Consider the following 72,089-nt stretch of genomic DNA (forward strand, 5'->3'; position numbering starts at 1 on the left):
ACGGGAGGAAAAAGGGGGTTGGCACCCTCCCTTTCATTAGAAAATTTGTCATTTTTATGTGAAAAATTGACAAATAATGGGAAATAATGTCCAAGCACCCCTTTTTTTCAGAGGAACCTCAGCTGGCACCCATCCTTTTCAAAGTGTCTGGATCTGCCCTTGACATGGGATATACCCATTTTGCCAGTAACAGAGTACTGTAAGCAGGACCTCTTTTGAAAATTGGTTTACATGGATATTTCCATTTTTATTGCTTTAATCCATTATGTTCAAACTTTGGTGTACAATCATTACTGAATAAATTACTGGCATAAGAAACCGATAAAAAAATTAGAAGATAAATTTCTCATAATTTTGTTAAAAAAATAATAAGATACACGAATAAATATATCCCTACCTTAAGCAGCTAAGATCATAGTTTTCTTAGATCACAAAATAGTATCAGCCATTTTAAGTCCATATATCATAAAAACAATGTAATTAATTTTGACATAAAAAGATACTATAAAATATTTCTGTCAAAAGATAATATCATTTCCTACAGCTAAAGTGTCACAAACAAAGATACTGACATCAGGTGTTAATCACCTGTTGAAATGGAAAATAATGTTTTGTGGGAAAAGGGGGATAACTCAATGTTTTTTTTTATATACATTTATCTTTACTGATGCCAAGAAGACAACAAATCTTGCATTATCTTGTCTTAAACATTGAGCAAGACTTGCACTAAATTATTATTTTATTTTCAAACATTTTACACATTTCCAAAGATTTTTATCTTCTCACAGACAATTTTTAAGAGGGAAAGGGGGAACAATTCTTTATTTTTCCAAATCTTTTGAAAAAAGAATGAATTTAGTATTATATATTAAGTATTCTGTTTAAGAACATGCTGATAAAATATTCCCATGTAAAAGATATGACATCAATAATAGATTCAAAAAGTAATTTAAAAAGTACAACAATATCGGATCTGAAATAATTCCTTAATGTAATTTTAGAGAAGATTAATGTGGTTTTTGTTCTTAAAAGAACACAAGCTGTAAAGAAAATATTTTCACTTGGTTAAACTTGTATTTAAAATGTAAAGTACTAATATTTTTTGGGTTTCAGTTCACTATCATGTGTATTATTATGCTGTAATTAACTTAATATGTTTACATTGTCAAATTTAGCTATTTGCCATATACATTTAAAATACATTCAAGACCATCTTGCTGATACTAGCAACTTCATTATATGGGATCTCAAAATATTGACATATGAAGGTGACTGAGACTGAATAAAACCACAAGGACATGCTATCAGTGGTGGATCCAGGGTTCTGAGAATCAGAATTAATCCTTTCTTTTTTATTTGAAAATTTTGTTAAATTCATGCCATGTTTTCACAAAAATGAGCAAATCTCCTTCCTCCTTCCCCACACATTTTTTTTTCAAATTAACTTGATATGCCCTAAGTTACTGCTATAAAATATGCAGCCAATTTGGTGTATAAGTACTGTATCTGTGTAAGAATCAGGCAATGGGTGGCACATCATATTTCTCAATTTGGTCTTTTTTTGCCTCAAATACATTCAACACATCCAGAAAACAGCTGAACAGCTATTCAAATTTATCCTGAAGCATTGGTGATGTAGATATTTTTTGACTGATAATATTAGGAAAAAGTGAGGGAAAATTTTCCCGCCATTTTTCCATAGTGCATTTCAACTAAATTTGTCCTATCAATGTCTTTAATGTGTATCCATCAGCACCATGAAAACTGATTTATTCAACGGGTCATAGTTTTCCTTTCCTCGTTTGTCTACTCCGGACTTGACTTTTTATGAGCAACTTGGCAGGAAAAGCAGGGGACGCTTACCCTACCGGTGCACCTGGTCCATGCTCCCAGTTTTTAGTGGAGTCCGAGTTGCTCATTTACTTTTGTTACTTTGTATGTATTTTAGTTACTTCATGTTCTTTGTTGTGTATGTCTGTTTTCCATGTCTGGTCTTTGTCCCTGGATTACATTCTTTTGATTACCGCTATAACCTTGGTTCCCTTGAGTACTCTTTAAAAAGACAAACTTTTCAAACACTTTGACAGTAATTTCTTGAGGTTATGAGGTATAAATACTTGGATTATACAATAACATATCTGTGTATTTTTTCTTCATGTGCCATATCTTATACACATTTTGCCCAATTCTTAGACGGAGAAGTATTTAAACACAATGTGCCACATACAGTAATCATATTGTGCCGAAATCACATGGTTCTCATATGTTAAATTTGGCCTGGAAACATATGATTCTCACTTTATAGCACTTATGGCTGTACTCAGACTGCATATTTGGTAATGGAAGCAATCCCTCTATTACTATCATTTCATCGTGAACATTAATTGCAACCTTAGAAGAAATCTTATCATTTGTTTCAGAGGAATTTATGGCAATTGGAATAAACTGTTTTAACATGCTTATTTACAGATCTAGAAGTAAAGGCATGCTGGAATACCACCATAATAAAACACAAGGGGAATTGGATGTACATGTACCACCAGTTAAGAAAAAAAGGTATAAAAAAAACATTAGAGAATATGTTACCCATTCTCATTTAAAGCACCTTTTTTATCATGAACATGTAAAGGAAAGCATTTTACCTTGCATCACTTTCCTTTTTGAAGCCTTTGTAACTACCAGTAATGTTTCAATGGCCTACTCAAAGACAATTGTGTGAGAAATTTCTTGCTGCCTTTTGGCTCACAAAGTAGTCAGCATGTCTTGTCCAATACATCTGAAAGTTTCCAAAACTTCTTTTTTTAAATCTTACCTCTCCAGAATTTTGGAATATTTTTAGATGAAACCTTGGTCTTTTCATCCAGGAATGTGCCATCAAAAATCACTTTAGCATGAAAATACCATCATTTGGGCATGCTGGATGCAATCCGAACCACTGTACAAATATTTCTAATGAGAATTAATGTGGTGAACATGTCAAAGAAACAACAAGCCACTGGGATGAAAAATATATGTATATTTGTTTTCTCTTATTTTTCAATTACTTCTTGAGCTATTTTTTGTTTGTTTCTTTTTTGTTTTTGTTGGGATAACAAAATCATGTTAATTTACGTTTCCTCCATGATTTTCTTATATGTACAAATTGTTTTATTTCAGAAAATCACGCTTCATTTTGCTCCTCTTTTCAACCTTGACTGCTTGAAGACTTGACAACATAACACAGGACAAATATACGTGTAAATCAAGAGTGCAAGGTTTTGTAAACAGCCACGTGATTGGTTATTTTTTAACTATATATTCAACCGAAGTTTTCAAGCATAAGAGGACAAGACCTCACAGTAGCAACAGTCTGTCAGTGGATACTATAAACATAGTAATTTCACGGTTTCAAATTTTTGCAGATTTTGTCAAGTAAACATATTAGCGGGTGTCACTTTTCTCGGTTTAAAAAAAAAAATGATTAGCATTATAGAGTGCTAAAAATCAATTTCCGATGTACAGTTTTTCACGGTTTTCTGTCCATCAGGAAAATAGCAAAAATTAGTACGTTTACAGTATACCGACCAATTTAGACACATAATTCTGTCTCAGAGCCAACCTGTAATCACTCTACACATTATGTATAAAGCGAAGAATCAGAAAGCTGTCTTCAGTCAATATTTATTTTTTCTTTGATAAGAAATTCATTTTCAAATGAGATTATTTTCATGAAAATATGTTGTTGTCATTAATATGCTATCATCATCATCATCATAATCATCATCATAATCATCAATTTACAATAAAAATATGGTCACTGTACAAAATATCAGGCAATCATTATTTACATGTAACAATATAATCAATGATAAAATGCACCAACAATAATATGCCCTGCTTCAACAACAAATATGAACAGAACAAAAGGAAACTTGCCAATCTTTAATTTTTTTCAATGTGAAAAATTGGATGATTAGATAATGGTTACTTAAAAGTGTTCAAATCAACCTGCAACATGTATTTTAATATCAGTCTCTGTAAGAATCAGGCAGTTGGTGAAAGATGGTATTAAAAAAAAGCTTTGGCAGTGTAATTTGATTATTTTTTTATAGGTAATTTCAAATAGAAAAGACTTTTTTTGAAATTATATTTTCAGATCTGTGGGTTTTAGAATCCATGTCTCAAATTATTTCCTATTTTGCCAGATTCTTACAGAGACTGGCACTTATTTAAGTGTTTATGAATACAAATATAAATATTTAACACTGGCCAATGTTAGTTTACTGGTACACGAAGAATGTTCAATACGGTATATGAAAACTGAGCTCTTGATCAATACTGAAATAATTATTGTCTTTACAAAGAAAAAAATAATATCCTGCAGAAAAATATTGGATACGGAAATAGTAATATTTACTACAACTAGAAATTTATAATGAGAACCTTATGGTACCATATCATTACATCATCTTTTTTTTTATCCAAATTTCAAAATGAAATCCATTTTGAAACAGATTAAGAATAATGTAACTATCATATATGGATTATGCAATGCTGAAAAGTATTGGCAGGTGAGATTCTCTCATTTGAATTGAGTAACATCAATTAAGGAGGTAGATCTTGTGTAAGAGACACAACTCTTAAAAATCATTGGAATGTTTGTATTCAGCATTTTACATCAATGTCATGTAAGCACCAAAGTAACTTAGATTAATTTCATTCTCTGTCAAATGAAAGCTTGACAGCCTTCGGTGAAATTGAATTGAAATATGATACAAACATATCACTGACTTCATAAGTTATGTCCCTTTCCCTAGGTCTACCTCCTTCAATTGCTACCACTTTTACTGAAGATTTTAGATAACAAAAAATAATTTCAAAGATAAACTACTTACCCAGAACAATATTTAGGTATTCTATTTATTTCCAATACTTTGACTAAAATTACATTTGCTCAATATTTATAAATGTTAACCTTCCCACGTCAGGGGGAGACTTCCACAAAATCAACGAAACATTTAGAATCTTCCAAATAAAAAATGTTAGATTTATTGGAGGTATTCAGTTAAAATTATTATATTTTCTGTAAAAAAATACTGATTAATAAATTTTTTACATAAAAAATTTACTTTTACATTAAATTATCCAGTGAGAGTGTCATCTCCAACATCAACTGTCTCAAAAGTTAACAGGTGTATTAAAAGGATGCATAAAATATCCAAATATTAATCTGGATTGTTTCAAGTAAGATTTAAACCTTGATAAAGAAGCAGTAACTTAGAAAGAGTACATCAGATACTACATTTAATGGTTTAGTTTCTGGAATTGAATTTTCCCATTGAAGTACATTTACAAGCAGAGCTCATGTCTTAATGATTATATCAACCAAAAAATCTTAAGGCCATCAGATATGTAACGAAGAAATTTATGTGAAGTATAACATACCAGAAAACACATCAATAACAAAAACATCATCTTTTCTTTGGAGGCCAACACATACCCAATGCCAACATATCAGGAAACAAAAATTGGTATTAGGTCAGATCACAGAGCATGTCATGTGATGTAATAATAGATAAAGTCATGATGTATTAACTACTGCCCATGAAAATTTGCAATTTCAACTTGTCCATGGTGGATGATTCTTTAAGAATACAAAAAAATGAAATGTATTGATGTTACAAATGAAAAACTTCATTGAGAGTATACCATAAGAAATTTTGTCTGACCTTCCAAGATATAGATAACCTTCCAATTAAAGTTTATGCTAATGGTTACTGTTCAGAGAATTTTTTATCTTGATATAATATTTGTCAAACCTAGTTGTCTTCTATTTTATAAATTTTTGCTGAGCATTACAAAAAACACCTCTCCCTATTTCTAACTGTATGAATTAAAAGCCCCAACAGATCTTGGCCATCGTTGGATCATATAATCAGGGGGGACTAAATAGGGGAAACGAACATGATTATATGGTAAGTCATTAAAGTTTACATGGTATATATGGATAGTCAAAAACATTCTTGTCCTTGTGCTGTAAGTATTTCCATTTTTGTAAAATAAATTCATGATTACTGGACTTCTAAAGACATGGTCTATTGATTAATTTCATATTAATTTAAAAAAAAAAAAAAACCTGCACATAGATTATGATTATGCAAATCAATAAGTAAAAGGACAGGTTTTATAGATCAATCATTGTCTTTGTATCTTACAATGAATATAAAATTGTTTAATTGATTTCAAAAATTGAAATTTCCACAGAGATATGTAATTTAAGTTTGTAAACATGATAAAAAAATGGGAAAAAAATTAAAAAGACATTTACAAACTATATAAAACCAGTATTGATCTGTCAACAGTTACCAGGTACTGTTAATTTTTCTTAATAAACGTGGAAATGTATAACATTGTAGTTAAATGTATGTATCTAGAAAATTTTAGGAAAAACTGAACAATGTTAGATGTATATTTATGCACAACGATCAAAAGTATGGGTATGCAAACCTCTGTTGAGGTAAGCTTAAGATAATCCTCTCCTAATTTTCTAATTGATGAGATGATAAAACCAAATTAATAAAGAAAGCACTAACAAAATGAAAGAAATTCAGACTAAAGCAGGAAAACGAATAACTAATGCTATAGGTAAATCTTATCACAACAATGCTCTATTTTATACTGCTATAATATGCAGTTACAACATTAAAATGATCAGATCTTATTTATCATGTAAGATCTTAATGGGCACTGGCAAAACAGGGACATCTACAAGTAATTATCATCGACAAATTAATTACTAATTAATTAATACTACATAAACTTAACAATCTAAGAGTGTATGTACATGGCCAATATTTTACTTCTAGAAAAGGTTTCATTGGTCCTATGTTTTTAAGGATAATGACAGGAGGACTAAAGTGTATAATACAGATACTATTTGTAATTTCACTTCATACATTAACTTAGGGAGGTTGACCTAGGGTAAGGGATATAACTCATGAAATCAGTGATATGTTTGTATTATATTCAATTTCACCAAAGACTCAAGCTTTTGTTTGAAGCTGAATAAAATGAATCCAAGTTAATTAAATGCTTACATAAGATTGATGTAAAATGCTGAATACAAATGTTTGAATGATTTTTAAGAGTTGTGTCCCTTACTCTAGGTCTACCTCCTTCATTAAGGTTTATGATATACATCCATTCTTTGTTGTGTGTCATCAAAAATATCAAATTGAGATTTTCCTCAAATCCGTCTTACCAATTAGATGATTTGAGAAAAAAAAATCAATATTCTACCTTCACTTAATTGGAAACTTATGAAAAAAGTTCAGAGTTTGAATAGAATTAAGACAGACACTTGCATTGTACATTGTAAAATCTCTATTTCATTCAAAAATCTTCGTAAAATGTGGCCTCTGATACAAATATATATGTGTTCTATTACATATTGTTTCCAAAATGAAAGATAGGATTGCCTTGTGCATAAAAAAAAAAGTTTTTGTGAATTTTCGTACAAATAAATAACTAAACAATATAAACTTGTCAATCATTTCTGTAATGATGATCATAATTGTCAGTCATAAAAATATTTGTAGAATATATGTAACACCAATTTTTACTAACAATCATCATGTTAAATTGTAATATTCATTCCAATCTAAATCCGAAAATATGCTATGAACATGACAAAAATTGGCCTTCCCAAATTTCCCTGAATTTTGGTTTGCCATATAATGCAAAACTATGCTTATCATACATTCTGTTAAATTCTTCAAAATACTACAAAAGTCTTTGTCCATTTTATGGATGCATTACAGAATCACAAAGACATTGCATTGCCAAAAATGGACAGGAAGTTGTTTGAGTTAAGTTAAGCACTGACCAGTTTTATATTAAAGGGGAGGGACTAGGTCTTCCATTGTAACCCGTCCAAATCAAACCCTGAATATATCAAAAACTTGCCTATACCAGACAACTTTTGAAGTCCCATTTAAGGAGGTAGACCTAAGATAGGGGACACAACTCTTACAAATCATTCGAACTTTTGTATTCAGTATTTTACATCAATCTCACGTAAGCATCAAGGTAACTTGGACTGATTTCATCCTGTTTCAAATGGAAGCTTGTTAGGCTTGGGTGAAATTGAATATGATACAAACATATCACTGATTCCAAGAGTTATGTCCCTTACATGTCAACTCAAGCTGCTGCTAAAAAAAAAAATCATTTTTCTAATTAACATAAAATTCCCTTCTCGAGAACAAAATGGTCTGTGTTTCAGTGTTACAAATATGAGTAAGATTTATAATCAAAATGAACAACCCTTAGTGAAAATGTAAGTCCACACTTTAGTGGTTACATAAGATGCATGTATATGATGTTGAATACAGAGGCCACATACCACACAGAATAGCACAAGTAATATAGCACTATATATAGACACAATAGAAAAACAACCATAATCGCATATAAATACAGTCTACATAACAAAAAATATTATACATTAATATATAATTTACAATACTGTCAACAAAAACTTTAATTCATTCACACTCTACTGTCAAAGGGAAAATGTGGCTCCACATTGATTCTACCATGTCTTAAATTAAAGTAAAAATGGAGTTGAAACAGACGCTTTTATAAGAATTCTAAATCAGTTACGTAAAGTAATTACAGAATTTTCCATTCCTACAGACTTCAAGTAAACTTTTACAGAGAGGTATTGCACTTATCTCGTGGAAGTACAGAGTCTGCTTATTAATCTAAAACGAAATGCTTCAATTCAACATTTTTCCATCCTTTTACTTCATATAACTGACATGTAAATGTATTTATTTCTTTGTACAAAGTAAATAGACATATTTTGAAATGGTTATGCTACTGTGTTGGGTATAGACATTGTCACTTCATAAATACCACCTTCACTATATGGAGAGTTGATAAGGCCACGTAAAATTATACCTCTGTTTCCGGTAACATGTCAGAAGAAAATGGGTCAGTAGATTAGGATTTTATTTTATTCTACAATTTCATAGAAAACAACTTTAAAACATCTTCTTAATCACCCCGACTATGTGGAAATGTAAACTTCTATCCATTAAATGTCAGGAGGTTTGGTGGTACTTTTTGTTGTTTCTTATCTTGAAAATAATTCAGTCAGGGGGTCAAAGCACGAGTCAGTAACAGGAAACCAAGGTATGATTTTATTTTTCCTAAATTAAATTAAAGTTGACAATACTATATATTGCATTATAACATCGACATGCAGTAGCAATTGTTTCTAAATATGAGGGCTAATTCCATTCAAAAATAAATGTTTTAAGAAGAGACATCAGACATCCCTAGCTAGTATTAATGAAAAACAATGAAAATGGTTTAATTTGAAACCTTTCGTTGACTATTTTAAGCCATTTAAAATTGTTACACTTAAAAGTTTTTGATCATCTTTTACAATATCAATGGAGAAAAAAAAACAACATATCTTTTGATTGTTCATATATTTTCTCATCTTAACTTTTGAAAAAATACAGTACACTTATGGAATGTTTTTAAGTAGCACTCCAGCTAAGAATCATGCAAAATGTGATTCATGGGTAAAAAGCCTACATATTTTTATTTTTGATATTTTGTTTGAATTGCCATAGTAAACAGAAATTAACATTCAGTTTTTCATATAACCCGTGTTCATAAGAGATAAAAATTATATAGAATGCACTGTAAATTTCAAAATTGAGGGAGATAACAGTAAATGACACTCAAATACAATAGAATCTATTGGATTTTCAATGTTGATTATCTCCTAAGAGCAGGCAGATTTGAATGAATAATTACATATTTCATGGTATAGACCCATAAAACAACTTAATTACAAAAAAATATGTAGCCTTTTTTGGGGTGTATCACATTTTTCAGATTTTGCATGATTCTTACAAAGACACCTACTTAATTTTTAAACAGTTTATACTAAATGATTTGGTTGGTATTAGTTTACATTTATATACCACTAGTGTAAACTGACCCAAATCAGGTCATTGGGTATAACATGCTGAAAAATTAAAAACCTTCATTACAATTTAATTTCTAATGAATAAAAGTCCAAATATTGATAACTGACTCATAATTAAAATGCCATTTTGTTTGGGATCATTTGAACTGCATTGCTGACCAATCAACATTAATGTCATAGTACCATGCAACGTTATACAAAATAACCTGGTATGCTCAAAGAGAACCAACCAATCAGAAAGCTTATTACAAATCAAATTGAATTATTATCATATGGTATAAGGAGCCAAAATATGATTATCTTCCACCAGTAATTAATCCTACCATTATCATTTATAAAAATTGTAAAATTTAGTACTAAAAAAAATCAAACCTCAACTTACATAATCTATTTTTTTTTCTTCCTTATATACATCAACGAAATATAAGTCTATACTTTAAAAAAAAAACATGAAAAAAAGATAGATCATAAATTTCAGATGCAATAGTCACTAAATATTGAACAACAACTTAAACAAACATTAAAACAAAAATGTTCATCACAAATTATCAAGAATTGAATCAGATATATTTGATGGGCAAAATTCGGGAAATGGCAGTGAAGGATCAAATGGTTTCCGTAGGTGATGTTGTGGTCCTGGAGGAAAAAAAGTCACAGGTGGAGGAGGCCTTTGTTCCGTGAAACCTCTCAGACCAGGATTTACCATGGTAGGTTGTCCTGGATATTGCACTTTTGGATTTAGACTAGATTTAAGATCAAAATTGTCTGGAATGCCTAAATGTGAACTTTGACCTTTAGCAACAGAATGTATTGACAATGTTTCCCCTTGCATACGGTAAGGTGGTGGGTCCTTCTTTTTAGGCGTTGAAGGATAAACTTCCACTTCCTCCGGTGAAGACACATCCTCATATTCAGGCACAATGTTTTGAGTTGATTGAGGTTTGTGATTTAAAGTACTGGGTGCACTCATTTGACGAAGAACAGGTATGTGGGCACTGTTTGAATGATTATGGACTTCAGCCCCAAAGGGCAATCCTGCAGGGGCTAGATTTGGTTGCATTGGTCTATGAAGTGGAGGCACCTGGCCTCGTAACCCAACTGACAAGGGTGACAGACCTTGCCCACACAATGGTGTAGGTTGCCTATTTGCCTGAAAATTGAAAATTCTATCCTTTGGAACATCTTGTTGAGGGTTGTAATTCACAGGAGGTGAATTTATCACTGATTTTTCTGGTAAGTTAGGATACCTGATCGTGTTTCTATGTGGAGTCTGATCAAAAGACTGACTTCTTTGTACACCTGTCAACTGTCTAATCTGACTTGTATTTTCAGGGCTCAAATGAGAATTAAACATGACTTGCTGTTGACGAGCATGCACTTGCTGAAAAGACTCCAGATTTCTTTTGTCACTAAACTGATCAGATTGTGTCCTGACTAACACATTTCCATGTGAAGTACGTGAGATATGTTCAAACTGAGGTTTAGAAGCAGGAGGTTCACATTTTGACTTTGAACTTTGCATTGTTTGACCTTGATCTGAGAGGCTATTAGTCCGTTGAGTCGTCCTGGAAGCATGCTCACATTGAGGTTCAGGCTGCTCACAAGATAATCTAGTATTTGACAATGAATGCCCAGGAGCAAGGTTCATATTTGAAGGTTTGCTATTCAGAGTACTTGATTTGGAATTTTCACAAGGCACTTTATTCAATGTTTTCAACTGCAATTGTTTATGGTGAGCAAACTTGGGATGCATTTGCAGAAACTGCTTGTCAGAGTCAGAAACTCTTGAATTCAATAAAAAACCATCTTGACTTAGTTTATGTTGTACGATATTATCCAAACTTTTATTGTGTTCTGATCCTATACTATGATGGTGGACAGTACTGGCTTTGCTAATTTGGCTACTAGAAAATGATTGATCGAAAGTCTTTTCAAGCGATACAGGCGTGAATGAATTTGAAGATTTTGGCTGATTGTTCTGCATCAAATTAAGCTGCTCTTCCCAAGATTTATCAACTAATTCCAAAATGTCCATTGGCTGTTCCATACTATTTGACAGAAAAGTGTTGGAGTTAGAAGTGCTAGTCACTTGTTGCATTAAATTATTTAACAAACCAGAATGTTGATTTGGACCAGGAATATTTGGTTTTCCTGTGACATTTGTCTTTTTATCTTGAAGTTTACTGTTTCTTAAAATGCCTACGTTGTGCAAGTGTTTTTGTTTAGAAAGTTTTTGTGTTGCGTCTTTGTTTGCACTACTTGCATTCTTGCTACATGGAGGTGAAACGATAACATTCTGACGCAAGTCCATTCCTGTTTTATCACTATATCGTTGGTCCCTCACATTCGATTTTTCTTGCTGTGGTGATTTGAATGAATTCAGATGAACATCAATGACTTGTATAGGTGAAGAGCTCTCACTAAATGGAGACCAGCTCTTTGTACCCACTGGACTATTTGAGGACCAGCTTTTAGAAATTACAGGACTAGTTGAGGACCAGCTTTTCGATAGCACAGGACTGTTTGAAGACCAGTTTTTTGAAAGTGCGGGACTATTTGATGACCAACCTTTTGTAACAACAGGGCTTGTTGAAGACCAGCCTTTTGAAACCGTAGGACTAGTAGCAGACCAATTTTTTGTAACAATAGGGCTTGTTTGTATGTTTCTTGCATTAGACACTGTAGGTGAAGTCTTTCGTTGTTCTACAGATGTGAAATCTTTTGGCGAAACATAGAATTGAGGGTTTCCTTGAGGTATAAACATGTTTGGCGAATGCATAGGATCATTTGCTGATAGTTGTAATAGCCCTTGTCCAAGCCCCTGACTTTTCAAAATTAAAGGGTTTGTCATTTTTGCTGTAGCAACCTTTGCAAGATCCATTGGTGATATATTTGGGACAGGTCCTTCGAGTGGCGGAGAAATATCACATATGTAATCTTCATTTTCTGTGCTTTGATTGCAGTCAATAGCTAGTGGCTTTAAACAAAGCTCTGGTTTTTGATTTGCTATATTAGTTGAGACAGGTGTAGGTATCGAAGACGGCAAATCTTTTGAAGTCTTTTTGCTCTCCTGAATCTGACTATTGGTACTTGGGTCACATGACGGTGTCAAGGAAACAGGTTGCAGTGGAGATAAAGGTCTTGTGGTAAAGAATGTTTCTTCCTTAAGACTGTCAGCATAATTTTCGAAGTCAAAATTTGTAATAAATGTAGGTGAATCTTGGTCACTCATAATAGTCACAATATCATCCTTATTCCCATGATTTAAAATGCTTGTTCGAGTTGGACTATTAGAAATAATATTCAGTGGTTTGGGAGACTTTCTTCTCATTGCTAATGAATCTGACAGCACAGATAAATTATTTCCTGATGACACCATCCTTAAATCAGTTGAATGAGGGTTTGTGTACTTTACCTCAGGGGAAATGCTACTCACTGACAAAAATTTCAAATCTGAAGTTCTATTTGAAGTAGTAAATTTCATATCTACTGAGTGACTACTTGATGACACAAATATTGAATCAGCTACACTACTGGTACTACTAGATAATGGGATACCAGTACAAACACAACTGGTACCACTAGATAACTGGATACCAGTACAAAGAATGTTTCCACTAATATCTGAAGGAGCAGAAATATTACTTAGCTTTTCATCAATAGCACTTTTCCAAGGAGATATTACTACAGGAGATTTAGTATCATTAAACGATTTCATGTCCTTATCAAGATTTTCCACAAAACTTCTAGTTTCAGTCATTGGGGTGATTTCCTTCTTATCAACTGTACGAGGAAGGCAATAATTGGATGGCTTCATAACACGATCATTGGTGTATCTCTCTGGAAGCGAATTAGATACTGTTTCAGGGTCATCAAACACAACTATATCAGAAGAAAATGTTCCTGAATCAGCATTATTGTTCATTATTACAACAGGAGATCCTTTTTGACCAACATTAGAATGATTTTCCATCTTAACCTCAACCTCAGCTTGCTGAGTAGCACTTGAGAGTAAAGACATGACTGACTTCTCAAATTTTTCTTTAGCTGCATCTGGTATTCTACCCATAGTTTTTGCTATTAAATCCAGTAAATTGTTCGATGACTGAGCATTGAGTTCAGCATCAACCTTAGAAGGCAATGGTTTAGTCACAGATACATTTTGAATTTCAGTCACAACTGGTTTTGTTGGGTAGATATATATCTCCTTAGGCTTTTCCTTAACTTCTTTTTGAGCAGTATTGGGTACAGAACCAACATTGATATCACAAAGATGCTTATACTTTTCAGAAAAATTGGGAATCATCTTGTTCAAAAAAGAATCATGATCTAAACATGGCTTTCCAATTTCTGCATTAAACCTATTCGGCACTAACTCTTTTGGTTCTGGCAAAACCACATTTTTCTCCTTCTTAGTTGGAACAGTTTTAACAGGTCGAAGGTCAGCTGATTCGAGCCAATCAATGTCTGTACACAACTGCGCAACCTTTGACCCCTTAGGCAGAACAATTTCTACCTCAGTTATACTTGATTTTTCAGATGGATCAATTGGCTTCTCAAAATTTCTAGGTTTCTGTGAAGCTTCCATTTCTATAATATCTTCAAATGTAACTTTAGTGGACGGTAGAAGAGATTCAAACAATGTTTCTTGAGCCGTTTTTTCTCCTGATCCCGAAATGAGATCAGCAATGGAATGGAACAAATTTCTATCTTCATTCTCTAAACTCTTTTTATTTGATGGAACACCATCTTGAACAAGATCATTTCCATTTTCAACATTTTCTAAGCTCGTTTTGACACTTTTGTTATCTTTTTGCTGAATTTTTTGTTGTTTGTCAGTTTCTAAAACCTTTTTGACCTTCCTGAAATCGAATTCCAACAAATCTTTGACACTGTCTTTGGTAAGAGTTTTCTTGCTTGAAGACTTTACTTTTTCATTCCTCTTTTCATCACTTTTTTCATGGTTTTTCACATGAATGCTTTTCTTCTCTTCACAAATGTGTGGTTTGGTCGATGACATTAGGAAACTACTTTCCGTTTGAACACAGCGGGTGACAGTATAAGTCAATTTCCTATTGGTGCCAAAATTAACATCACTTGCTGTTTGTTCAGAGAGTGCACTTATATCTATATCTTTAGAGATATCCTGTAGTTTTTCACTAGGTCGTATAACTTTCAATCCAAATGAAAAACCATCAAATTGTTTACAATTTTCCATTTCTCTCAAAATTTGCTCACCATCACAACAAACTCCAATATCTTTTGTTCTTAGTTTTAATTGCTCATATATATATTTGTTTTCTTTGTCATTGTCAAGGTCATGAAGGTCATTAGCATTTTCAAGGTCATGAAGGTCATTAGCATTTTCAAGGTCATTGAATATAAAATGGTCATCAATATCTGCAGGACTAGAACCTTTATCAATGCTAGCATAAGCACCATTTGTGATTGTAGGAGACAGTACACTTTCTGAATTGTAAGTCATGACTATTTCGCTGTCACTGACTGAAGAGCAGTTTGATGGCGTTGGACTTGGGCAAGGAGAATGACCCAGCGGGGAAATTGACAGAGACGGTGTCAACTTGGAAACCGACGGACGATGATAGGGAGAATTTTTTGTTGATAGGCTGTGATATGGGGAATTCTTCCCTGACGGACTGAGTAATGGTGAACCTTTTGCTGATGGGCTACGATAAGGTGAATTTTTAAGCAATGACATAGTCCTCCTTGGAGAAGATGATTTTAGAAGAGATTGTGATTTTGTAACACCAACAGCAGTAAACAGCACTGGTGGATCTAAACATTCTTTATCTGCTGCAGATGTGACTGGAGTTTCCTCCAATACATTTTCATTATCCTTTTGCAATTCTGACATTTTCTCCAGAATCGGAGGCGAAACTTCTGATCCAATTGATGGAAAAGAAGGTAGAGACTGAACCTCAGCATTTTGATCAATTGTTATTTCACATGGTTTCATTTCCTCAGATATCACAGATTTTTCAGGTTCTTCACATGTCCTTGTGTCACTATCACTTTTATCAAGAACAACGTTATACATTCCAAGTTTATAGAAATATTTATCCTTCTCGCTTAAGGAATCGTAATTTATTTCATATGCAGGGTGCTTTTCTTTACGTGATATACAGAAGGTAAAGAAAGTAGACAGAAGCCTCTTTCGATTTCGCGGTGGCTTTTTAGGCTTCTCTGGCTTTTCAGTTTTTTCTGGTTGAGGAGTTGGTAGGGACTCCTTTTTAACAGAATGATCTAATATACTCAACTTTCCAGCAATTTGTTTTCTTCTCTTAGCTGCATTAATTTGTCTCTGTGTTAGAGGTAGAACATGGGAGCCATTTTTCTTTGGCCTCAAAATAATTTGAGTCGTAGTCCTTGTAGTTCTCATTCGACATGGAACTTGATTATGTTTGATCAATAGATCACGAGTTTTGAAAGTTCTTTCACATGCTTTGCATTTGACTGGCTTATCACTTGCTCCTTTTTTAACATTTACAGTTTTATGTTTTGCAACAGGTTTTTGTTTAGTGTGTTTGGTTTTAGAGTTACTTCCCTTGGCTTTATCATTTTTCTTATCAGCTACTTTTCCTGAAGACTTCTGACCACTTTTTGTTTTTCCCAAGTTTGAAGACATCTTATCCCTTGAATTATCTTTCTTGGTTTTTGATGCTTCATTCTTTGTCCTCGTTGCAATAGATTTTTGTTTGCCATTTACAGTTTTCTTTATATTCTTGGCTGTCTTGTTTTGTTTTTTAGATCCACTAGATGAATCTTTTTCATTTAAACAATCAGTTAATACAACCACAAGATTTTTCTTGCCTACAATTCTTCTAGATTTTCCTGTTCTTGTACTTCGTGCTTCTTTTTTCTTTGCTTTAATTTCCGTTGTTCTTGCCTCTTCTGGTTTTGAATCTTTCACTTTATTTTCATTTTCATCACTACTCATTTTGTTTTCTTTTTCTTCTGTGTTAGTCACAACATTTGAATCACTGACAACTTTCAGTTTTAATTTAGTTCCAACTTTCACTTTATTAGTTATTTTTAACTTCCCTTTAGATTTACTCTTCAACAGTTTTTCTTGCATTTCTTTTAAAGTCATTTCCTTCTTTTTTGTCTTTTTAATAGGAACATCCTCAAAGAAATCCTTACTTTTTCTTTTACGAATTCTTTTTGGCAAGGCAGCACCTATCCCCCACACTTCAGCTTTAGGTTTTTCCCCAGATACTAATTTTAGAGTTATTTTAGGAATTTTATTGCTGTCTTCAGTTTGAGGATGAATGCTAGAAACATAAGTTTTATTGACAGACTCTGGCGTCCCATCCTCACTTTCATTTCCTTCATGTTGCGGTGAGGTCATATCAAAAGGAGGCTGTTGAGGCGATACCTCATGACCAACTGATGAACTTTGTTCAAGAATGATTGATTTAGTCTCCTGACCATGTGACTTATCCTGTTGGCATGGTGATTCACCATGTTGGAAAGGGGACTGATCTGGTCTACAGGGTGAGGATTCAGGTGTATCCGATATGAAGTCATAAATTTTCATCGCTTCACCCATCTTTTCAGCACTGCTTAAGGCCTAAAATGAAAAAGAGATCTTTCAATACAAATAAAAGTTATCCTATTTAAAGAAAAACAAGCAAGTTGTAGCCATTTGTCCCCCTCCACTTTCAAAAAAAATTTAAGTGTTGAAGTCCAATTTGTCAAATCAAAATTGCACAGCAATATGATAAAAAAAAATGGTGACTAACAATTCTACACAATTTGAATATAATCTACCAAGCGGTTTCCAAAGAATTGTATCTACAAGTACAGGTATGACCAGACAGACCACATGTACAAAATACCAACTGTATTGCAAAAAGTAGTACTCTCATGAATGCTTGATCATCAGTACATTATTTAGTTAAAATCAAGTCTCAAAACTGAAAGTACGTGTACGACTTCATAGAAAATGTGTTATCAGGTAATTACTTAAGAATAAAATCCTTATGGTGAGAACGAACTACTGTGAAGGTACTTCATAAATCGTGGATACCAATTTTCGTGGATTAGGAAAGAAACACCAATTTGTGGGTTTTTGAATTCATGGTTTTTAAATTTACATTAAAAACAAAAACAGGAATCTCTTATTCATTGGGAACCAAATTCCATGGTTTGGCCAAACCAAGATTACCACGAAAATTGGTACCCCACGTACTACAGTACTTTCACAGTACCATATTTATCTTATAAAAGCATAAATGGAGAACTAAACAGTTTTTTTTTTTTTTTTTTATATATATAATTTTAGGCTTATCATTAAGATGTGGTACCAGGTACTTTTATCTGTCTAAGCTACTGAAAGATATCTTCTGAATTTAAAATTTCACATCATGTTTAAAAGAGAAAATGATTAAAAGTACCTCCTACAAAACCAAGGGTACCTGCATTGCAAAAAAACTATGAAACCCCTGTAATTTGCAACTCTTAATACAAATGTAGTAGTAAACAATAGTAACTGAAGCAATTGGTACAGGTCTGGGTGTAAAAAAAATAGGCCTGCAGCAGCACTAAGCTTGTCGTAAAAGGTGACTAAATAGTGCTCAGAGCACCTAGCCAGGGGCTATACGCTCTGCCCACAGAGCAACTGGGATGTGTGCCCCAGGTGGTGGAATGGGGTACCCCTGGCGTGTTACATGCTGGGGTTGTCAGGCTATAATACGGAAAACCTGACAGCAAACCATAATGGTGCACCGTGTTGGAAAAGATGTTACATTCCTCGCACGTTAAAGAACCCTGCTGTGGTATTCAATAGGAGTAGGAACCTTTGCGCTCCGCCACAGGAGGCTTAATTGCCCGACCCTACCCATCCCCCTTTTTTCTAGTGGCAATCAAAATTTGTCAACCCTGTTATGCTATCCGTTTTTTTCATTTCATCATCATTCATGTTCATTTTATCATCCATTTCATGTTCATCATCTGAATATAGCTGAAATATTGCTGCTCGGGCGTTAAACCCCAACAATCAATCAATCATTGTGTGATAACACGTAAACATAATCTATTGTTTTTGCTCCTTTATATTTGGTCTACAAGGGGTGACATTCTATTGGATGTTAGAATGCTAGTGGTCTTGATCTATTGAAGATTTAACTCACATGCAGACTTGCTAAATTTGGGGAGGTGGTGGGGCCTTCAACACTTCTAATTAGTTAACTTATTGTTATAATTAAACCCTGATAAAAAAAAAATGCAGGTCTAGTGAAGTCAAGATCACAATAGTGTCATCTTTAGTGGTTTGTGATCTTTGTGGAGTTTGAATGTGCAAATTTGTTCTGATTGAATGGAATGTATTTAAGTGTAAGTGTTTGTAAGAATCAGGCAAAATGGGAAAAATCAGAAACATGCATGTCAAAACCTCACTGATCTGACAATGTAATACAACTCAAGGATACTTTCTCTTTTTGAAAACACCATTATTTGATCTCTGCATCACTGGCTTTGCTCATAATTTTGTAAATAGAATGTTGAAAAATTAGGTTTTTGACAGTTATCTGCCCTTGAAATGTTCATTTTTCAGTGCATTTCAATGAAATTGTAACTCAATGGTCCAGCATGATATGGAAAATCTTGTCTGTTTTCCTTGATTCTGATGGTACAAATAGTATAATTATACTATCAAAATGATGGGTCTTTTCATACCATGTTTCACTTACCGCCTGATTCTTACTGGGACTTATACTTAATGGTGAAGCTTGTGTTTTCATCAAATTAAATTAAACAGAAGTAAATAAAAATTTGAAAACAATACTGATCTGAAACAATGCATTCCCATATCTAAGATCACCCTTTCTTCTGTTCATATACATGTACATATAATAGTCAGATACAGGGCTGAAAGTGCCACAAATGAAAATAATGACAAAATTTACAACAAATGATTATTCCATGATCAACATATGAAAATCATGCTTTCACTAATACATGATTGTCATATTATTATCAAATGTGACATTTGGCTATGTAGCACATTTGATATTGTGAGCAAGCCCCTGTAGTTTTTCCACAGTATATAACTGTAAATTACCTGAAAGTCACTGCCTATTTCTGTAGATAAGTTCTGCATTTTTTCATTCTGTAAAAAACATATATGCATTAAATATTTAACATCTTTTTCAATGTAATTTCTAGTATGAATACGAACATAAATGTCCTACCCTTAACAGATGGGGCATTTTATAGGTAAGTATTGATCCGAGCATGCATCAATGCATCATGATCCTTTCAATTACAATATGAAAATTAATACTGTGACCAATTTTTGATTCCCATCTGATTCCTCAATTACATGTACATGTAGCTAAACCAGAATTTGAAAACAGAGGAGTAATGACAGTTGGAAATTTTGTATCACAGTATGAAACAAAAATTAAATCTGTAGTTTCAAAATATTTTACATTTACTGAAACTGTTACGGATAAAGGCTAGTGACTACCAATGGGTGTGACAATTTGTAAATTTTTATAATTTGTTGAAATTAAATAGTAAGAACCAGTCTTTAAAAATTGTGAATCTGATTGTCAGGCATAGAAGTCCAAAAAAGTTTGGACACACAAAATTTGCTTGAAATACACAAGTTCAAGTGACATGACTAAGTCAGAAATCATTAAATGCTTTACAAAATTTGAACTAAAATATAACACTCATCTAGCTATAAATATATAGCTACATATCAAATATCAAGTTAATATCGTAAAGGATGTCTGAAAGAAATCAATGACAACTGAAAGTTTTAACCAAAGTATCACATTCAAGGGACATAACTCGACCCAAAAATCATTCAACCAAAACAAAACTGGAACTTCAACTGTAACTTGAGTATTGCTAAATAACAAACTTCAAAGTGAATAACTTATAAAAAAGAATGTTAATAAAAAGTCTGAACAACTGTAAACCACAAGTTCTAAGCCCGTTATCATGTCAAAAATCACATGATCAGTACAAAGTGCAAACAAATATAATGATCTGTATATATGCAATTACATATATGTGCATGAACATATAACAATTTACCAAATATCAAGTCAAACTATTAAAGGTTAGCTGAAAAAGTCTTGACAATCAGAGTGTCAGACAGACAGACAGACAGACAAACAGATGGATGGTACCTAAAAGAATATTTGCTCTGCTTTTGTTGGTAGGAGACTAATATTTTGTGTGTGAATACTTTCAACAAGTTTTGAATTTTTTTTTTTTTTTTTTTTTTTACATTGTATACATATTATTTTGCATTTCTGAAAATAATTCTGTGAGAATTATATATCTGCTGTCTTTTAATAGTAAACTGCTAAAAATTGAAAATTATTCCGTCAGAATTTTACATCTACTCTCTTTTATTAGTAAATTGCTCAAAATTGAAATGCTGTGTTGTGTTCCCAAGACTCCAATCCTCCTACAAGTACATGTATTTAAAGCCACCAAAGCTAATTTGATTTATTTTCAACCAGCAAATACACAATATACAAATGTCTCCTACACACATATAGAAAAGAATTCAAAGTCTGATAAATATGATTCAATCTTTTCTGTTCTATTTGAACTAATCATATTGATATTATGTAGGAACACAAAGAACTACATGTACTTTTTATTTATTTTAAGGAAGTACATGTAGACCAAGGATAAAGGATATAACTCTTGAATATGTTTATATCATATTCAAATTCACTAAAGCCTATCAAGCTTTCATTTGAAACAGAATGAAATCAATCTGAGTTACTTTGCTGCTTACATGATATTGATGTCAAATGCAGAATACAAACATTCCAATGATTTGTTAAGAGTTGTGCCCCTTACCTTGGTTCTACCACCTTAAGAGACAAAGCTATTTTGTTATCATTTGGAGATGAGGCAAAGGCATGGAATTGTGCATTCCAAATTTCAAAACATCTGCCTGGGAAAGTTAAAGTTCCACAGATTTCACAGAGATTTTGGAAGGGGGTGTTTCAGATAAAAGGAGGAGGTCAATGCTATTACATGTATTACCTCAGTTTTATCCAAATTCTGAACAAAACTAACAAAATTTTCCAATAAAAGCAGGAGGTTCTAAACCCAAATCTCTCCTCTTCTGAATCTGTCACTGCTACAGTAGACAGCATATGAATTCAAAATTAAAGAAGAATGGAAAGTTGATATCAAATTCAAAACTTAAGTAAAAATCAATTCATACAGATTTTACCTTAGATCGTTCATTCTTGGATCTTTTCACCAAATCTAACATAGTTAACTGTGACCTGTCACTGCCACTATCATCAGGGTCAAATACATCTATCTTTTCACCATTTTGAGTCTGTGGATATAGCTGTTTTAGCTGATTCTTTTTCTTTTTCTGCATAATTTCTGCATGAGCTGCTTTAAGCAAGGCCTCAATCTGATTCGTGACCTTAATAAAAAGAAGAAAGATCCTCTGCATTCTCAGACAAAATCACGAGTTTCAATGCAATTTAATTGTCACATCAGTTTCATCAGTTCAAGTCTCAACTGTGCATATGTTAACAGGTATTTGTATATGTGAATGTACAATTATGTACATGTGGCAAATTTGTCTCCCCTGGAATTCCATGCATGAACAGCTGACTACTGGTAGTTGACCAATATTTAGTGATAAAAATGTTATGAAAGCACCAGTCCTTAATGACAACAGAGAATTTTTCACACTACTAATACAAGTTTCAACATATGTAAAATAATGTGTTCTATGATTATTGAAGCTAGCCTGGCATGTAAATTTAAGTAGTACTCAAGATAAGAATCATGCAAAATGTGATTCATGGTTGGAAAGCCTACATACTTTTATTTTTTGATATTTTATTTAAATTGTTATAGTAAAAAGAAATTAACATATGGCTTTTCATATAACCCTTGTTCTTAGGAGATAAAAAATATGTAGAATATACTGTAGAATTTAAAATTACGGGAGATAACTCTGTAAATGACACTAAAATACCATAGAAATTGTTGAATTTTCAATGTGGAATATCTCCTTATAACAGACAGAATGGAATGGATATATACAATGTATACATTTCATCATATAGACCTACAAAATTATTTAGGATGTACTGCAGAATTGAAAATTAAGGGAGATAATTGTGTAAATGACACTAAAATACAATAGATTCTGTTGGATTTTCAGTGTTGATTATTTCCAAACAGCAGACAGATTGGAATGAATAATTATACACTTCATCATATAGACCTATACATGCTACAAAAGCAACTTAATAACAAAAATAAAAATGTGTAACCTTTAACAGAATTTGCATGATTCTTATATAGATATATACTGCAGATTTTTAGACAAATCTATACCTCAAAAAATTATTGTGTCAATTTGCCCAATTGACATTACATAACATGTTAACCAATAATACATGGTAATCAATGTTGTTTTTTTAAATTGTTTGTTTACACCAAATTCAATATAATTATATTTTCGATGTAGTAATTAAATATAGATCTATACATTGTAAGGTTATAAACACTTCTGTCAGCATGAGTTTAAATTTTACCTGCTCCAAATAGTTGAGTGGGAACGAAAATGTCTTCACAGGGTTCTCATTAAGAACTGGCTGGAGGCCAATTTGGATGCTTCAAACACCTGTTCAGAACCTGTAGTCCAGTGGTTGTTACTGTTTTTTATGTTCATTATTATTCGTTTTATAGATAAAGCTGACTTTTGTCTTTTTTTTAATAGATTTAATTCAGTAATACCCATTCTCTGTGGTTGATTTTTGTCTTGTTTGAATAGTATCAATTCATTAATGCCAATTCTCTAAACACTTAAATATTTTTGGCACACATGGTAACTGGTTTCAACGAAACTTTGTGTGATATAAGTTCTAATAAATGAAAGCAGAAATGCATATTTCTAGGTCGCTATGGGCAACTGTTGCCATGTTAACACATGCCATAAAATTTTCAAAATGCTACTTCCCCCTAATTAATTCTTTTCCGTAAGCTTATCTGGGGAAACTAAGAGATACATGAGTATTCATTTAATGAACTTGAACTGTTAGTTAACATAATTAACAAAAAGTAATGAGGAATTCATAACTGGCTTTTGAAGTACTTTGTAATCAAAATTGCTCATACCATAACAGAATTATCGGACACTTACAACAGACATTGTGCTGAGCAACATTTTTGTTGAATTTATATTAAAAGTTTTGGGCTTTTCACAGGTAAAAATTAGGTAGCCCAGACCATATTTTTTAATACATATATTTTCTATATGTTCAACTAAATTTACCCAAAAGTGTAGTAGCCCAGCTCAAAATCTAGTAGCCATGGGATTCTGGGTAATTTTTATCGCTGCAGATACATTTGTAATTGGTTCATGCGTCCAACAGTGATCTGCCCTTTTACTTCATGATGTCATTATTTTTTTTAAAAGTTTTTGACAAATTCATGGTAACTAAGTTAAAAAATGATTACCTTTTCTTCAGTTTGAGGTGAACCATCATCAGAGTCTTCAGAAATAGATGGTGTTTTGACCTCTGGCTTGTTACAAGGCCTCTTCACATGATCTCTCATCTCATTAATAGTGACAAATTCCTTTCGACAAATATAACATCTAAGATCCATAGCTTTTTTCTTTTTGTTGGATGTTGGAGAGTCAGCTTGTGGTGGATGTGTTGGGGAATCACCTTTTGCAAGTGGATGGACAGGTTGATTAGGCTGGCTATAGCCACCATATTTTTTCTGAGTGGCGATTTCTTTACATTCTTTGCTATGTCGCCATCTTTGCATGGGATCAGGAAATCCAGTCATGCAGTGCCTGCACCAGAATAACTGGGCCGAGGGATTGCTGAGTTGGTGACATGGATGGCCTGTAGGAAGTTCCCCTGCCATTTTATCCAATCCTAAACAAGTATAAACAGTGGTTACATAAATATACCTTACAATACACTGAGTACATGTACAAAAAGGAACTTGCAGAATCAGAAGGCAAAAAAATGTTTATGACTATTAGTAAAGTATTTTGTTCATGTACATGCATGGTTTAATTTTAAGAAATACATTGTGTATTTCAACTACAGTAACAAGTACTGAAAAATCATACTCATCAAATCTTAGTTCCCTCAGTTACATGTACTTCTTAAATACAGACCTAAAATTTGCAGAAGAATGGAAGTAATTGAATTTTAGCTGGCATTCAGGAAGTATTTTTCCTGAACTTTAATCACCGACATGTACATGTACATTGTACATTTTGTACATGTCAGTACTACAAAACAAGTGAAAAGTGATTCTTCAACAACAATTTGCTCTCAATAAGAATTTCATTTTATATAGGCAATTAATACATGTATGTGTACATTGTACATGTGCATTTTAGAATATAACAGTAAAAAAATACCACAAATTGCAAAAAAAATTAAAATAAATGAAATTTCATTCTACTAACATGTACCATTACTACAATGTATCTTTATAAACTAACTTTGTACATTCATCTGAGCATGTATTGTACATATAACACTTGTATTATTCAAAGTAGATACAGTGATATTAAAGTACATGTACACCATACAAATGTTCACACATTAATCATATTAATGAATGAAAGTACTGAAGAAAAAATACTTTTTGCTTACTTTCAAATTTGTTAAAATATATTGACAAATTGCTACTACCTTTTTGTAATTTTTTTTTGTTTTGTTTTGTTTGGGGGGGTTACTGTTTCAACCATGTTTTGCTTTAGGGGTGCACATGCTCATAAGCCCTCCCAAGAAAACCAGCCCCTGACTGTTGGAGGGGGAAAACTGACTGCAATTTTGAGAAAAAAAAGGATCAGGATTCATAATTAGAAAAAATCAGGAAGAATAATTTGTCCAAAAGACAGGATACAACTAAATATAAAAAAGTCAACAAAGTAAGTTAGGAAACACCTTCAATTCAAAACTATATTAAGACCAGGATAATGTTGGAAAGTTTACATGTACATGAATAAAAAATGCAGGTCCAAAATAATGGATAAATACTTGTATGCAGATGAAAGATAAAGGAAAATCCTCTACAATTCAAATGGTTACTCCTGTGGTTCAAAACAATGTAAGATTGCAAAATTTTAATGTATATAGCACAACACAAGTGAAACCCTAAAGATTTAGAGGCAGACCTTGGACACAATGGGGAAAATCTGGGACAAGTTCGAAAGAACAGCAGAGGACCGAGTTGCATAGAGGCAGCTTATAGGCAGTCTATGTCCCAGGAGGGATAAAAGGCCCAAGTAAATGGTACCATGAAACCTGTTTTAACTAAACCCAAGATAAACCAGTAACCTGTGTAAAACAGACATCTTCTGAAGTCCCTGCATATCAGTTATAATACATGTACTTTTTGAACCTGCCTTAAGTGAACAAACCTCTCAGTCCAGAAGGGGTTTGGTTTAGAAAGGTGCCCTTGTCCATGAATGAATTCATGTACATGCACTAAATGTCATTTAAAGCCAGTGTTCACATTTAAGGAGACATACTTGCTAAATGCCAGTTCAAGTAGAAATCCTTTCCACTTGCTAAAATTTGTGGAATTTGGCAAACTTTGCAAGTGTAGTTCAGAAATTACTTAGATTTAGCGGGTGGAATATTTTGATACTTGCTAAAATTAGCTCAGTAGTTAAAAAAAATTCTTAAAATCAATCCCTGTAAAGCAAAGAAATACTTAACAACAGTCAGGATTGATACATGTACATGTAATTACCATTAAAAGTTACATTTGAACGTATACATGTATCATGGCTCTGATACATGTAATTAATAAACATAATAACTTACTAGTACCTGTACATGCACTTTCGAAGATCATTTTGGAAGGTTATGTACACACATACCAAATCCATTCAAAGAATTGAAAATGACATTTTTCAATCTGTTTTTCATCCAATAATTTTATGACAAAGCTTTTTGAACATTTTATTTATGCTATTTTCTCTACAATATATTTCAATGAACTGGAGGATGATCAACTCATGAGATCAATATTAAAATATTGAACACTGTACTTTTTAAGTCTTTAATATCTTTATCGACTTCTTGCACTAGTAATTTCAGTACTTTACATTCACATATGATTTGCATAATTACTAGACCACTTTACACTGCTAATCAGTGCTGTAAAACCATCAATTTTTGCTTTATACAAGATCAAAGGTACCTCTTAAATATCATACACGTGTTCTACATGTGTTTTTCGCATACCAAATCCATTCAAAGAATTGAAAATGACATTTTTCAATCTGTTTTTCATCCAATAATTTTATGACAAAGCTTTTTGAACATTTTATTTATGCTATTTTCTCTACAATATATTTCAATGAACTGGAGGATGATCAACTCATGAGATCAATATTAAAATATTGAACACTGTACTTTTTAAGTCTTTAATATCTTTATCGACTTCTTGCACTAGTAATTTCAGTACTTTACATTCACATATGATTTGCATAATTACTAGACCACTTTACACTGCTAATCAGTGCTGTAAAACCATCAATTTTTGCTTTATACAAGATCAAAGGTACCTCTTAAATATCATACACGTGTTCTACATGTGTTTTTCGCTTGTACGAGAACTTGAAGTTTACATTAAAAGATGAAATGATCGGTTAGCATTGAACTTAATGTAATATAAGGAGCTTGTTACAATTGACTATATAGTCATTACCAGTTCCCTGGTCAATATCATAAGCGACCGAAAAGATCCCTAAAAATTTGAGAAAAACTAGTGGAACGAAAACATTACCTGCACTTCCTGGTAACCAGTTGTTTTAATTGAGAAACATTAGGGACATCACAGTTACGAAAGAGTAATCATATCAAGGGAACCAAGATTCTAGTGGAAGTCACTCAAATTTAGAGCATATCGCATTTGTGCCATTTTGAATGCTGAAAACAAGCCTAAATAAGTGGCACAGAATATTTGACGATTAGGGACTTTCAAGGATTTAGTCCTTTCTTTTACAATGGTAGTCTCAGGCAGCAACTGAACAGGGCTCATACAATATCATTGAAAAATTTAATGAAGTAATTACTGCACTCAGGAAGTTGTGCAATCTGTTTTTGGCTCTTAGTCTTAAATTTTACTTTGCCTTTTTTCAACTACATGTAGCCAATATAAGTCCATCTGTTACGGTAGGTATATTCATAGTAACACAGATTTTTACTAGTATTAAATCTAGTGATAGCGTAAAAACCTACTGTACATGTAGTGAACAGAGTGTGTTCAACAGTTGTTCATAGCTCTAGAAAAGATCACATAGAATTTATCATTCGTACAATTTAAACGATTGCATAAAGACCTGGATGCTTTATTTTAGCCACTATGTGTCAGATAAATGTTAATTTCATGACTGTAAAACAAATTTTTTTTAATGGTATGTGGGAAACATGGGAGTGGTTGCCTGAATATTAAATCAGTCGGAAATTCCAGCTTAAATATCAACTGACTATTCTATAACACAGATGAAAACATTTTCATCCTTGTAAATTTTGTACTCGAATTGATGTTTACCAGCTATCAGTACTTATAACTGACATATACATGTACATGTATGAAACTGAAAGAAGATACACAATATGAGTGTCACCATAATTCCGTTTTTGGCTAATGATTTCAAACCTGATCTAAGTACTGAACATGGAAGTTCATTTTAATGCTAACGTTATATGTCATTTACTTACCATAAATTTTTCAACATTTGAAGAAACTGGACCGTTGTTGACGTAGAAGCACACTGATCATCCATGTTTTCTTGGCTAACCAGTGTGGGCTGAGGGCCATCTTCTAAAAACAGTCATTTACGCAAGTTAAATCAATTCATTTTCGATATAACAGATTAAAAGATAAAACGACACAATTTTAACATGGATTATAATTCAAATTCTATTCGAGAGATTAGGAAATGTCGTTTCTCAGGTTTGTCAAGAAAGTAAATTAGAGTGACCTCCCTTGGACACAATTCTCAAAAACTGCGATTTTGCTGTTACTTTATACCATAGATACAAAAATACAATAAAATCAAACATACTTTGTAATAAGTTGTGTTCATATTTAATATACAGGACGTAAACATTTTATATCCATCGATAAAGGTCTATCCTTCATTGTCGGCAGCTGTGTTTTCGACAATACACTTTCTTTTTGACACCAGGTGGCGAGTCGATCTCATTAATATTCATAGATATCGTAACAAATAATTTTGGTGCAGATTTAGCATTATGCACCGCTCAAAGTAGTGACTATTGTTTGTTAACACAAATTTGTTAAGAGCGCAACGTAATTTACATACAAGTGGTGCATAAAATAACATTCGGGCATTGTGCACTGAATGGCATGAGGGGAGGTAAGCGAGTAAGACATTTCACAAAAAAATTAGAGTTACCCACCCTGAGCTAAAGTATTTAGCTGGATTTTAGAGTAATGAAGTTTTCGTAAAGAATACACGAATAAACAAGCATGATTTATGTCATCTGGCTTAACCGTTGTCAACTACACAGATGAATTCAATAAGTATAGATATGTAAAAAAATTCTTTTGGTTCTATAAACTGCAAATAGAACTCTTTATCCATGGATTTTTTTAATATTCAGTAATTAGACTATATGAAAATAAGATTATAATAATTTATTTATCAAGTAAAAGAATTGTAAATTGACATTCAAAATGTGACTTTCTTTTTACTAAATGAACCATTAAAAAAAAACAACAACAAAATTGGATATATAATGATAAAATTGTAAAGTTTTGACAATAGGGATTCTAATCATGAAATTGTGATTTGTTTATTTAGTTGTTTATTTGCCAACCAAATATGCAAATTAACGAATCTGACATCACTAATGAAATTGGCCAACTCTTTTATGCTAATACATATCAATTTGAAATGTGATAGTCTGTCCGAATAGAATATACCTTTATCATAGCTCAATGTTCCAATAAGCCGTATATATGCATGAAACAGATCGGTGAAGCAAGCTCTGGAACAGCGATCCCGGTTTTCCTACGCAGGGGTGGTCAAGCATATAGATCGTCAATTGTTTCCATTATGCGGCGCCATTTTTCACACTGCTTTGAAAATTTTGCACAGACGACAGCCATCGATTTATCTTTTTATACAACCATTTGGCATAGGCAACGAGTACTTCTATCCACGGTGCTTAAATAAGCAGAAAACGTTTAGCAAAACCTCTTTATATAACGGTATACAGATGAATTGTACAAAACTTGTGCTTCGGTTAAATAAAACAAAACAATGTATTTACTTACAATGTATATTTAGTGAAATACTACTTTGATTCTTAGAAAGGTTAAAAGGTTAGAATTTCTGGTCGACCAAAAAATGTCGAATTTGGAAAACAGTTGTTCCAGCAGACCAAGTTTGAATACACATGGGAATAAATTGTGTCACTTTTGGTTAATCTGTACCTATTTTCGTATGACGCTAGATTTTTGCAATGTTTATTATTGTCTAAGGGCGTTCAGTATGGTTCTGTCTAAAAACCTGGCAGGGGATGATTCATCGCATCTCAAGATAATTAATGAAACTGTTCAAATACATTTGTTATGTCCGAAAAAAAACAACTCTTCCCGTGTTCATTCTGTTATATACTATAAAATATTTTTTGACCGGTTATAGCGTAAAAATTCTGACGGGAAGTGTTCTGGAACTTTTCTGTAGTAGAACGTAAACACATTTTAAGTATAAAAATCAGACAGTGCATATAGTAGAGGTAATTCATGGTGTAGAAAAAACCGACACTCAAATAAAGCTTTTTAATGTTACTTTTTATCATAGCGATAGTCCTCTCTGTATTCTGTAATGTATTTTTGAGAATATCATACATTCATCTCCCATTAAACCTTAAACCGATAATTCTTGCTAAGTACCAATTTCATACACGATCTATATAATTTCTATCTCGAAAGTTCAACAACCGAATAACAAACCAAGACTGCTTATAACTGTTTCTAGAAATAAAAGTAAAATCGGTGGGTTTTTTCTTTTACATACATGAATCACCTCCTGTTTGATATTTATAAAGTGTGCTTAAGTGTTAAAATTTCCAGTGGGCACTAATACAATTTTTATGAGACTTACTGAAGAATTTTCAACAAAAAATATTTGGGATTACGAAAAACAAGAATCACTAATATGCTAAAAGCTTCTGTCTAATTTTAATGCAATGAAAAATTTCATTTTCTTTATAACATCTTTAAAGTAATTTTTCGATATTTTGGTTAGTTATTTCCCCATGGTTCATCAATTACGTGTGATTATCAAGTTCAAGATCAACCGTTCATCAGTCATAGGTTGCATTGCCTTATGTATTAGGGTATTTTTTTCCTCCTGAATTTAGCCCGTCTATTTTGGACGATTTTCCACCATTTAAAAATTTTTACATCACGTAACCGTGTTTAATTAAATCATATTGCCCATGCAGGTTTGAATCGTACGTGGATTGTAAGAGAGAGTAATCAGTGGAAGAGTTGGAGAGAATTGATGGAATCTCTTTGTGACTTGACAGAATGTGTTTGAAAGGAAGCTACATTATTGTACTAGACTCTAACCGTAGATTGTATTTACATGCAATTTGACAAATGACGCTGGTGTAGTAGGACATGCGTACACTTCCAGGATACCCAATGTCACTCCTGATTTTTTTAAGAGGTGGGGGTGGGGGGTTCATATTTGCTTAAGTTTTTTGTGTAATGTTTTGTTATTTTATCTTCAGCTTTTATGTGGGATTTTTTTTTTCGCTTTATTGTGCATGTAAGTCGTCGCTGTTTCTTTCTTTTTTTTTCGTGTTTGACCTTCGGAATTTTTTGCCGATATTTATAAACATTATAAAGTTGTGTAACCCAAAAAATGATAGTATCGGAGGTAAAGTAAGTAGAAATTATAACAAAAAATGAAAGTACCAGAGGTGTAGAAAGTAATAATTATTGAAACTACTTTGAAGAAACATATAGCAGCTAATGATGTAGTATTTTTTCCAATGAAAAAGAGGGGTGCAAACCCCCGCCCTCTTTGGGTCCGCCGCTGAGTATTACTGAATTCCATTTCTTTAATGTATAATAGGGGTTATAGAAGGTAACAAAATATTTAGTATCTAGTAATTCTTTAAAAACTAGATCTAATATACTTGTGTTTTGTTATCTACCCTTGATTATTTTTTAACGACAAAATAGAGTTACCTTTCTTTCAACTTTAAAATTCGAAAAGGGTCACGTGAAACGATATATATCTTGGCTACTATTTGCAGAAATTTTCTCTAAATTAGCGTTACTTTGAACATTTGTTGAATTTAGTTAGTCAGAAGATACAATATTTGGACTGAAACTTTGTTTTTATTATTTCGTACCCGAAATATTGATTTTGTTTGCATAAGATGATATAGAGACATTTCTCCAACATATAAGAAAGCGTCTAACTACTTAATAACGTATATATAAGACACGAATTTCAATGTGATTTAAGTTTTTTTTTAGTTTCATAATAGATAATTCTAGTTCCTTACACCTAATGCAGTGGCGGATTCCGGGTTTGACCCCCTATTTGTTAGAAAGTTCTAACTTTGTGCAAAATGTGGACAGGATCGAACAAATGATAGCATGAACCCTTCTTTAAATGTCTGGATTAGAAACTATTTTATAGTTAATTAAATGTAACTAAATATAAAGCAATAGATTATTTCACACATAAAAAAATTACGTACTTATAAAATGTTGATGCCACATATCAGGCGCACCCAATAACCAAGTCTGTCAAAGCTAATATCAGAAAATAGTCTGTATATCACTGTATATCAATTCTTACTTCCAAAAACCTTTGAAATCATTCTGTAACAATTAGGACTTGGTGTTTAACATGTTTACCTAGCGGAGAATCATGTTTATCCCGAATATCAGAGGATGTCGGTGATGCGAGTGCATTTAAAAACGCACGCATATTTTTATTATGTGTTTTTTCTGTTTCTGTTTCTGTTTTTGTCTTTGTTTTCTGGTTTTGTTTTTGCTTTTGTTTTTGTTTTTGTTTTGTTTTGTTTTGTTTTGTTTGTTTTGTTTTGTTTTGTTTTTTGTTTGTTTTATATTTTGTTTTATTTTTTGTTTTTGGTAAATATATGTAATCTCCATTCGTACCGTAGAAGCTGTTACACTACAGAAAATATTACTACTTTTAACTTTTACCAAAACTAGCTTAAGAAGCAAGATATGAGAATGCTTTAATGCAATAAGTTGTGCACCATTTCGCCCCCTTTTTTCCTGCATTGTGATCAAATGTAACTTTAACAAAATCATAATTACCAGACTAATTAAATCAAAGTTACAAAGAATTTTTGCAAGTTAACCGCTAGATTACACTTATGATAAGGAATTTAGACACCCGCTTAAGGAGGTAGACCTAGGATAATGGACATAACTCATGAAATCAGTGATATGTGTGTTTTATATTCAATTTCACCAAAGGCTCTCAAGCATTCGTTTGAAGCAGAATAAAATGAATCCAAGTTACTTAGATGCTTACATAAGATTGATGTAAAATGCTGCATACAAACGTTCCAATGATTTTTAAGAGTTGTGTCCCTTACACTAGGTCTACCTCCTTAATTTACTATGAAGGTGCGGGGCTGGAATTTAATGTCAGCTATGAATTTTTTTTCGCGCAAGCGCAAAAGTTTTATTTATATTTCAGCAGCAACCGAAATTAAGATTTGTATTAAGAAATCTGCCTTGTAAAGTAATTGGGGGAAAATAACATTATTTTTAAATTTTTTTTCTATGGTTGAGTAAACAAATGGATTTTTTTTTTTCAAAAGATTCCACGCCACCACCCACCCCCTCGCCTCGCCTTCGATAATAAAATGGTCGTTATCTTATAATGAACCGAAGGTATCTAGACCTTCTACAGTTTCTGAATTTCACAATCGATATGATATGGCTTTAAATTTCGCTCTGTCGTGCCAAAAGTGAAATCCAATTCTATGGACAAAGTTTAGTAAGTCAAAAATGATATAACAGGTCAATCTGTGCAATCCGAACCTCTTTTAGACTTCTCTGGGCGCATGATTTTCACAATTGACACGTTTCAGAATTTTGAGACAATGAAGGGCAATAAAATATACCGAACTGATTGACTCTAAGTAATAGCCGAAAGGTGTAGTGAAAAAGGAATAAATTTAAGGAGGTAGATCTAGGGTAAGGGAAAATAACTCTTGAAATCAGGGTATGTTTGTATCTTATTCAATTTCACCAAAGCCTTTTATGAAATCTGTCCGGGTTACTTTGATGCTTACATGAGATTGATGTCAAATGGTGAATGCAAACGCTCCTATAATTTATTAGAGTTGTACCCCTTACCCTAGGTCTACCTCCTTAATGCAGTATAGTCAAAACGCATGAAGTTAGTTTCTGAATATTTGAAGCTTATTTTAGCCAAATTTTAAAGAAATCGAAAATAAGATTGACTACAGACTCACTGATCCTAAAATACAGGTGTTTCTCCGTGTATGGTAACAAAATGAAGGGTATTTACAAAATTACTGAACTGATAAAATTCATGCAGTAGTCAAAATAAATAATCAACATTGAAGCCCGTAAAACAAATGGCATTATCAAGGTAAAAGGCGCAAAGTTGGATATGGTCCTGTCTTGGTGCAGGTATTTCCGATTGAAATTAATGGTGATGATGATTGGGTTTTTAACGACCTTGAATACCAATACAGTTCTCTCGCGGTCGATGCTAGTTGGTTAATAGAATCAACTGGTGTTGGTGGCGGATTTCAGCCTTCGGGATACCTGACCGAAAAACTCGGTCGTAGTATATGTCCTTTTAGCGGCTGGGCTTCTGTGTAGATGCTCTGACCTACTCCAATACCCCACGTGGATCTGGAAGCGATTCCACACTCTAAATGGTCTGATTGGTGGTTTTTACGGTCTTGACTATCCTTACGGATATCGCACGACCGCCCCTTACGGGGACTCTGTTAGTAAATGTCTGTTAGTAGTTGGAGGTAGCGGAGCCCAGCCTTCGGGATACCCGACCGAAGAACTCGGTCAGAGTATGTCCTATTAGCGGCTGGGCTGCTCTGTTGGTGCTCTGGCCTACTCCCAGACCCACGTGGGTCCGGGAGCGTTTCTCCACTAGAAGTATTTGGAAGTACGTCAACGTGTAGAGTGATTATAAATGGTGGGTGAAACAAGGTTTTACAGCTCTAATTAAACCTCCCGCTTCCACTGTGGTTAATTATTTCCGATATTATACAAGTAATAATTAATTTACAATATTAGCGGGAACCATAAAATTGCCTCCGGTCAAAACTGGAAACATCAGTAGTCAAAACAGTACAGAAAATATAAACAATAAATAAGTGAAAATTAATGAAACTAAAAACAATATAATATAAATAAAACAAAGAAAACACCAACGTCAAAATAAGCCTTGAACTTTGTACGAGAAACCGTCAAAAATAATAAGATACAAGTAAAAAGAATGGAAATAAATTTGTTGATATCATAGACCAGGAATTACAAGTCTATGTTGATAGAAGGAAGTCAATCATCGAAAAAACTTGCGGTCGTATAATGTTATGGTGCAGTCGTCTTTTCAACATTTCTTTCATTATTTTATCAGATTCGCTAAAATCGTATTTTTTTTTATTCATTACGTCCACAGTCGTAATAATCTAATCTAGTATCGTAACTTTTCAATACTTTTTATTGTTTTCAAAATTGACGTTAAAAGAGGTTTTACGTCGTAAAACAAAACAGAATGTTACTTTTGGAAACGTCAATAATGCGCTTTGTGACATTTTTGTTAGACACGGTTTGACATATATGAAGAAATCGACTCAACACCATTTGCCTTTTTGAACAATTCGTTCGAATTTCGCATGGTGTACGCGTGAATAAATAAAATATACAAATTTTAGATGTTGTAACATTTTGGTTAGACACAGACAAAATGCTGCGCTTAAATACATGTTCAACTTAGTACCATTATATTTAGAATATACTATCTGCAGCATATATACATGTAAAATTCCAAATTTCATAGTTATTAGTTCACTCAAAACTAACGAAAAATGCTTTTGATAAAGACTGGGTAGCACGCACCACGTAGAAAACGTCGGGAAAAAGACAACGTGACGTCACAACATACGTGCGTATTTATCTACTATTAGACAATAAAACTCATTATTTTTTAGAATAAACATAATATACTGAATATTTATACAGTCCTTTAAGCCTGAATATATTTTGGTAAAAATACTATTCGTTGTAATATTTTATAACCACAAGCAAGAAAGTAGCCAATGCATGGCCATCGTCGAAAAAATTAAGATTAGTGACATAATTGAGATACGAGCAAAAAGAGTTTTAACAAAAAGACTGATTGAACATTTTATATATAATTGCATTGGGGTTATGTCATAAATTGTCAGTATAGTTAATAAAAGTTCCGATTAAAAAAAGCTGTTCGCATAACTTTACAAAAAAATGTCAACATTTTGTCTTCGAATCGGTTTCTTTCCATTTTTACAATGCCCACGTCAAAGGGGAGATATTTGTGATATTGTAATACGCTTTGATCTTATCATTACCTCATGACAAATAAGACATCGTCTGCAGCACAAACTGCTCTTTCCAAAAAAAAACTTTGTTTTATCAAATTACGCCAAGAAATAATCGGTGAAATGGGAAGCAAGCATTTCTTAATTTTACCCGTCCATATATGAAAATGGACGTTCTTGTGATCGGATAATGCTTTCCCTCCACAATTAACGGCATCTTTCAAACATTTATGATTGTAATCCGAAAACAACAACCATTTTCGAACATTTTAATATCTATATTGCCTTTGATAACTCCACATTCTAATAGCAATATTTCGGTTTTCCTAACCAGCCCCGGTTCCATCGAATGGGACACAAATAACATACGCAACGTCATAGCGGTTTATTGATGCTTCAATTTGTTGGCTATTTGTATTTTTTTTCTAAAAGTAAAAGAAGTTTAAAAATCATTTATCGAACTTTAAAGTTTCATTCCAAATATATAAAGGAGACAAATGTTTTTTCTTTTTAGAATGTTCCACAGTTTTTAGCACATTATTTACGAATATTATGTATGTGTATGTATTAATTAAGAGCTAAGGATATAATTTTGACAGAAAAAGGTTATGCTTCGTACGAATGCCTTGAAAATATGCTTTCACCACATGATGTGAAAATAATGATTTTTGTAATACAAGATAATTTGAATACTTTACACCTAAATCTATCACGAGAAAACATGAAGAAAAAAAAAACAACAGAAATATTTTCAAATACAATTTCTTTAAATCCATTTTTTTCTTTAAGAAGAACAAATATGCCAAAAGCAAATCCGATTTGTAATTTTTTTTTTACCAAATTGTCTGTTTAAGATATTGTATGAAATAATGACTATGTAGTATGTGCTTTACACATTGTTGGAGACCGTACGGTGACTTATTGGTATTTTGTCTCTTGTGAAGAGTTTACAATCATACCACATCTTCTTTTTTATAATGGTTGCATGTAGTAAACAATTATTATCATATTGAATTCGTTTTTGTCCAGAAATATATTAATTGCTCAAACGTGTTCTTCATATGATTATAAATTTTGAAAATGAACCATAGCAAACTCAAACGATATAAACTGTCCAAACTGTTTATGTTTTAAATACGTCGGTTTACATGTAGCTTGCATCCAATAAGTTTGGTATCATGTAGTAAATAATTTTTATCATATTTAATTCGTTTAAAATCAATACACAGTATAGAGATATGTGTTGGTAGTGACGACGAAGATAAAGTTAGCGAGGTTAAAACTGAAATGAAAAGTGACACCGATGAAATGAAAATGCAAATACAAGATCTAAAAACACAAGTGTCTGAACAAAATAACCCTAAACCAAGGCATGAAGCGTCAAGAAACAAATTTATCATTAAAAATCTTGAACAAAGTGACCAAGAAAAAGATGATCCTACAGCAACAAAACATTAAGTACAAGGTCTATTGAAAGATGGTCTCGGACTTTCAAATATTACACTGAAATATGTAGAAAGGAAAGAATCGAGAATGATATTCCCTTTGAGACAAGAAACTTTCAAAATACTGTTAGAACTATCCTTAAAGAAATGGGAAAAGATAAGAACTATAAATTTTCTGGAGACAGATTTATACCAAAACAAAAAATAGGATGTTCTGCGGCTTGGAATATTGAATTGTCGAGTCTGGCCACTCAGATGACAAATGGCAATTCAACATTTCGTCAAAAAGTTGTGAGGTATTGCGACTGTGATATTTAAGCATTATGTGAAACTTTTTGTACGAGAAAATGAAACAATAAAAGTTGATGGATTTTTATTTTAGGATAACAATACACAAAACTTACATAGGAGGGCCACCAGAGGCTCTGGTGGGGTCGGTATTTTAGTTAAAAATGAAGTTTGTGACGTATTTAATGTCAGAATACTAGATAGTGAGACTGAAGGTATATTATGGACCAAATTTTCTGCAAAAGCGCAAGACTTTAGTTTCTCTTTAGCAGTTTTCTATCTACCACCGGCCGATACATGTAAACCAATTGACGCCGAGATATTTTTTCAGACTTTAGTACACCAAGTATATTGCTATCAGCATAAAGGAAAAAAATCTTCCTATGTGGTGATATGAATGCTCGTGTTGGTGCTAAATCGGACTACATTGAAGGCGTTGATCAAGTTAAACAACGTTCGATAATTGACTATACAGAAAATGGTCACGGCGATGCTTTCATAAACATTTTGTGTGATACAAATTTCGCTATGCTTCACGGTAGATTCGAAGACAATGTTTTCACCTGCATATCTACAAAAGGCAAATCCGTCGTCGTATGTGCCCCATATGGAATTGGACTCGATTAAGGTGAAAACAATGATGAACATGATTAATGAAATAGACTATGTCGCAGATAGTATACCGGATCACTCGTTAATATTTTGTGAATTCTACTGTGTACATAAAACTACTATTGAAAACGAGAATACAAAGTCGGGATCAAAATTACATAAACACTGAAAATAATATTCAACACGCTTACGATAAATTTGAAACGTTGATTAAACAGGAAATGAAAGATAAATTGTCAACGGTAAAAACCTCTTCAACAATGGACACAGAAAACGAAAGCCTTATGGAATGATATTTTTAACGAACAGTGGAAAAACATTCATGAGTCGGAAAAGTCTTGGCTGAGAGTTAATGGTTCACGCAGCAACAAGCGTAGACTGAACGAAATATATTGTCACGAACGATAAACGTTTGACAGATTAAACCGATAGTACAAACGCCAGTTTCAACTAAGCGAACACCAAAAACTAGAAGATAAAATTAATAGTGTTAATCAGAGAGACTTTTGGAAATCGATTGGAAAAATCGGGATAGTTTCAGAAAGGAAGCGCACAATACCATTCGCCGTTGTAGACGACTTTGGTAACGTAAATAACAATAAACTCGATGTACTCGAAAAATGGAAATAGGACTTTGAAACTTTATTCAAAAGAAATGATGATGGAAATGAGACATTGGATTATGAAAATTTCAACAACTAAATCAACGTTAATACACTAAATGCTCCGATTATGAGAGATGAAGTACTTGAGGCTGTGATAAATGAAAAACGATACTGCAGTTGATCTTCTGTTTAAAATAATCAGTAGATGTTTTAGTTCGAGGAGAGTGCCAGAACAATGGAACAGCGGTAATATACATTCTATTTTCAAACCAGGATCCAATGACGATCGTATTCCATGAAATTATAGAGGTATCACTCTCATATCCGTATCATGTAAAATATACTGTTATATATTGAATAATCGTCTCACCTCTTGGATAGAAGACAACGATCTACTATGTGATGAGCAAAACGAAATTGTGAAGAGCACATTCATTACTTGTACTCCATTTTGAACTATCGAAAAATAGCTTAAAAAAATCATCGTTTGTATGCTTTGTTGATATGCGCAAAGCATTTGACAGTGTTGAACATTATTTGCTATAGTATAAACTCAAACGTATTGAGTACGTGGAAAATGTTTAACAGCAATACAATCACTCTATGCAAAATTGAAATGTTCCATTCGAGTTAACAGTGACTTAACCCCGTGGTTCGACATAGAAGCTGGCGTTAAACAGGGCTGTAAAATATCGCCTACACTATTCTCTGTCTACATAAATGATTTAGGAGACCGAATTAACACATTAAACTGTAATGTCACTGTAGACGATTTTCAGCTGAGCATTCTTCTATACGCTGACGACATTGCGTTAATTGCACCAGATGAAAATAGCTTACAATGTATGTTAAACACTGTAACCGACTGGTGTACAAATTGGAAACTTTCGATTAACAACACAAAGACTAAAGTCGTTCACTTTCGAATTCAGTCAACTGCGAAATCAGAATACATGTTCCGTTGTTCTGATAATAACATTGAACACTTTGACAGTTACAAATACCTCGGAGTTTGGTTCGATGAACACCTGACATTTAACAAACACGCGAAGGAAATTTCAAATGCAGGAAGTAGAGCTCTTGGGTCATTGATGTCAAAGTTAGTAGCCGTAGGTGGAATGACTTATAAAGTGTATACGAAATTATATACATCTACAGTAGAACCGATTTGCATGTACGGGAATGGAGTTTGGGGAACTAAAGAGTTTAGTTGTATATCATCAGTGCAAAATAGAGCAAGTAAATTCTTCTTGTCTACAGTGAAGTTGACCTCACATATTTCTACAAGAGGCGATATGGGTTGGACACCTGCTGCAATGAAACAATGTGTAAACAACTGTAGACTCTTTTGTAGATTAGTACGATCTGATGATAAAAGGAAATGTCAGAAAATTTGGTGATGGGCATCACGGAGGCGAATAGGTTGGACATTTGAAGTAGAAAAGACATTAGAACGACTGAACATAAGAGACATTGTATAAGATGAAACGATATCAACAAAATGTGCGATGAGATGTGTAACAGAGAAATAAATAGAACAAGATAATTCCGAGTGGCATTCGGAACTATTTAACGATAGAAGTAACTTAGAAAACGGAAAAAAGCTGAGAACTTACCGTCAATATAAACATAGTGTTGAAACTGAACAATACGTAAAGCTGAACATTTCGAGGATGGAAAGACTGGCTGTTTACCACTTGCCTATGAAACCGGTAGATATTCCTAGCTACCAGTTCCGATTGATGATAGGCTTTGTCTACTATGTGACAATAGTTCAGTTGAAACAGAAAAAACATTTTCTTATTGAATTTCCTCTGTATATTGACACACGATATGAATTTTTTTTCGTATGCTCTAATCATATCGAAAATTTCAACATTTTAGACCATGATGAAAATTTTTTTACCATAATGAAGTGTAATGACATTCAGAGGGTACTTGGCAATCTTCTAAACAGATTTTATGTTCGTAGAAAACTGTTTTTGCATTAATTATTTATAAAAAATTTGTTTTATGGGTCAATATTCCCCCTACTTTACTATAATTTCTGGTAATTTCTGGGATGTGTCTAAATGTGATAGTGTGCGGGATGTTACGATCATGGTCAATTATGTTTGTTACGATAATGATGAGGAAGTGATTGTGTAGGTGGTGCGGCTGCCTGTGTTTGAGTGTCATATGTGTGAATGTTATTGTATTCAGTTGTGAGTTGTGTGGAGGTACATACTAATTTCGGTTAGGGAATTCCTCTTTGGTCACACGGCATCTTAATGACTCCTAAAATATTAGCTTAAAACTCATTATTTACTTACACATGCATTTATATGCTATGAGTACTTACTTTCGTTACATTAGCAAAGTCTTATTCTAACCATAGTATCTTTATGCGTTTCAAAAACTGCAATTATATATTGGCGTGTTACATTGTATTAACGTTTTCTGCATTGATTTCATTTGGCTTATTCAAGATATATTCATACACAAGAATGAAAAATGTATATGCCATATTTTAAATCTATCTATTTTTTACATTTATTTTACAAAGTTTAATTTTGAGTACTTTTTTTATTTTTATTTTTAATAATTATATCAAGTTTGATTTAAAGTATCTTATCTTTAGTTTTGATAAAGTATTAATTGGCTTTTTAATTGGTATTATTAAAATTTTTATGAAATGATAAATTTATATATATTTTGTTTAATCATTCAAGATTGATTTGTTTTGCTCAAATTTTCAGTGTATAATTACAATGTTTTATATATGTATATAATAGTGCCTCGTAAGTCTATGTATATATCTATTGTAAGATCAATGCGTGACACTCTAATAACTAAATTTATTTTGTTTTATTATAGTATCCAACTTTGCCAATCTTGTCGATTAAACACAACAGATAGCAGGATTACCATGTAATCAGTAATGTAATTTGACACGTGTCTAACGGTTCATTGATTTTCGGTAAAATGAAACAAAAACAGGAACGTGTTTAAAGAAAGAGTAATCAAGGGAACCAAGGTTATAGCGGTAAATAAAAGAATGTAATCCAGGGACAAAGACCAGACATGGAAAACAGATATACACAACAAAGAACATAAAATAAATAAAATCATACATACAAAGTAACAAAAGCAAATGAGCAACTCGGACTCCACTAAAACCTGGGAGCATGGACCAGGTGCACCCGTAGGGTAAGCGTCCTTTGCTTTTCTAGAAACACCCGCCGAGTTGGTCATAAAAAGTCAAGTCTGGGGTAGACAAACGAGGAAAGGAAAACCATGACCCGTTGAATAAATCAGTTTTCATGGTGCAGATGGATACACCATAACGATGCACGAGTTCATGATGACGACCATAAAACTTCTGTAGTGATGACTTCAATCTTGTAGCAACATAACCCTGTTCCAGAAGCCTATTTGTTAGAGTTCTAGCGCGATACAAAAAGTCTGTGTAGTTTCGGCAAGCTCTGGCATAACGTATGAGTTGTGATATGAACATTCTATATGCAGATGCTGACGGTATTTTTCCAAAGATGAAAGGGAAGCTGACAATTCTGAATGAAAAGTCATCACGTTTGTCGTAAAGTTTGGTCAATAGTTTTCCTTTACCGTCGATTTCTAAATGTAGGTCAAGATATGAGGCTGCCTTCACAGTGTCTGTAGTATCCTTTATCTCAAGTTCTTTTGGGTAGATGCGATGTATCAAATCTCCGAAATTAGGATTATTTAAAGATAATACGCCATCTGTATAGCGAAAACTGAGATTAAAGGATCTAGCCAAACGATATTCTTTATTTCGGATCAGATCAGTTTGCCTCATAAGAGTGAAGGAATAGGTCAGCAAGTAAAGGAGCACAATTTGTTCCCATTGGAATGCCGACGGTTTGTTGAAAAACACGTCCACCACACTGGACAAATATGTTGTCGATTCATGCATTTTGTAAATATCTTCCCCTGTATATTTGGAAGATGATTTGAAATTATTTCTTACAAAGTATGAGGAATCTCTACCAAGAACTATATATTTGTATCTAGGTGTACCATCTTTTTTGGAAAAAAAACAACGATGTATAATGTTTGTTCAATACCTTATTTATTTGTGATTATTTTTCTATAAAATATGAAAGTCATGCATTACATATCAATATTTACCATAACATGAAAGAAATTACATGTAACAGCACCCCATCTAGTCCGTACGGGCATATTATAAGTCCTTAGTGCACTAAGGACTCCTTAGCAGTGTTTAGACGCACCCTGTATATTACTGCACAAGAAATTCATAATCGTATAGTTTATCATATATTTCTTGTACTGAGACGACTACTGTCGTAAAATTCGAGGTGAAGGTCTTCCAATAACGCACGAGGAAGCTGTGTCAGTAGGCTTTGTACTTCTTATAGTCCTGGTGGATAAATAAATGAAAGTCGTTCTCCAAACTTAGAATTATTTATAAAGTTAATATTGTCAATATATCGATATATCTAGCTTCTTTTAAAATCTTGTCTTTTACAAGATTTTGAAGAAGCTCCGATTCATACGAATAAAGAAATGGATCAACTAGGAGAAGGGCACGATTAGCGTCCTTTGGGAGGCCGATAACTTGTTGAATAAGTGTACCTCCAAAGTGACAAATATGTTGTCAAGGAGAACTTCTAGCATGCTGACCATCTGTTGCTCGGTACAACAGCTTTGTCTTTTTTCAATAGTGGTAAAATATGAAGAATTGTACCTTTAAGAAAACCCACATTTTTGAGGTAGTAAATACCATTCTTGCTCTTAAATGCTTTGTGCATGATTTCTTTTATAACTTCTTTTTTTTTCAATTTATCGTGAGATAAGGTTGTATATAATGTTGAAAAGTAAAAAAAAATATAACTGAATTAACTTCAGTAAAGGAGCGAGATTTCAGATTATCTAAAAGAGTTTTTGATAATGCACAAATGATTAATACCTCTATGCGAATAATAAGTTTATCAGTATTTTTGTTGTCTCTCCTCCACTACGAACAAAATCTTGGTCAGTCATACCAAGAACTCTTGTGTTGAACAAGTATGTGATCCTGCTATATACCTTTGATTGTTTGGATTTTCATGTAGTTTTGGATTCCGATACAAATAAGGGTAGATCTCATGCTTTAACGTGAAGAAATAATCAACGAGACCATAAAGGACTTATGGTTAGTCAGAGATTTCATCCTTGCCGAACGTACTGTGCTTGTATGTAGAACTACCTGAATTAGTTTTTATTCCTAGTCCTTTTATCAAGCATAGTCGTGCGTTTTACATACAAAACAATGATGTTAGGAGCTTTGTCCGCAGTGACAACATATTTTACATGAACGGAGGAGAGACATTTTGCAGCTTTTTTGTCCTTGAATAATATGACAAGAGGCAAATGGATCACATTTTATTGTATTGTCATCTTATGTGCTTCCATCTCACCTGCTGTTAAGTACATAATTCTGAAGATTTGTGCATGTTTCCAACGTAAAACTTAGTGTTAATCCTGAGCAGATAATGGTACACATTTAAGCAACCTGGCGAAGAGTATATTCTGTCAATTATTAATGAAGACATGAGTGTATAGATGGAATATAAAGTAGAAGTCTCAGTTTAATAGAATGGTGATTTTTTTCTTGTTTTGTGCCATTAACAATATGTAAAAGTATCAATCCATATAAACTTTAGACAAATGGTAGAGGTGATTCATGGCGCAGAAACACCCACCCAACAAATGATGATTTTTCAATCTGCATACTCCACATTTTCATGTATCTATAGTCCTTTCTGCATTCAAATCTGAACTTTTTGGAGAAAATCGTTATTCATCATTTAGTCAACCAAATCTAGAACGATAATTCTTCGCAAAATGTCAATTTCAAGTACAATCTATATATATTTTTTTCTCAAACGTGCTACAACTCAACTGAAAAGAAGACACTGTTTATGTGGTCTTTAACTGTTCCTGAATAAGAAATAAAAGTTTTTGAAATACACGAACCACATCTGTCTCAATCATGTGTAGCATGTCTAATATTTATTAAGACTGCTACTTTTAAAAAAAGCAAACGTGGCTTCAAATCACCAAATTGTAGTAGCCAGATTAAAGCTGAAAGATTTCATACAACACTGCAAGTCTAAGAGATAACAATATATTGCAGAATTCAGAGTTGCAATTTAGAGCATATATCAGGTACTACCAACAAATAGGCAGAATATTGATGAGATCTAGGTAGAGGAAATGAAATAGACAGTGAACACAACTTGTCATCAGGACAATTAGTGGATACACAAGCAAATGTGCCACACATGAGATTCATATGATTATTGTATAAATCATATCATATAAATCGGGCACCATATGATAATCATTTGTTTCGGTTTACATATGATAATCGATGATTATTATATGATAATTATATGTTTTTCACAAACATATGATTGTCATATGTTTTCAAGCCACAATTAACATATGAGAATCATATGATAAATGTTAAATATCATATGATTGTCATATGATTAACGTATGATTATCATATGAATAGAACACCATATGATTATCATACGTGGCACATTTGGCTGCGTATAGGTGAGGAAACACAGGAAAAGATTCACAAGAAAACAAGAAATCAATAACTGAAGTCTTTAAAGGACTTTATAATACTTAATCTAACATATACTCCCTGTGTTCACCATAAACATGGGTGTAGATATATGTCTGGACTTAGCGCAGAATTTAAAAAAAAAAATAACAAATTTTAGTGAGCGGTAACTTGAAGATTCTTGGTCAATTGATAATATACATGATTCATATGTTCTTTTCCATTTCACATCTTTTGATATATCGTACACACATTATACTAGCAAAATAAGTATATTCCTTTTTCGAAAATATACTTGACATTTAAGAACGTTTTAAAAGCTTATGTCGGTTTGGAAGCTCATTTGAGCTTGTTTTTTAAATGTTTACTTCTGAACTTTTGACTTTGTTGTGTAACGCAAAAGTTCGTCAATCGGTAAACTGCAGGCGAAGTTGCGATATGCTCTATTTAAAATAGACTTCTTAATCGTGATGACCTGATGTTTCTTAATCAAAACAACTCGGAGATTACACAGGCAAATGTGCCACACATGAGAACCATATGGTTTGCATCATATGATTATCATACAATTCGCTTTACTTATGATAATCGCATGATTATCAAATGATAATAATGTGTTTTTCACAAACATATGATAATCGCATGATTATCATATGATAATCATATGTTTTTCACAAACATATTATTGTCTTATGTTTTCAAACCAAAATTAACCTATGAGAATCATATGATAATCATATATGACTATCATATGTTTGATATCATATGATTATTATATGTGGCACATTTGGCTGCGTATATTACAGTAAGTTCAATGCTAACCGATCATTTCATCTTTTAATTTTAAACTTCCCGCTCTCATACTAGTAAAAAAACACACGTAGAACACATGTATAAGTATGTGGTGTAGTAATATATATAATTATGCGAATCATAAATGAATGCATTAGGGAGGATAAAAGAAAACTTTTTGAGAGGCTGAAAAGGCTAACCAAGAAAGTTACATAATAGTACTTTATGAAACCACAAAAAAGCTCTCTGGAAAATACAACAATCCAGAACGTCCAGTTAAAGACAAGTCAAGAAACCAAATTGTAGGTGAAGAAAACTCAACGCCAAAGATGGGTAGATCACTTCGGAGACCTGCTCAACCGATAAGCACTCTAACTAATCTCCTTACTATCCAACCAGCAGAAAATGATTTAGATACAGAATCATTAACACAGAGAATATTGTCAATATATCGATATGTTTAATTGAAATGTCCTAGTTTCTTTGATATTCTTGTCTTTCACAAGATTTTGAAGAAACTCCGATTCATATGAATAAAGAAATGGATCAACTAGAAAAAGGACACGATTTGCGTCCTTTGGCATGCCGATAAATTGTTGAAAAGTGTACCTACAAAGTGTCAAATATGATTTCAAGGAGAACTTCTAGCATACTGATCACCTTTTGCTCGATACTGCAGCTTTGTATTTTTTTCTCTAGTGGTAAATATGAAGAATTGTACACAATTGGAACAACACATTTTGTAGTAAATACCATTCTCGCAGTTAAATTCTTTGTGGATTATTTCATTTATACCGGTTTTCAGTTTATCGTGGGATAAGGTTGTATATAATGTTGAAAGGTAAAAGTGTACAATTCAAAAATGATTAAAAAAAACAATCTTTTCTATCATATTAATTATCAAATGTGATTAATCACCATGTCAGTTTTGTTCTCCACCCATGTTGTGTTTCTGTTGAGTTTAGCACTACCACTTCACTCTGTTTTGATTTCACAGTTTTAAATTGTTTTGCCTTGATAATGGAATATTCAGCTTGCAATTAAATCGTCAAAACCGCGAAGAGAACGACAATTTATTTTTATACCTCTTATATTTATTGGAAATAAGATGTGACAACAATTAGAAATAAACTCTTGTCTGTACTGTTTTTTTTTTTGCACTCTTGAACTCGAATATCTAAAAAAGAATCCAACGTACACGGACAATGATGTTTTTGAAGCATCTAGCCTACTACTCATGAAACCAAAATAAAAGCAACTTTCGAGCACACTATAGGTGAGTATGAATTCTTCACTACCATATAGGATGCCTATCACGTAGAACACCTACTGGGGAATTATTGTGCTCGATTTCTAGTGGTATAAGTCGATAATGAATCTGCAACAGCCCTGGATCGTCGAAAGAGTAAAAAAAAGTTCCGGCTTTTGACTTTATCTGGTTATTTCTCTATCAATGATATCGATTTTATTTCCCCTTTCAGTGAAATCAACTCTTCCTTTACTAGTACCACAACTAACAAAACCTTTTACACAAGAAGTCACGATGAAGGACATCGTTTAGCTAGATCCTTTGATCTCAGTTCCTGCTATATAGATGACGTATTATCGTTAAACAATCCTAGTTTCGGGGATTTTATACATCGCATCTACCTGAGATTGGGGATACTACGGACACACTGAAGTCAACCTCATATCTTAACCTACACTTAGAGATCGATGGTTAAGGAAAACTATTGACCGAACTATACGGCAAACTCGATGACTTCATTCCGTACTGTGAACGAACTTCCCTTTCATCTATGGGAATATCACTTCAGCACCAGCGTATGGAGTTTTCATATCACAAATCATACGTTATGCCAGAGCTTGCCGTAACGATGTAGACTTTTTGTTCCGCGCTAGACTTCTTACAATTAGGCTTTTGGAACAGGGTTATTTTGCTCCGAGATTAAAGTCATCACTACAGAAATGTTATGGTCGCCATCATGAACTCATGGATTGTTACGTTGTATCCATCCACACCATGAAAGCCGATTTGCTCAGGTTTCTTAATTTTCCTTCACTCTTTCATCTGACCCGGACTCGACTTTTTATGAGCAGCTCGGTGGATGTTTCTAGAAAAGCAGAGCTAGGACGTTTACTCTACTGGTGCACCCGGTCCATGCTCCCAGTTTGGTTCTCATTTACCTTTGTTGCTTTGAACGTATTATTTTGTTTATTTTATGTTCTCTGTTGTGATTGTCTTCTTTCCATGTCTGGTTTTTGCCCCTGGATTACATTCTTTTGATTTCTGCTAGAATCTTGGTACCCTTGATTACTCTTTTTGACTCTATTAAGTAATACACTTTCTAAAATCTATACTCGGAAATCAGTTACAAAATCATCATTCTTTCTGTTACACTTGTAAGAGTACCGTACAGGTTTTCATACCGATGGGTAAAGAAAACTGTGAGTAGATCGAATAGAAGGAAATGATGAATGCGGGTGTTTAAGACACTAAAAACATGGGTCATTATGAAAAAAGCGTTTCAGAGATATTTGAAAAGTCTTATTATGTGAAAACTCACATAAACTGATTCAATGTCCCTGTTCATTAAAAGGAAGGGGCTTCCTGTACTCAAGTTCAGGACGGTTTACTTGGCGGATAATGACCATAGGCAAGACTGTATATGATCTTCACATATGACATGGCATTTCAATTAAAAACAAATTGTATGTTTTTTTTATCTTAACCTTGAAACTATAAAATGTTCATTTCTTAAAAAGGTTATTTAGTTTTCATAAGATGAAGGTTTAAATTAATGTATATGTATAAATAAACATAATTTCAACCTTTCACACTGAGATAATTTAAATGTTTAAAGCCTTGATTCTTTATACATGCAATTGGAAAAAAGCTGATGGGTAGTTTTTTTCGTGCGGTGATGATGTTTTTGTTTCCTGTCGCAAGCAAACTGCCCTTTTAAGTGAAGTGTCACATTTTGAAATTGTTGTTAGTATTATTTTGGGCTTTTTCATGTATATTGATTATTTGCAAATAAATTAATTTGAGATAAATACTGTCATCTAATACTGTCATCTACTTGGTTAAAATAATGTTGTTATATCTCAATGGATAAAAATATTGACACGCCCCTATTCAGTTAAATTCAGAGCTACTTTTCTCATGTTTAAAGATAAAAATATGTTTAAAAATTAATTTATAAGAATTTGCTATGATAAAATTTTTGTCCATTGAAAAATAACAATTTTTCCATGTGCATATTTTGTTTATTGCACTTCGCGCAATAAGCAATATGCACAGGGAATTTATGTTATTTTTCAATAGATAAAATTTTTATTATTGCAAATTCTTAAATGGAATGTGAATAATTCAGTGTATAATGAATAGAGCTTTGCTCTAGAGAGCTGCATTCAATATCCATTTCATGACTAATTACAATACAATTTTCCTTTGATCAACTCTGTTCTAGCTCAATGCATGTCTGATATATTTGGGGTATACCTTCTGAATAAATAATGATCACTCTATATTCCCATTTTACCGATTGAAAGCAATGATAAATATTTCAGTTCTAGATGTTTGAGACGAATTCAGATTGTACGGAAATAACCAGATGAAGTCAAAAGTTCGGATTTTTTTCAACACTTTCGACGATCCAGGTCTACTGCAGATTTATTATCAACTTATACTATTTGGAACTCACCGAAAGTTGTTTTATCTGCAGTTATAGTGTCTGACCCTGTTCTTTATGTCCGAATATCCGGCATTAAAAAAAGACATTAGAAGAGCAACACCCATATTTCGATAGGTACGACGGAAGGTGTATGAACTTAAAGATTCTCCTTCAGTTTCGATTAGGTTACAAGATTTCCCTACTCGAGATAGTTAAGTCTAAAATTTTAACTATTGAGAGTGGATAAATCTTTTAATCCCCGAAAGCATTAGAGGAGAATATGTATCTCCCATGAAATCTGTAGAAAACTCGGAAATGTAAAATGGCGGGAAAACTCTCACAGATATTAAATTACCGACCAGTGGTTTAATAGTAACGTGCATTTTTAATCATTGGTTAGGATGGGAGAATTACTTTATCCATTACCGTGTGGGCTTTCTATTCCTAGATCAGCAGTTTAAATCGAACTGTTAATAACAGTTCAATAGTCGACGTAAGCAAATACTGCCAAGAAGATGAGTCACTGATGAATTAAGATTTAGCATTTAGTTTCAGCATACATGTATAAATTTTTAATTTTAAATGCCATGGTAGGTGTTAAACAGACAACCCTATGACTCGTTCGGAAAACAATCCTATTGCATTCTTTGCTATCTACACTTTCATTTTAATTGTGGTGGTTTTTAAATAAAAGCTTTTGAAGAACTCTCGATCGTATTTGGCCAGCCAATCAAATTGCTGCATGTACTGCAAATGTCCCAGGAAAAAAAAAACGAATTTTCGTAATTTCTATACAGCAAAATGTAAAATTTTCATTATGGACGCTCTAAGAAAATTCAAAAACCTACAATTAAACCTTAAAAAACGCAAATAAACTGACATACCCCGAATAAAAGTTTATTCGCCGCTAAATCTAATGTGCAATATATATTAACAACATAGCGTTTTTTTATTATCCCCCATATTGTGTGTTTTAAGTAGAGTTAACCGATTTACGATCAGTTCGGAAACTCTACATTAGTACCTTATTTTGAGCGTATCATACAGATTGATTGTCGATATTATTTCATTCATTAGTTCCTTAATATCATGTATCATTGAAAATATCGCTATATTTTGTTATTTAAACTGTTTGGCAGATTATTGACTTGTGTATTTTCGTCCTACTTCGAGAACCCATTTGACATAATAAAATAATGAGTCTTATTCCATAAAAATGCAAGATAATTTAAAATCTTATATGGATTTTAGGATATTAATATTTCTTTTATTAGTTTTATAAAGACTTGTGATATCCTGAGTAATTTTCGAGTTTTGGTTTTCCTTTGAAGTTAAAATAACTAAGTTTAGGACATCATACTCATTTCTTTTGGTTGATTTGATTCTTGAAGAGACTTTCGCAAAGACCATGAAGATTTATTAACAATATGCACGAAAGCAGTTGATAAATATAGTTTCCAGTTTGCATCGCGGTATCTTCACCTTATAACAATTATATCATTAATGATCACGCCATGAAAATCATGGAAAAAATACGTTTTGAAATGACGCAGTTAAATAACAAACGCAGTTGGTCCCATGGGTCTGACCCTTTCGCTCTTTTTTTGTGGGGTGGAAACAACGTCGTTCCTGTTAAGAGTAAGGATCATCGACGATGAATGTTGCCCATATATCGCAAAAAAGGTGTGATGTTGGCGTTAATTTTTATCAAACTATCTAACAGTAAATTACAATAACCTCTCCCATAATCATTACAGTGCTATGTTTAAGTGTGTATTAAAGATTTCTGCAACTTAAATAGATGCACTTGTTGACTGCTTTGTGTGCATGATAATGTGTATAATTCATTTGTCATTTTTTTCTCTATCCGTATTCATATTTGATTTAAGCCACTTAGTGATTATTTTCCCATGTCCATTCCAGGTGCATACTCGAAGATTCTGTGAAAGTCACTGGTTGATATATAGATTAGGTTTACTTAAGTTCTATTTTCGAACTTTATTGATAATTCTTTCACCTTGTTTTTCGTTGACGTTAACATAACAAATAAATTTTATGTTTCATGTATGAATTTGCACAAACTTTTGTTCTACAAAATGAAACCACGTACACCTAAATATGAGGTAAATGTTACCTTCAAGAGAACATAATTGGATATGAGTTATGCATCTTAAGTACAGTTCTGCCTTAAAACTAGTTAGTAGGCCTTATAGAAACTATATCCGGCAACAAGAATTCAAATGAACGTTGATCGGTGGAGATGTAACGCTTAAAATTTGGTTACGTTCTTGCACGAAAAAGTACGGAGAATTTTCCGCCAAAATGTTTACACCATTAACCGTCAAATAATGTTTTATGATATATATAAGAGATACTATGCAATGAATATATGAATATTTACTTTCAGGACGAAGCGAATGTACTTGAATAGTTTCAGACACTGCCAACGGAAAAGGTGATTCATGATGTATAAAACGATGGTTTGTTGGTCTACATATCCTATATTCGTACATTTCTACATTTAAGGACGTAAATCTAGGGTAAGGGACATAACTCTTACAAATCATTGGAACGTTTGTATTCAGCATTTTACATCAATCTCATGTAAGCATCAAAGAAAGTTGGATTGATTTCATTCTTTTCAAATGAAAGCTTGATAGATTTTGGTGAAATTGCGTATGATACAAACATATCACTGATTTCAAGAGTTGTTTTCCTTATCCTATGTCTACTTCCTTAAATTTGAATTGCTGAGAAATGAAGGGTAATAACAAAACAAGATGTTGCACGCTACGTCTTGCTAAGAATACTCATCCATTACAGTCAAAGCTGGGAAAAGAAGACACAGTACAATTCGTCATGCAGAAGCAATATTCCAAATATCTAAGCATTCTCGTCAGTAGAAGCTGAGAAATTTGTTACGAAAATTACCATTAAGCAGTACCTAAAAACTACAAAGTCGATCTGTTAAGAGGAAGTAGGTGAGTAACGAACCTGAAAAGTAGCGGCATGGTACACGTCATCATGAGAAAGCAATATACCTTATATCTATGCATTTCATTTAATAGAAACTGAGAAATTTGGTACGAAAATTTTAGATATGTAGCACCTAAAAAAACTACAAAGTCTATTGGTAAACAAGAAGTGGACGAGCAATGAACTGGAAGGTAAAGACACGGGACAAGACACCATGAGAAAGCAATATATCATATACCCTCAAGGAGAAGCTAAGAAATCTGATAAGAACATTTCCATTATACAGTACTATAAAATAATTGCCAAGTTGATCGGTAAACAGAAAGTAGGTAAGCGACAAACCAGAAAAAGAAGGGACACGATACATGCCTCCATGAGGAAGCAATGTACCTAAAACGACGGGTAAATGATGAGCGATGAACATGAAAAAGGGAGACACGGTACAAGTCATCATCATAAGAAACCAATATACCAAATATCCAAGCATTCCCTTAGCAGTAGCTAAAAGGACTTGTCTAATAGTGAAGTCTGTATAACAAATGCCAATGTCAGGGCAAAACAACAGAAAGTTGGAAAACCACTGCAATTGTCCTGATATTAGTACAGGCATTTCAATATGAAAGGTTGGTTAAACCAGTTAACCTCTCGCTTCCATTACGGTCCGGTATATTTTACCACAGCAAATTGCCACCAGTCAAAATCCGTAAAACCAATTGTCGAAACAGTACAGACGATGTGAACAATAATTAATTGAAAAAAAGAACAAAATACAAACAAATTGTCTTTCACAAGATTTTGAAGAAACTCCGATTTATAACAATTAGAAAACAGATCGGCTAGGAAGGGGGTCACAATCAGTGCCCATAGGAATGTTGAATATGTTGTCGAGGAGAAACTTTAGCATACCAATCATTTGTTGCTTGGTGTAGCAATTTTTATCTTTTTGTTTTATAATTGTAAAATATGTAAAATCGTAGCCAAAAACAACAAATTTGTGAGAATAACCAGTCTTGCGGTTAACTGCTTTGTGGATAACTTCTTTTAGACGTGTTTTAAATTCATCGTTCGGCAAAGTTGTATATAATGTTGGAAAGTCAAAAGATTTAATAGAGTTGAATTAAGAAGGAGCGAGATTTAAGGTGTTTAGATGCCATCTATGATTAATACCACTACGCGAGTAAACAGTTTCACAAACGTTTTGTTGTTCTTCCTTCACTGAGGACAAAATTTCGGTGAGTCGGACAAGTAGATGATCCTGTTATGTAACTTTGCTTGTATAGCTCTTGCTAAGTGACAATTATACAGAATCTAGTACATAAATTTCATCTCATAAGTGTAATAACCGGATGACAAACGAACACTGAATCACCTTCTGTCTGGTTTTTATAAAGGCTGCTTCTTGAATTAAGAAATGTGTGTAAATATGCATTCTACTTCGATCTCACTAAATTTTTTGTAATGCTTACAGTCACTTTCGTGGAGAGATTTGTATGATTTGTTTCCGGAAAACTGAATATGAAATTTTATGAGAATTTTACCCTTTTGAAATTTGAAACGGGGAAGAAATACGTCATTCAAGGTAAATTCAATCATTAATTTTGATATATCTTTTTGATGATTCATTTTTTATTTGTTCACGTTCAGATGAATATAGTGTGAATAGGCATGGTTTATGTGTCAAAAAGGCAACAACCCCATTGTGATAAAAATGTCAGCCCAAGTCCATCTATTGGTCTTCAATAAACGACATTATAATACTCCAGTCAAATATTTCTTTGCGATAATGCTTTTCATTTTCATGGCCTTTACATGACACTCCCGCCGTTCTTTTATAGATCTTTGCATGAATTTTGCCCTTTTTTTAATTCACAATGTTCCAACCTTTAATACATAGCAGGTCCTTATGTTATTGGTTTTATTTTCTGGTTGTACACAGTGCTGCAATCCTTAATATCTTTTGCGTTTATGTATTCATTTCCTTGTTCGTACGTGATGCCTTAGTCCTTGAGATAAGATTAATCCTACTCTTTGTCCTTCCTTTGTTAAAGATAAGGAAAGATTTATGTAGATATGTATGCGTCATTTGAACTTTTTTCAGTCAAATGAAATCATATATTTATTTGACATACTTGTGTGTGTTACTTTGAAGTTCTTACTGTAATAAAAGTTAATCTTTGAAAAGATACTATTTCAGGGATAAAATCTCTTGAAACTTGAAATAAGTCTAGTCAAGTCTGTTTATCAGCAAATTACCTTTTAACACATCTTGTACGATTTATTTATATTATGTAATATAAAATACAAAAGGCAAGTATTTCAAAATGGCTGAATAGCTACCATAATGCGGTTTTCTGTAGATAAAGGATTGTTTCGGTTTTCCATTTTGTTCCGCCTTATCTATTTACTTTTGAAGATATGAATTTAAATTGTTCCTTCCGGCATCTGCATTCATCAAAGACCGAGAATAGCATGTGTGCTGCACCTCTGCATTTTCTTTCTTAAATAGATATAAAATTCTTACATATGAATTAAGTGATGTCGCTACTTTGTAGACACTATCCTGACCACTTTATGTTTGAAAAATGTTTGCTTTGTCTTGTGAATATGGATATAGTCCATACTTAATATAAATCCCAGGTAGAGTCGAAGTTAAGCTAAAAAAGAGTTCTGAATTTGCGGGAAACTACCGATATTTCCTCAAAAGTTCAGTAACTTCCTGGTTTTATACCCGTTTAGATCTAGGTTTAGATACTTAACTTTTCGGCTTGAAATCATATCAAATTACTTCAACTCAAAAACAAAGTGATCTCCAATCGGTGACAGTTACTGTCATTACAATTTAAGGAAAATATTCTTAACATAAAGTATGTTACAAAAACAATTCCTCGGCAAATCTTCCGCTTTAAAAAAAATGAGATCTAAGGCTTTGAAGCCTCAAAGGTTCACACATGTATGTAATCGAATGCTTAACGTGTTTTCAAGTCATGTTAATGGACTTATGGTCTACGCTCATACGTTAAACAAAATTGCAGTTCGTTCCCAGGTGGTCATATGTCAAACTACTTCATTAACCGCAATAGGTATACTCATTGAATGATACATTATTTGTGCATAACATTGTCGTCAGACTGCAAACATGAATGAATACCAATACTGTGAAACCAGTCATAATCGAACCACTGAATATTAGAAAACCTGTCTAAACCAGACACTTGAAAAATCATTTTATATAAATTTAATTGCATTTTGAACCTTGGTAAACCAAACACTTGTCTACACAGAATAATTTAAATGCCCAAAAATGTGAAAAATGTGATACACCCCAAAAAGGCTACATTCTTTTTGTTAATTTTTGTAATTAAGTTGTTTTATGGGTCTCTACTTTGAAATGTGTAATTATTCATCCAAATCTGCCAGCTCTTTGGAGATAATCAACATTGAAAATCCAATAGATTCTATTGTATATGAGTGTCATTGACAGAGTTATTTCCCCTAATTTTGAAATCTACTGTACTATAATTTTTTATCTCCTAAGAACATGGGATATTTGAAAAACAGATTGTTAATTTCTGTTTACTATGGCAATTTAAACAAAACATCAAAAATAAAATTATAAAGGCTTTTTCCCATGAATCACATTTTGCATGATTCTTAGCTGGAGTGCTTCTTAAGTCGTTTGTCCCTAAATCGGATAGAACCTACCTGTTCAACACTATTTTGTAATTGTACGATTCATGAAGCGTAAACTCTCCGTAAAGTGGACCAAGCATTAATACACTTATAATTTATGTTTTAATCGATATTAATCAAAAATAAGATTTGTTCCTGCATCAAAGTCTTACTTGGCGTAGAATTATTTGAAACGTGGAATGCGGACTATCCGACATACTGACCAAGTTCGATTATACAAAATAATCAAAAGAAAAGCAACCAATCAAACAGTTTTTAATGAATCAAATCGAATTATTACCCCTGAAACGATGAATTACAGATCGAAATTTGTATGTATCATAATCATACTTGTAAATGTGGTTTGCGTCCTAGATTTTGGTTTCAAAGTTTTTAGCATTTCAAGATTTTAATATATTTTTACACATATATCTTAGATTACGTCTGACATTACTAACTGTGATTTCTTATACTGGACTTATTAGGTTTGTTGTAACGAATGAGCTCATGTTCACAAATACTTTACATGGCATTTCCGGTGATATGCATGACGTCATCTACTGAATGTTTTGATCACTCCTTAAAAGACACAACTATCTTACCTAATATGGGCCCAGTTTCATAAAAAAAAGTCAAATTAAGATTTTCGTCAAATCTTCAATTTCAAACGATCTTATTTGAGGAAAATCTCATTTGAGATATTTTATGAAACCAGCTCATTGGTTTTTGCCTTTGCTTTTGAAGGGTCGGACTATATTGAACGTAATGTAAATACACGTAGTATGAGTCATACATTTTTTATTTGATTTGCTAGAAACTTAAGTATATTGAGTACAAGAAGATCAAGCAAAGAAAAAAAAAGCAAATTATCAATACCTACAATTCTAAAGACTTTAGCGGTCATAAAAATATTCACAAAACATTTAATTTACCAGTAATATGCAGCAATCATTTTATTAGCAAAAATAAATAAATAAATAAATGTTCCAAATTTTAGAGAAAATTCTATTACTTACTAACGATTCCATATTTTCCCAATTACTTAACAAGGCAGATTTTCATATAAAAAATATTGATTTCAGTTACAGTATCTGCTGAAATATATACAAACTTTTGCGCTAGTGCGACATAAAAAATCCAACATCAAAATTGTTGGTGCCATATACTCAACTAAGGAGTTTCTTGCCCAAGGGATTTATGTTTTAGACTCCTCATATATTACAAAGCTGAACGCTCCGTCTAAATTAACGACCTATGAGTAGTAATATATGTAGTACATTAAAATATACAGTCTTCGAGACTATAGTTTCCTTTTTACATTATTTGCGTTTAAGAGACGCCACACACGTTAAAGTAATAACTTATGGAATTACAGCCTTTAAGAGGCTGTCCTGTGAGATGAGTAGCACAGGGTAAATTTGATCCCACTGATTTTTTTTTTATTTTTTTTTTTTTTTTTTTTTTTGTTTGTTTGTCCCAATGTAACGTATATCCCATTTGTATGTAAACAATGGATGGCTCAGAAAATGATTATAAGTTTATTAACAGACTAACCAAATTTTGCTCAAATTAAAGAGTTATTTCCCTTTTTCAATGAATTTCTTTGCTTTCTATGTAATTTACTTTTTTTTATTCTTATATTGTTACAGTAATTCAAAAACCGACATTCAACTTTGAAGAAGAATTCATTTCTGATATGAAATGGGTGGAAATGTTCTGAAAACAAAATTTGTCATGTGCCACCCATAACATGGTTTTTGACCGGACACCCTCTTAATAGATACATGTAAAACTTATCGTTATCTTGTAGACTAAAGACATAAAAATCGCTCGTAAATTTGACGTCACAGTTTGTTTTTCCGTCCATAGTTGTATCACAACTTACGATCGATTTCACTGAACTCAAAATCGACCATATTTACCAAACCATTTGATACTTTTATAATTATGCTATTTAGTGTTGATGGGGTCGCAGATGGAGACAAACAACAGTATTGAAGTCGTAAAGAGTCTGGTAGGCGATATGCGATGTTCTGTGGAGACATATTTATTTCGGGTTATTCTGGTTACGTCATTAATTTGACACAAAGGTTTGTCGGTTATCTGTACTTTTTTTTATCTTGTTGACGGGCATTTATCTATCTATGACTAGATTTTCGAAAATATCCGTTAATTATTACGTATACCGTCATGTTATGACATCATGCACCAACAGTGTATAATCTTTTTGCGCAAAAAAAATCCTTTGACATTGCAATTAATAAAAAGCCAAAATTGTATTATCGATACACAGATATATACCAGCTTGATTTTGATTATGTTTGTGATCATCATCAATAGCAGCAGCATCATAATCATTATTGTTTCATGTCAATATATGGATTATGATACTTTTGTTATTATAAGTATCACCATTATAATCAAGTAACAATTAAATTTTCTAAGTGTTAAATAAAATATTTTAATTATTTATTTAGGAGGTACTCAACGTGATAATGAAGGAGGCATCAATGATTTTATGTCATAATGAATAAATATTTTAATGTGATGATGAAATACAAAAAAAGCTATACGAAGCATTTTGCACAGTTGGCTTTTTTGGATCAAATGTGGCGAATGGTTAAACGAAAGAGATTTTGTTATTATAATTATATGGCAGATGTTTTATTACACAAAGTTTTTAAGTAGCAGTCTTTATGAAAAAAAAAAAAAAAAAAAACAGACAGGAGGTGATTCCAGATTGTCAAAAATCCACTCTCACTTTTATTTCTTGTTCAGAAACAGTTACTGATCACATAACCAGTCTTAGTATTTCATTTGGACGTTGTGCTTTTGAGATAAAATATATATATATATATATATAGATTGTACATGAAACAGGCACTTTGCATGAGTTCTTGTTCTTGATTTTCTTAGACACCGTTAGTGGGAGATAAATATATGATTTTCTCAAAAGTATAGGTCTGAATAGGGAAAGGACAATAGACATATAAATACAGCACAGGTAGATTGAAAAAAAAAACAATGTATTCCGTGGGTTTTTCTTCAACATGGAATGCGTTTTTACTTGTTATAACAAAATGAGTCATGATGTTTTACTGTCATGAACCCTCTGTTTTACACTTACAATAGTGCAATAAATGATTCAAAGCTGTAACTTTTGAACGAAGTATATCAATCCAATACGAAAAAAAACAATAAAAATCTAAACTTTCATATAAAAAGGCTGACAAGTTTATACATAATAAAATATTCTAGAATACTTTTTGTCTCTACAACTGTTACATTTTAAAAAATCCGAAAAGTAAATAGCATATTTAGTGTTTAAAGATCTGATATCTGATATGAACAACTGCACTTATATGACAAAAGTGATTATCAGAGTTAATCTGGTTAAAAATAATATTGCATTATTGAAAATCCGTTTTTAAATGATTTCAGCAATACAAATTACTTGATTTTCTCCATACCAGATTCTTATCTATGACTTGTAATAAAACCAATTATATTTCTTTCGGAACCGTGTTTTAGGCTAGTGATTGAATACGCACGGTATCTACAAGTACAAAATCATATTTGACAGATATTGTATAAATTGTTAATCAGATATTATTTTGTAGTTTTGGGGTACATTACTTGCCCAGTTCAAAAGCTCACAAAAAGGTACATATTATGCAGGGATGACATTTAATTCCGACAAATGTGGAATGAAACTACCTATATCATATTCGAAACAAAATATCCTTTCTATATCATTTTAGAGAAATTAATAGGATAATTAATAGGTATTAAGTACCAGTCCATATAAAATTCTGACACTTCTCATGGTAAAGTTATTCATGGTCTAGAAAAAAAACATGGATGAGATGATGCTTTTTTGGTCTACATATGCTATATTTTCATGTGACAATAGTTCTTCCTGTACTTAGATCTATACTTTTGAGAAAATCACACTTTAAATTCCCACTTAAATCAAGAACGATAACTCTTGCAAAGTGTTAATTTCATGTACAATCTATATAAATTTCATCTTAAAAACACAACCCCTAAATAAAAACTAATGCTGGTCGTGTAATCTATAACGGTTTGTGAACAAGAAATAAAACTGAGTTCGGTGGATTTTTTACATGCATGAATCACATTTTAAGAGTGTGTTAATGCAAAAACCATTCAGTGGGTGGCACGTGCCAAATTTGTGTGAAAAAAATTACCCATTTAACATTACAAATGTATCCTTTGAAAGTTGGTTTTGGATAAACTGCAACAATAAAAGAGAAATAAATTACATAGAAAGAATTGAAATTCATTTTAAAAATGAGGATAACTCGTTAATTTCAGCAAAAATTGGTTACTTTCTTTTAGAATTAATCATGTGTAAAATGTATTTTACGGCTCGTAGTAAAATATGTTTTCCTTCGTATCTCAAAACACACAAAATCGAGACTACTTGCCAGCTAATGACTCTACTTTAATGGTAGAATAGTAATTTAATAACAGTAAAGACTGCGTGTAAAATAAAAAAGTGCGATTCAACAGAATGTACGGAGGCATAGGAAGTTGCTGAAATGTTAAAGGCCTGTATAAACCATATTATGTGACTTTCAACTCATTAAATACTTCACGACCACATCCATTGTTCTCTTTCGTTTGAAACGTTTTAGTTTACATTCTTAGTATAGCTTGTTTTTAATATTCTTACATATTAATCCAATAAAATACAAAAATACCGATTAAGAATTTAATGTTTCATTTCTCTCATTTTGGAGATGAATCGCATTTTTCTTACCGGTAAAATGTAAAAAGCGAAACATTCAATTCTTATAATTACATTTTATATGGTTCTCTTATATAATTGATGTTTTATTTTATATATACATAAACAACAGTCAATACATGATCAATAAAGTAGTCTTATATAAATATTTTGTAACATATAAGATGTAAAGCAATTATACAATAAGATAAGCATATTTTAATGCTATGCCCAGTAAATGTGATCATTAATATTTATTGTAAATTTCGATATGCTGTACACGTGCTTCAGGGAGTACATTCTCATCAGCAACATCAGAATCAAATGTATTGGAAGATCTAAATCCAAAAATTAATTTTATAAAAGAAGTACTCAAAACCGATGCCATCGAAATACGGAGCCGAAATACATCAACAGTAGGTTCCGCATTAGCTGTGGTGAACCGTTGGTGTCTTAGGTCTTATGAAATTTGTGATACTGCAAATTTGGATAAACATGATAGAAATAATTCGGGGCCATCTTTTTCCTCTTTCTATCTTTTGATTTAATCGGTGGAAAGAGAAAACTTATGATCAAGCTTCACGACAAACGCGATTACTTCTTATTCCGTATTGTCATCTTTCCTTTCATCGGTGGCAACATTCCTTCAACACCTGCGTATTGAGTTTTGATATTACAACTTTTATATAAGAGCTTGCCGAAACTACACGGACTGTTTGAATCCTGCTTGACTTCTAAGGATAAGGCTTCTGGAAAAGGGTTATCTTCAGAAAAGATTAAAGTCATCACTAAAAAAGTACATGCATTATCGTCGTCATCATAAACTCATGAATTCTTATGATGTATCCATTTGCACAAATTTGTTTACAATGTCATAATTTGTCATTTCGTCTTCCGTCTATCCCGGAAGTGATATTTTATTAACAACCAATCAGGTGTTTCTAGAAAAGCACTACTCTTACTCTACAAGTGTACATTTTTTTGTTTGTTTGTTTGGGTTTTTTTTTTGTTTTGTTTTATATTTGTTATTTTGCTTTTTTTTTTTTGTTTATTTTGTTTTGCTTTGTTTTGTTTTAGTTTTTCGTGGATTCTGGGTTGCTTATTTACGTTTGTTACTTTGTACGTGTTATTTTGGTTGTTTCATGTTATTTTTTGTGTGTGTCTATTTTCCTGTCTAGTCTGTATCCATGAAATATATTTATTTTATTACCGCTCAAAATTTGGTTAAAACCAGATCAAAGCATGTGATAAGTATTTCATCCATTTCTTAATCCCAAATAATTTTTTATTTAAATTCCCTCAGAAGACTTCATAGGAACTGTATTAAAACAAAAGTGCATATGAAAGTTGCCACTGGACATATTAACACTGTACATTTTAGTTACGTTATACAACAAAAAAGTACGGAAATATTTCCCAGCACAATTTTTAACACTAGTCAAAAATATTTCATAATATCTTGCAGGCCCAAGGAACACAGGAATAACTGTTTTCAGGGAAAATGAAATGTATTTGAATAGTTTTTTTTTGTTATCATGAGATATGGTAAATTGCCTTCTGTCTGTGTTTTAGACAGAACCATACTTAAGTGTCAGTTACTGTAAGAACCATATAGTAGGTGAAACATGGCATAGAGAAAGCATCCTTGGGTGAAATATTATTGTCAGGAGTGTGATTTTTTTACATGCATTTTTCTTTATATTTTTCCCATTTTACCTGATTCTTACAAAAAATACACCTAAATTCGATGCATCCTGAAACAATTTCGATCTATAGTGCTACGAAACAGTGTTATATCCGACACCTTATTATGATCATCAAATTTACTAAATGATTATGACTAATTAATTCCCTAACTTTGAATTCATATGGATGAAATAGAGATGGGCTACAAGTTTTTTTTAACAGTTTAACAAAAGAAAATCTGGTCACAATCAAACCCTGCAAAAATCAATACCAATATAAAATCACAATTAACTGTGAAAAATGAAGTTCAGTTTCTGCAGATTGCAATTTTCATTAATGACTTAATTATTATTAGGTTAACATCCATCGTAGTACTTAAGTGCAGTTTCATATAAAATTAAGGAACATGCGTAAACGTGGGTGTCAAATGGTGGTCTTCAAATTGTAATTTGCCGAATGTTTATAAAATAATATTGAATGATGATGATTGGGTTGTTTTTACCGTCTCGACTATCCTTACGGATCTCGCACGACCGCCCCTTACGGGGATTCTGTTAGTAAATGTCTGTTAGTAGTTGGAGGTAGAGGAGCCCAGCCTTCGGGATACCTGACCGAAGAATTCAGTCAGAGTATGCCCTAATAGCGGCTGGGCTGCTCTGTTGAAGATCTTGCCTACTCCAAGACCTCACGTGGGTCCGAGAGCGTTTCTCCACTCTTACTGTTTGGGTTTGGGAGTACGTTAATGTGAAGAGTGTATTGAATGATAACAATCATCGATCTTAAATATATTTATTATTCATTTCTTATTAGCATATGCCTTTTTCTTGCATTATGATTGGTTGTTCATCTTTTTCGACCTCAACGATGACAGTTTTAAAAGCAGTGTAAATTCCACGTACAAATCTTAAACAACATGGCTACCATCTCTTCGCTATTGATAGAGCCGTTTAGAGGCCTAAAATGGTATAATCTGCTTTGTCCATTCATTTTCGGCATTATATATTAAAAGCAACATTTTGTTAAAGAAAATATGGTTTTTAGTAGCCTGTAAATACTTCATTCTAATATTGAAATTGACATTCATGTCGAGTTGTTGATTGACTGCCGTCATTTACAATGTCGATTTTGGGTGTTAATTTGACTTAATGAGAGTTTACGAGAAAAAAAAAGAAATATTAATATATCTAAGATAGTCAAGGATTGCAAATATAAGAATTAAATACTGTTATTCCAAATTTATGGATGTGTAAAATCGGTCCATTTACACACAAACCTGACATACACGTCCTTCGGACTTTATATATACAAACGTCTCAGAATGTGATGACTATTCGCTGCACTGATCCATCGGATCAAATTGATACAGAACGATAATGTAAGTATAGAAGATAGAAGGGTCTGAAAAATTCCATACAAAGCAAAGGACATTCTATGCTAAGGCACGTTTTTTGACCCCCCTCCCCGCAAATCTCAGAAAAAAATAATCTATGACGAACATACCAATTAAAGAGTAATCAATGGAACCAAGGTTATAGCGGTAACCAAAAGAATGTAATCCAGGGACAAAGACCAGACATGGAAAACAGACATTCACAACAAAGAACATAAAGTAACTAAAATCATACATACAAAGTAACAAAAATAAATGAGCAACTCCGACTCCATTAAAACTGGGAGCATGGACCAGGTGCACGGGTAGGGTAAGCGTCCTCTGCTTTTCTAGAAACATCCGCCGAGTTGCTCATAAAATGTCAAGTCCGGGGTAGACAAACGAGGAAAGGAAAACTATGACCCGTTGAATACATCAGTTTTCATGGTGCTGATGGATACAACATAACGATCCACGAGTTCATGATGACGACCATAAAACTTCTGTAGTGATGACTTCAATCTTGTAGCAACATAACCCTATTCCAGAAGCCTATTTGTTAGAGTTCTAGCGCGATACAAAAAGTCTGCGTAGTTTCGGCAAGCTCTGGCATAACGTATGAGTTGTGATATGAACACTCCATACGCAGGAGCCAAAGGGATGTTGCCACAGATGAAAGGAAAGTTAACAATTCTGAATGAAAAGTCATCACGTTTGTCGTAAAGTTTAGTCAATAGTTTTCCTTTACCATCGATTTCTAAGTGTAGGTCAAGATATGAGGCTGACTTCACAGTGTCTGTAGTATCCTTTATCTCAAGTTCTTTTGGGTAGATGCGATGTATCAAATCTCCGAAATTAGGATTGTTTAAAGATAATACGTCATCTATAGAGCGGAAACTGAGATTGGAGGATCTAGCCAAACGATATTCTTTCTTTCTGATCAGATCAGCTATAAAGTCAGCCTCATAAGAGTGAAGGAATAGGTCAGCAAGTAAAGGAGCACAATTTGTCCCATTGGAATGCCGACCGTTTGTTGAAAAACACTGGACAAATATGTTGTCGATTAAAAATTCCAGCATCTCTATATTTGGAAGATGATTTGGAATTATTTCTTACAAAGTATGAGGAATCTCTACCAAGAACTTTATATTTGTATCTAGGTGTACCATCTTTTTTGGAAAAAACAACGATGTATAATGTTTTTAAGTCGGGATTTTAACTGAGTATGGGGAATAGAAGTATACAGTGTTGAAAAATCATAGGTTTTAATGCTATTATATTCAGATAATAGTCTTGAACTGATTGTCTCCAAAAGATCTTTCGAATTTTTTAGGATCCACATTGAATTAATACCACTACGGGGTAACAAGTGTTGTGGTAGGACTGTAGACCCTCTTTGACAGTTGTGAGTATAGAAGTTAAAAGTTTTGAAAGAGATTTGGTGGTACATTTTGCAGATCCAGATATGAAACGTTGTTTGTATGGATTCTTGTGAAGTTTAGGAATCCAGTACAAAGACGGTAAATCACAATCATCGTCCTTGGTAGAGAGACCAAAAGACGATAGCACAGATTTATGGTTTTCCTCAATCTCTTCTTTGGAGAGAGTGGTAGCAGTGTAGGTCCTATCACTGCTAGTATTTTCTACGTCTACCTCTGATAATAAACATTGGATATAAAACAGACAAAAACAATGTGTTTTGGGCTTTGTCTGCTGGTACGACAACATACTTGTCATGTGTAGTAGACAATGTTTTTGCTACATCGGGGTCTTTGAAAACTGATGTAGCCTTGGCACTCACTGACCTACTTAAAACTTTCATTCGTTTCAAAATTAAAGACCACACGGCCTTTAATCACTCTGACAGAGAATCAATGTCTTCTTGTTCTCGTTTTATCCATTTTCTTGCATAGTCCTCGACGGCATTCATAAGAACTTTAAAGTTATACTTCCAATTTATGGAGCGTGGTTCACGGTACTTGGGACTTTAAAAAGGATATTACGCAGAGATGGACGAAAAAGATGGCCAAACATCCAAATTTTATCATATGCCTAGTATTTCAATCTAAGTTTCACCTAAGTCCATCTTTTAAGATGTCAAAACACCATAGAAAAGGAAAATGAGAGAAAAATGCCATTTTCGTCACAAACTTCCTTTTTAATGACTCCGCCAACGTGACCCACAGAAAACACAATTGCTTTGTTCACTTCTTGTAACGCAGAATCATATTCAAAAGACATTATCGTGGGTCATGTTGCCGGAGATTCACAAAAATTGAAAACACGTAGCTGAAAAATGGACTTTGTTTACTATGAAAATAATATCGGAACGTAACCGGTGACGGCACTTTTCCGAAGCGATGTCTACATGTATATTGTACGTCTGATTAGTAAGTGGCTAAAATATTAACTGTTTAAGGATTTTCACCACCAGAATCGATTATTATTTTATGGAATCCATATTCAGGTAGTTTTTTTAGTATGCTATATTTAAACACGGCGTAGAAATGAGATCAAAGAATATTTTTATGGGGAATAAATGTGGTGAAAAATCACGGTCTTTAGTTTTTTTCCCTGCAAGATCTTATTATTTCCTGAAAAGATCCTGATGTATTACTCAGCTTCTTTGAACATTTTGTGGAGGTTAGTTCATCCGATAAGACCATTTCTTCTTTTTTTTTATTTTATAGTGGGGGGTCTGTTTTGCAAACGTCAAAGTTGCTACCGGAATCATGAATGCAAGTTGTTCGTCCCTAGTTTAGTGTGTCCGAGAGGTTCGGAAACGCTAAATATTATTTCCTACAAGCGACCGTAGTTTGAATATACATATAAAATATTACAAATTTTTATATTTACCGAAAGTATAAATAGTAGCTATATTGACATGAATCAGATGATGCCGGTTCGATATATATATATACTACGTCTCAGAATGTGACGACTCTATTCGTGCTTTCTTTGTAAATAGCCATAAATAATCTCCCTTTTCAAATTTTCTCTCCTGCTTTCGTTGTAAAAGTATCTCATAAGAGAAAAATATTTAGAGTCTGAATAAAGAAATAAATAATTTACCAATTATTTCACTGCACTTCTGTTAAAAATCGAATTGGGACAATCCTGCTATGAAATAGTAATGAAGTTTAGTTTTCCATTCGGTTGTTGCACTTTTGAGATCAAAATATAAAGATTGTACATGAATTGCACTTTGTAAGTGTTATCGCTTTTGATCTGGTTGATATAAGTGGGAGATACATATTTATCTCCAAAATACAGATCTGTATACAACGAGGGCTATAGTTACATAATGTATGTCGTATACAGATAAAAAAAAATGAACATTGTTTGTTTGGGTTCGTTTTCTGCACCAACAATGCATTTAACATTGTCACTGACTTTGATATCGACTGGTAGTTAACCTCGAAAGTAACATTTTATTTAAATAAAAAATGCAAAAATCTCAGAATTTGATAAATGTTTATTAATTCGAAGCAATAGTCTAGACTTACTAAATAGAAATTTATGCCAACTTGCTGAATAGAAAAGAAACAAAAGAAGCTTTTTAAAAAGAACACTATTATATTATATTATATTATATTATATTATATTATATTATATTATATTATATTACACAGAAATTAAAATGAAACACTATTAACGCACAGATATGTACTAAAGTATTAAGGAGGTAGACCTACGATAAGGGATATAACTCTTTTAACAACCATTGAAACGTTTTTATACGGCATTTTACATCAATCTCATGTAAGCATCAGAGTAACATGGGTATATTTCATTCTGTGTGAAGTGAAAGCTTGATAGGCTTTGGTGAAATTGAATATGATTTAAACATACAACTGATTTCAAGAGTTATGTCCCTTACCCTAGGTCTACCTCCTTAATTTGTCATTTGCTAGATTTACTTTTAATTTTCGAAAAGTAGTTTACATTTATTCTGTTTTCATTTCATATTGTTTTTCGGGTCATTGTATGTAAAACCTATGAACTGTTTCTTTTAAATTTTAACCGGAAATGACTTTCAACAGGCAGTAGGGGTAAGTTAAAGAGAACCAAGACTCTAGCGGAAATCAAAAGAATGTAATCCAGAGACAAAGACCAGACATGGAAAATAGGCAATCACATCAAAGAACATAGAGTAACTAAAATACATACATACATTGTATGTATGTATTTTAGTTACTCTGTGATACTCATGTGATACAAAGTAACAAAACTAAATGTGCAAATCGGACTGCACTTAAAACTGGGAGCATGGACCAGATGCACTGGTAGGCTAAGAAAAAACTGTGCTTCATAAGAACCGAGCAAAATTTACAATTCATATTACTTAACACCACACTGGAGGTGCTTCCTGCATTTCTAAGACTTACCTATTTCACCATAATTTTTAATTAAGAAAAAAAGTACAGAAAGCAGAACGAACCTGTTTGCTTTTTTGAGATAATAATGATATCGATTGTGTATCGCAAGATAAAATTGAACTTTTCCCTCAGACAATTAACACTCTTACAGGAGGCAGATATGTAACAAATTAGGATGACACATACATAAAACAATTACGTGTGTTCTATTTAAATAGAAAGTACATTCACACTCTGGACTCGATGCGGGACTAAACATTTGCAATGCAAATTCGGTCGATCACTCAGTAAGTGTCGAACCTCTTCTCTGCTCTGTCATCTATGGCAACACCCCATGCACTAAGTCCAGTGCTCTTTTTAAAATATTTTATAATTATTGTTTTTAGCTTTTATCAACCGAGTGATACCGACTTGAATCAACATAGAATGTAATTGTTCTTGATTCGGTTGATTAAAGTGTCAGTCTCTGTAAGAATCGGGCAGTGGGTGAAATATGGTATGAAAAATCATTTATTTTGAAAGTTTAATTTGATTATTCATAACAAAGACAATATTTTCCATATCAGTTCTGTATATTGAGGTATAATTTCATTGATATACACTGAAAATACACATTTTAAGGGCAGATAACTCTGTCAAAAACCTCATTTTTCTAACCTTTTATTGTAATATTTCTGAACAAAACAAGGGATGCAGTGAATTAACAATGGTTTTTAGAGAAAAAAATATATTTTTATATTGGTGGGTATTTGACATGCATTTTTCTCATTTTTTACATTTTGCCTGATTCTTACAAAAACTTACACATATATGTAAGATGAATTTATAATTTTCAAAAGCAAAATTTGGAAAACTCACTATAGTTTCGTAAAATATTGCATATGTGTTCTTCTTCACCTTGAATCATTTCTGCTTGTAGCAGTTTCTGAATTTTAAAAAAATTAGCATGTCAGTAATCACCACTGGAAAGGAGCACTTTTGCGGTAATTGCTGTTACAATAAATGAATAGCGTTCAAATTTATTGAATATATTAATGCAATAAATCTACCCTAATGCCTAACTCCGAAAATCTATGTCACTTTTTACTCAATAAAGGCATTAGTTGCATTTTACAAAGACTAGGACGACTTGAGAACTGAACCAAATGTTCTTACTATTGTAGATAGATACCACATGTAGATAAGTAAGGCTGTTTGGAAGAGTAATTAAGGTAACCAAGATTCTAGCGGAAATTAAAAGAATGTTATCCAGGAACAAAAAATCAGACATCGGAGATACAGACCCACATAACAAAGAACATAAAATAACCAAAATAATACATACAAAGTAACAAAAGTAAATGAGCAACTCTGACTCCACAAAAAAGTTTGGAGCATGGACCAGGTGCATCGGTAGTGTAAGTGTCCTCTGCTTTGCTTGAAACAACCGACGAGGTGTCCATAGAAGCATGGAAGAGATTGTTTCACAGTTTTGTTTCTGATTTTTGTTTTTCAGTTTTGTTATTTATTTATATTTATACATGTTCGGCAATATTTTCATCTTTTTGTGACGACAGGAAATGAAAAAGAAACTGATTCGTGTTGGAATTATTAGAAAGAAACGTGGTTGTGTCGATGCCACAATATTAAAATAATTCTGTTTTTTAGACTAGGAAACAACAAAGAAAAGATCGAACAAAAGAACTCAATAAACGCAAAAAAGATGATAAAAAACAAAAGCAAGTGCAGTAATACCTAACACAACTCAATAAAAGTTAGCAAAACAATAATGCTCTTTAGATATACAAACTCATATTTCAAGCTAAGAAGTGTACACCTTGATTTAAAATTAAACTTTTTATTCATTGTTTGTTTTACAATTTACTATATTTAACATATGATTGTTGTATTCTCAACATTAATGTGCACAAATTCTGACTTGTTGTCCTCTGCTTTTCTAGAAACATCCACCGCGTTGCCCATAAAACGTCAAGTTCAGGGTAAAAGGAAGAGGAAAGGAAAACTATGACACGTTCAAATGTACATGAAGCGTTAATGGTGGATACTTCACTTTACCTTACCCTTTCTGGTCACAACGTTTTACCTTGGCCTGTAGGTATTAGTCTCTGCCTAATGCATATTAAGCTGTGTTGTCATCTGTAATCTTTATATTAATGCATTCGTAATCCATTCCATTATTAAAAGTCTAGATTGATGATTTAATCAATATTAAGTTTGATGATTCAAGAACTTTCTCAAGACAATAAAACTAGCGTAAGTAGAAACAGTATGCTCAATAACGAAAGAAATGCATCATTTAAATGTATTTCTTTCGAATAAAAAATCAGATATACACGTTTAAAGATAAAAACTGAACTCATCAGAATATTCGACATTATACTATAGAAGTCCAATGCATACAATGAATTTTTAAAAAAAAATAATTCTGGCTTAATTTCTCAAAATGGCAAATTTTTCATCCATAAATGAAAAATAAAGTCGTTTTGTGAAAGAAAACTGATGGAACATGTGTTCTTGTACCAGGAAAGGTATCTGTCTTTTAAAGTTAGATAATCAATTTCTTTCATGATTTTTCACTCATTTTGAAAGTGACCTGCTTTTCAATAGTTTTGTTTGGATGAA

At 32.7% G+C, this 72,089-nt stretch overlaps 1 protein-coding gene across 1 annotated transcript; it reads right to left on the reverse strand.

Moving 5' to 3' along the window:
* Positions 1-10,385: 10,385 nt before the first annotated feature.
* Positions 10,386-29,195, reverse strand: LOC148610383 (uncharacterized). Its single transcript, XM_088542977.1, has 6 exons — positions 29,073-29,195; positions 28,726-28,828; positions 24,479-24,906; positions 22,221-22,424; positions 20,070-20,117; positions 10,386-17,579 (listed from the first exon to the last, which is right to left on the reverse strand). The coding sequence occupies exons 3-6, from the start codon at positions 24,893-24,895 to the stop codon at positions 10,527-10,529; spliced, it is 7,722 nt and encodes a 2,573-aa protein (XP_088399103.1). The 5' UTR covers positions 24,896-24,906; positions 28,726-28,828; positions 29,073-29,195; the 3' UTR covers positions 10,386-10,526.
* Positions 29,196-72,089: the final 42,894 nt, after the last annotated feature.

This window comes from Perna viridis, chromosome 8 (genome assembly GCF_037379345.1).
Source record: "Perna viridis isolate PV_CMFRI_1.1 ecotype Kerala chromosome 8, ASM3737934v1, whole genome shotgun sequence".
Lineage (NCBI taxonomy): Eukaryota > Metazoa > Mollusca > Bivalvia > Mytilida > Mytilidae > Perna > Perna viridis.

What these genes read in the sequence shown, in the direction of transcription:
- LOC148610383 (XM_088542977.1), bottom strand. Translation starts at nt 24,895, where the DNA reads ATGGCAGGGGAACTTCCTACAGGCCATCCATGTCACCAACTCAGCAAT. An exon ending in CACCTCAAACTGAAGAAAAG is followed by an intron (nt 22,425 to 24,478) that starts GTAATCATTTTT and finishes CTTTTTATTAAG; the next exon opens with GTCACGAATCAGATTGAGGC. An exon ending in CCAAGAATGAACGATCTAAG is followed by an intron (nt 20,118 to 22,220) that starts GTAAAATCTGTA and finishes TGTTTTTTACAG; the next exon opens with AATGAAAAAATGCAGAACTT.